The sequence below is a fragment of the Podarcis raffonei genome, chromosome 6 (genome assembly GCF_027172205.1).
Source record: "Podarcis raffonei isolate rPodRaf1 chromosome 6, rPodRaf1.pri, whole genome shotgun sequence".
Lineage (NCBI taxonomy): Eukaryota > Metazoa > Chordata > Lepidosauria > Squamata > Lacertidae > Podarcis > Podarcis raffonei.
Window position 1 is genome coordinate 84,190,398 of NC_070607.1, and position 60,363 is coordinate 84,250,760.

Here is a 60,363-nt window from a genome sequence, read left to right on the forward strand (position 1 = left end):
GGCAGCTATTTTGTGACTGGTGCCCATGGCACTTCCTTAAAATCTAAATGTGCCAACTGCCCCAGGAAAGCTGGTATCACTACTCCATAAACACACTGTTTTCAACTCCTACTTTGAGCTCCTGTCCCTAAGACGGGAGGGAATTTTGTTCTGACCTGAAGGCAGAAAGCTAAATTTCTTTCACGCACAAAAGTATATTTCTTTCGCAAACAAAACAGGCAGTTAAGCAGTGCATTTGAAACACAAGGCTGACCCACAAGAAGGATGGTTCCCTACCTTCCTGTGCAATTTTATTTTTAAACCATTATTTTACTTTACTCTGAAAATGAATACAGGAAACCTTAGCAAACAAGTCGGCTTAAGTCTATACAGAAACCCCAATGTTTTGATGGTTATAGCTGAGGTAAACTTAGAACGAGACGACAGAAGAGGATATGTTGATGTTTTTAACTCCTTACCTAGGATTCATCAGGGAATCCTTGGAAGATGAACAATCTTTTAGCCCAGGTTGATTGAAACGACATTGCAGCAACTGCTAGCATTCACAGTCAACATAAACAGCTGCCAGGAGCTGCAGCAATGGAACAGTTTGCCTAGGAACGCCTGCAGCCTTCAAGAGATGCTATACTTCCCTTCCCCTCCTATCCTGATGCCTCATTGAGTGGCACTTTCCTTCCCCCTCTTTTCTTGCTCTCTCTTTGTCTCTGTCTCTGTCTCTGTCTCTCTCTCTCTCTCTCTCTCTCTCTCTCTCTCTCTCTCTCACACACACACACACACACCCACACACCTGCACAACTGCAATGTCAGGCTACGTACAACAGAGAAGGCTCTCTGGAGATTAACAGCTGGTCCAAACCCTTTGGCTGCTTGCTTGACGGCCTCTAAAATTCTCCAGCCTGCTTACCTATTTTTCTCTATAAATTACATATGAAAGCAATTTTTTTTAAATGAAAAAAATTTAAATGGTGGAAAATATTCAGAGGAATTACTACAAAGTGACTTCCCTTGCCCCAGGAGTGCAGGGATGGGGAGGACTCAATAATATCTTCTGGGAAAATGTATTCCAATAAATTTCTGCTCACCTCTAGACAGGCCCTGCCTCACTGGAGGGGAGTTGACTCTCATCTTCTGGATTGCACCCACTGGGCTGTATTCAATTAAATTGTTGCACTAGCAGAAACTTGCGCAACTCTTCCTGTTGGTGCAACTGGCCTTCCCCACCTCTCCTCCCACAATGTGTCCCTTGCATTCTCCCCAAATCTACTCCAGAGGGTCAGGAGTACCCCCAGAACAGCACATGGGGGAGGAGGAGAAATCATTCCATCAGGCAAGCGGAAAGGTTTGCACTGACAAAACTATCTCCTTAGTGCTACATTGAATGCAACCTTATTGGCTCGATCCAACAAACTCATTGCATGAGCAGAACAACTTTCATTTGCACAGCAGAACTTTTCTTCCTTCCCCTCACCAAGCGCCCCATGCATCCCCTCAGATCTTCTATAGATGGTTGGAGGGAAACCCAGGGCAGATTGGCATGGGAGGAGGAGAGTGAGGGAACATTCCACTTGCACAATGATTTTGTTTAGGTTTGCCATACGTCTGAAAAATTCCTGACATGTCCTGGCTTTTGGATGTGAAAATGGCATCGGGGGAATTTTGCAAAATGTCAGGGAGAACTCGGGTGTATGGCAACGCGATGGAAAAAGCAGCAGAAACAGCTCCAAAAGCTTAAAATTACTATTCTGGGGGGGTATTTTCCCCCAAAAAGCTCAACAATGTGGGTTTGTTCCCAAAATAATTCAGAATATGGCAACCCTAAGTTTGTTGGATACAACCCTAGGAGCTGAAGCTGTGAAGGCCCTACCGTTCAGGTCAGATCAAAGTTCTAACTATCATAGTTAGTCCTTCTCTTTTTAAAAAATCAGCATAAATTGATTTAACGGGGCATTCCAAATGGGAAAGTTAAGATTGTGATTGCACCATAGGAGAAGGGAAAAAATAGTTTGTGATGAGTAGTTGAATCTTTGACACTGACATTCAGAGTGGTGTGGGAAGTATGCCAGGATCAATTCAACTGCTTCGTGTTTAACTCTGCAGGAAAATACAGGTGCATTTTTTCGTTCGTGCAATTCTTTTTTCTTTCTTTCTTACAGCCCACTTGCTGTTTAATTGCTCATTCCTATGATGAAAAAATTCCGCCTCGCTGTTTACAGAAAATACTGCTCTCCAAAATTTATTTTAAGAAATTGCTCATTATATATACATAATACAGATGTATAATGTATGTAGCACCTTGGCTTTAAAGTCCTATAGCTTTATTATAAATAGATGACCATTTACACACACACACGTGTCTAAAACAAAGCCATAACCATTATTTTAAGCATAATGCTAGAATATTATCATATAAATGGGTAGAATCCAAGCAATGTTTGCAGAGTCAATATTTTCAAAACCTTCAGAATTAGACCCTGAACTCTTTGTATATGTAGAATTGTAGAGCTGGAATGGGTCTTCAACCACCCTGTAGTCCAGTGCAGCAGAATAAGTAATACAGTGGTACCTCGGGTTAAGTACTTAATTCGTTCCGGAGGTCCGTACTTAACCTGAAACTGTTCTTAACCTGAAGCACCACTTTAGCTAATGGGGCCTCCTGCTGCTGCCGTGCCACCAGAGCACGATTTCTGTTTTCATCCTGAAGCAAAGTTCTTAACCTGAAGCACTATTTCTGGGTTAGCGGAGTCTGTAACCTGAAGCGTATGTAACCTGAAGTGTATGTAACCCGAGGTACCACTGTATTGGAAGCTGCCTTGTACTCAGCTATACCAAAGATCCATCAAGCTCTGTATTGTCTTCGCCGCAGCAACTCTCCAGGGTTTCATGGAAGAACCTCTCCTTGGTGATGCTTGGAATTTTACCTAGGACTTTCAGCATGCAAAATCTGCATTCTACAACTGGGCTACTGTCTTTCCCCAGGGCCATCTCCTTTTTACTGCATGCTTACAAGTAGGAACGTAAGAAACAGATTGTACCGAATCAGAACATTACTCCATCTAGTTCTCTGGGATTTAAGGTAGGGGGTCTTCTCCAGTCCTGCCTGGAGATGCCAAGCAGGACTGGATTCAACCTTGAACCTTTCTGCATATAAAGCAGATGCTCTGTCACTGAGCTATAAGTCTTCCTGATAGGTGACCATCCAGTTCTGCCTCAAATCCTCTAACAAAGTCCATCACTTTCCAAGAAAATGTGATCCCTTCATCATACAACTCAGCTTCAGCATGAATGGATTCCCTACCTCTGCAGTCACATCTTTTAGCAGGAACTATGTGGATTGGGTCACTGGCATCATTCTTTCACAGCCAGAATTCCCCCCCCCCCTTTAGTGCTAGGCCAGTACTCACCATGAAATTGTTACAGTAAGTGCCACACTTTTTAACAGCAATTAAAAAGAGGTGCCCGTACCTCCTGAAGAAGAAAAAAGCACTGGCCTACAACTGTTAAATGTTGCTGTCGTTGTCAACATCATAATTATTGCTTTTACCCAGCCAATTGTGGTTCTCCAAGTGGTCAAATGTGCTTGTTCCTATATAGATTATTATCATGCCATTTTAAAATGTAACCACTACAAATGCCCTTCAAGTACACTGGGATTCGAGTAGGGGAGGTTTGCAGCTTAATCTTGATTCTATAAACTTTAGAACTGGTTCACACTTGCTTGTCCATTGCATGCTATCTACAGCTTAAGAGTGATGTCTTGCAAATTTCAATGACCCTTCACAAGTATGAAGAAGAAGAAGAAGAGTTTGGACTTGATATCCCGCCTTTCACTCCCCTTCAGGAGTCTCAAAGCGGCTAACAATCTCCTTTCCCTTCCTCCCCCACAACAAACACTCTGTGAGGTAAGTGGGGCTGACAGACTTCAAAGAAGTGTGACTAGCCCAAGGTCACCCAGCAGCTGCACCACAGATGGAGCTTTTCTATAACCACACAACGTCACATCAAATGCAATTGAGTCCATTCAGGGCTAACCCATCACATTTCACCAACTGAGGTGAAATGGGAATGTATGGCACCCTGCCCCCCTCACTTATGCCACCACCAAAATGCCTAACTCAGCAAGAGCTGGGGTGCTCCACTAGCCATTGCTGCTCATATTCTATGTCCCAGGACAAGGAAGACGAGCAGCAACAGCGCTGGATTTAGGGAGTGGGAAGGCTTCAGCTCTCCCAATATTTTTGGGCGGGGGGCAGTGCCCCCCAAATATTGAGGGGGCTGCCACCCACCACCCACTGCCAACAGGCACCCTCCATGTGCCCCAGCCCCAGCCTCCACCCAGCAGCCCAGGAGCCAGTTGGGATAAGCATGGGCAATCTTTCCTTCACTCATCCCAGCCACAGCTCGGCAGCCAACTGGGATGAGCAAGTGTGGAGATCGCTCTCCATGCATCCTGCCCCCACATGGTTCAGGCTGACGGCATCATGTGAGGCACCCCATGACACATCACTTGACTACACCCCCTCAACGCGGAGGGCAAGTCAGAACCCCTGATGAGCAGTAACACTGCCCTCCATAATGCCTCCTTACCACCAGGGACAGGAGGTGGCATTCTGGCAGCGGTGGAGGCAGTGGGGCAGGCGGGGCACTGCCCCTTGTGCTTCTGCCACCTGAGGCAAATGCTTCATCTTGCCTTATCAGTGGGCCTGCTCTGAAACCATTTACTCATTCAGCTGCCAGCCATCAAGTAAGTGCAGAGTAACTGTGTTTCAGGAGAGCATAAGAAGAGCTTTGCTGGATCAGACCAAAGTCCCAATATTCTGTTCAGCGGCCAGCCAGATGCCTATGAGAAATATGTTCTGAATGTTGTACACCGGCCTGGGATCTTTTGATAAAGAAAAGTATATAAATTGAAATAATAACAACAACATCTATGTAGAATGCATTCCTAGATTCCCCAGCAACTGGAATTATGAGGCATATACTTCCAAGACACCCAGTGATGTACACATATGTGTGAACTAGCTGCTAAAGCAATGTGGAAGGAACTGGAGAAAGGCTTCTGATCCACACAGAGACATGCTATTTACAAATCAGTAATGTTATATATGAATGGGCCCACTATTCATACGTTTGGTGGGGCAACCAAAGCGTCCCTTCCTCCCACCCTCGCAAGAAAAGTCATTGCTCTTCTCGTCAAATAAAAAGCGCAGGCTTTTCACTTCATGCACTTTCGAAATAAAACATTTTCTGAAGACTTAGTTTGATTTATGGGCCCATATTTTTTTACAGCTCAGCGGATCCACAAGAGGGAAGAGCACGAAATCAAAAGGGAAACAATGCAGCCGGCTTTTTCCTCCCCCAAATTGCGGAGATAGAGATTGCTTTCATCAAATGCCATAGATCACAGCCTTTGTTAAACAGGCTGGTCAGGCGAGTTGCCCCTTTCTTCTCATCATCACTTATATAACAGCATCTGATTTTATCATCCAGTTTTGTATCCCTTTCCCTTAGTGCTTAAGGGATAATAGATAAATAACATCTTAGCTCACTGTCTGAGACAATATGTATCCTCAGAGGAGCTCTTTGTGCCTGGACAACATTGCAGAAATATGCTGTTGCGGCTTCAGCTGAACAACAGATTCTGTCTCATCTCTACCAGGAATCATATTTACTTAGGTTTGCAGCTTTTGTTGCAAACTTATCTTCCAAGCCAAATATTTTGAGCGTGATAAAGAGTTGTTGCTAAAAGATGGGAACTTGTGTGATCCCAGACACACAGTGTAGGGATTTTTATTTTGAGGGATATCGCAAGTCAAGCTGCATACCAGAGAAAGCTTTTATTTGTGAATCACACTGTAAGGTTTTGTCAGAAGAAATAGTCTAGAACAGCATCCCCCAACCTGGTGCCCTTCAGATGTTGATGGACTACCATCCCCATGAGCTACAGTTAAGCTACAGTTGGGATGATGGGAGTTGTAGTCCAACAACATGTGGAGAGCACCGGTTTAAAGAAAGCTTGTCTCAAAACTAGGCCATATCTAAAATTGCGTATCTTACTATAGAATATTTTGAATTATGGTGTTGGAGGAGACTCTTGAGAGTCCCATTGACTGCAAGAAGATCAAAGCTATCCATTCTTAAGGAAATCAGCCCTGAGTGCTCACTGGAAGGACAGATCGTGAAGCTGAGGCTCCAATACTTTGGCCACCTCATGAGAAGAGAAGACTCCCTGGAAAAGACCCTGATGTTGGGAAAGATTGAGGGCACAAGGAGAAGGGGACGACAGAGGATGAGATGATTGGACAGTGTTCTCGAAGCTACCAATATGAATTTGACGAAACTCTGGGAGGCAGTGGAAGACAGGAGTGCCTGGCATGCTCTGGTCCATGGGGTCACAAAGAGTCAGACACGACTAAACGACTAAACAACAACAACTATAGAATAAGAAAAAGTTAATACACCACACACAGTTTGTGTGGCCACGAGTGGTTGGCCATGTAAACAGCTGTGTGTCAACAGCGGATAGTGACTGAACAAACCAAGAAGGTCAGCGGCTCTGGAGGGTTTTCCATATTTGCCCTGAAAAGGTCGTTGCCACCCACCTGCCTGCTCACAACAGGGTACAGGAAGCCCGGCGTATGAGCAAGCGGGTGCCCCAACTGAGGGAACAAGCAAACAGGTGAGTAGTCTGGTGGAGTGAGAGAGCAGGCAGCTGGGCGGGTAGCCCAAGCAGACTTTCATACTCTCACCCATCACTGTTGCCGTGGCCACAGGTTGAAATCTTTCTCCCACACTGCCACTGTGCCACCAGAAGGAAACCTTTCAGCATTTTCAGCATTCATACTCCCTTCTGTCGGCAGCAGTGAGGGGCAAAGGGGAGAATGAATTTCTCCTTCTCCTCCGTGATTGGCAGCAGCAGGGAAATATTTGGATGGGGGTAAGCTGCTTGTGGAAAAGGGAGTTTGGGGCAAACTGTAGTGGGTGGGGATTTTCATTGGTGTGGGGAGGATGAAACATAAGCAAGGATGAGAGGTTGAAGGAGCTGTGAGTGGTTGAGGGGTAGGGGGTTGGCAAGGATGTGTGGAGTTTGGTAGAGCTGGTGAGCAATGTGAGCTGGCAGAAGAAACTGAGAGCACTGAATGAGTTGTGAGTGGATGGGGGTGTTGAAGGAGCTGTGAGGGGATAGAGCAGAGCTTTCCAAACTGTGTTATGACACATTAGAGTGTCGGCTGCAGTGTGTAGGTGTGTCACGCAAACACACCCCATGCTCCTCCTGGGGCTGGAAAGGGTTGGTTTAGCCTCTGGTTTGCTAGTAAAACTGAATTACTGTGCCGCAAAATGGTGCATGTCTAAAAAGTGTGTCACCAGCACGAAAAGTTCAGAAAGCTCTGGGATAGAGGGTTGAAGGAACCGCGAGAGAAGGGAGGATGGGCAAGGGGGTGGGGAGTTTGGTAGGGTTGACGAATAACACAAGCAGGTGTGGCAGTCCCTAGTGATATTTTAAAATCTTCTAAGTAGAATACACTATGTACAATATAAAAGCAATATCCAGTAAAACACAAAGGCAGCCTAAACCCAATCAAATAGTATAAAAAACATAAAAGCAAATAAAACAGATTCAGGGGGTTCAATCACATAAATCAGGGTCTAAAATTATGGGTAAGGGAAAGCCTGCAGTGGGGAGGCATTTACAAAACATTTCAAGCAACTGATAGTTGCTGCTTCAGGTAGAGGAAAGGGCAATCCAAAGAACAGAGGCAGCAGAATGGGACGCCATGACCAGAATTTCCCCAGGTAGTCTACATGATCTTATAGGTCTCTACACGGGGCAGATGTTCTTTCAGCTAACCTGTTCCCAAATTGTTCATGGCTTTCTATGTTAGCGATAAGGTTCTGAACACAGCCCAGTAGCTGATCAGCAGCCAATGCAGTTCCCACAGCATATGTGCAACATATGCACCTCCATGTGCCGCAATCAATATGTTTCACAGCACTGAAAAACCCTTCCCTTTTAGAACGGCTTTTTTTTTTTTTTACACTCCTTGAGAAATGTTGTCCTGTTGCAGAAGTAGCCAACATGGGTGCTCTCCAGATGGACTTCAAATCTTACCATCCCTAATCATTGGCAATGCTGGTTGGGGATGATGAGATTTGGAGTCCAATAACCTCTGGAGTCTACTGCATTGGCTACCGCTGCCCTGTTAATTTACATTGCTCTAACTTGTTCTCACTTTCAGTTAAGTTCTCTTCCTCTTCATGATGTGATCCCGTAGACAACTCTTGGTATTTTGATATCATTGTCACATCATCCCCACCATGCTGAGCTTATACTTAAAATATCTGATGTTACCATATTTGAAATTAATGTGATACCTATCATTATGCATTCCTTGAGCTTCAAAAGATATCATATGTTCAGGGGCACATGTAAATGAATGACTCAAATTAGGGGAGCATAAAATTACCTATTTTCCATAGATTTCTATTACAATTTCCATTTGTATTCTTTCTTTCTTTTTTACACGGTGTTATATAAAGCTGTTCTTCGAGAAGTCAAAAATTACCATGCCTCATACCTCATTCAATTATGTGTTGCAATCCTACTTTAATTAACATATATCCTTTTAGAACTTGGTGATGAAGTTTGATGAGATGTAATTACAAATGTGTCAGTGTTTTATTTCTTTTGCAAAATGTAAATCATTGAAAATTCAGCCAGTGTGTTACCTTTCTAGCAACAGAACTTTGCTTGAAAGTAATGGTGCACTTTTTATTTCCCCTGAACCTGTAAATACATATAAAATTGCTCCCATTCAGAGTATAACGCTTCACATTTCATATAAACTTAACTTTTCATTTTTAGACAATATTCCTCTGCTGAAATCACTGGACATATGGGCAAATCTATGAAATGGACAAGGCTTCTAGGGGGAAAAAGTATTTTGTGGGATTGTGCATCAGCTCTGCATGTCCCCAGAATAATGAGGTGAAATTGTGATGATTTGGGTCATGATCTCACATTCCAGAGTAATATTGCACCATTAACAAGGCATCTTGAGGTGGATTAGAAACTCCCAAAGATGCCAACTCACTCTGTGGCCTCATTTTTCCAAAAAGTTAAATGCACAGTGCATGTACCCTGCTCTCACAGCCCTAAATCCACCCCAGACCTTTTTCTCCATGGAGTTCCTCATTTAATCCCCAGGACAACAACCTTGTGAGGTAAGATAGGCTGAGAGTTAGTGACAGGCCCAAGGTCACCCAGTGAGCTGCATGGCCAAATGGGAATTTGAACCCAGATCTCCCAGGTCCTAGTCCAACACTCTAACCCATACACCACACTGTAGATCTATTGATAACTGTTTCTCCTTTTTTTAAAAACAGCTTTTTGTTTTGTGTATAATTCTGTTTAATACATAATTATATATTTTTAGACATGTTGCCCTAAAAGAAAGATAATTTTTACCAAAATGCTATTAACAACCTGCATAAACTTAGATGGAACCTTAGATGGAACTTTGAAAACCTTCCTTCTTTCTTTTTTCTATTATTTTAAAGGGTATCATATATATTTGTCAGCTCATCCATTTGTCTGCTAGACTTTTTTTTAAATGACACACAGTTGTTGTTGTTGTTGTTTTTTAAAAAAGCTCCAGCAAATCATTCACTGTCCATAGGCACCTCGCCCTCACTCAGATTAATCATTTGGAAAAAGTTGCCAAACAGCACAGAAAAAGGTACATTTGAATTTAATCTGGTGAGACCAAATCACCCTTAATCCACTATAAATGTTATATTTTTGTCATCACCCCAAGTCATTTCAGTTTAATCATGTGAAGACGTTACTGTCATCAAACCCCTACAGAAACACCATCTGTATAGTGCCACAGTTCCAAGCTGCAATTAAACCCTGGTGCATTTGGGTGTGCACAGAAAGAGTCAATATTTGTATAACCATCAGGTGTCTTCTTAAATTAATCTAAGCCGGTGTATGCACTGCTGCCTTCTTCCACCTGCACTAATACCAGTTCCTCCTGTGCTTCATAGCATTTGTAGAGAACTCAGGCTGCTGCAGCTCAGAGCTACAATAATGTCCAGCAGCTTATAATTAGCTAGACACAGAAAACCCAGGCTCACCATTTCTTCCTGCTATGAATGGTAACTGATTTCTCTTGTATACATTTGAACTTTGCATCTGGCTTTGAGGTGGGGGTAGCACATGTAATGAGGTGGATCCTATTCCACAAAACTATATATGTCACACATAACATGCTTTTTTTGTTTTTTACTTTAAGGTGCTACAATATTTTTTTGCTGTTGCTGTTGCAAGTCTAACTTTGCCATCCCTCTGGAGTATATTAAAGGTAAAGGGACCCCTGACCATTAGGTCCAGTCGTGACTGACTCTGGGGTTGCGTGCTCATCTCGCTCTATGGGCCAAGGGAGCCGGCGTTTGTCCACAGACAGCTTCCGGGTCATGTGGCCAGCATGACTAAGTCGCTTCTGGTGAACCAGAGCAGCGCACGGAAATGCTGTTTACCTTCCCGCCGGAGCGGTACCTGTTTATCTACTTGCACTTTGACGTGCTTTCGAACTGCTAGGTTGGCAGGAACTCTGGAGTATAGTCCCTGTCAACTCTGTGCCTATCACTCTGGTCACTACGCTTAGAAGATCTGAGCTACAGTACTACTTAAGTCCATAAGGTCAAGCTTATGCAAATGTTCTGCTGACCATAGGACATGTGAACACCACGCAACAGGGCCAGCCCAAAACATTTTGCCACCTGAGGCAAGCCACAAAATGGTGCCCGCACCCCACCCCGGCCAGGGAAGAAGAGATGAGTGAAACAAGGGAAGGAATCAAAGCAACCTTACCTGATGCTTGAAGTGGGAATCAAAGGCCATCGGGTGCAGGAAAGGGGGCCAGGCAGGTGTAGAACCCAGGAGACCCCAGAGGGTGGTCTCCACCATTTCCTCCTTAGAGGTGGGAGGAGAACAGCAGCATCTCCTATTCACCAAGGCTGCTGTAGAGGAAGCATTTGGGGGGGAGCTGCCAATGAGGCAGAAAATCCAGCCTTGCTACTCCTTTGGGTGGAAGTGTGGAATCTTAATTCAAATCCTCATTGTCCTCTTCTCAGTAGGCTAATCATAGCTGTCAACTTTTCCCTTTTCTTGCAAGGAATCCTATTCGGAATAAGGGAATTTCCCTTTAAAAAGGGAAACATTGACAGCTATGGTAGGCTTATGGGTTTATGAGTGCTTGGCCCATGCTGGGTGGAGACTTAGAGTGGCAGGAAGTATGAAAGCAAAATTTGAATGCATGGTTTCTCTTTTCCATCTATTACACGTTCACCCTTCCTCTACAGACCTTAGAGCAGTATGCATGATCCCCATCTCCGTCACAAGAATACTGTGAGGTCAGTTAAGCTAAGAGATTGTGAGGAAGTTTGAGTTCTCGCCCTTTCTCATTAACTCTGAAAGCACCTGGGGTTTTTCAAGTATATACCAGTCAGGTACATCAAAGGCTTTCTCAAGCATATTAGAAGAACATGCACCAAAGCCATGGGGCCACCACCACTGCCTCTGCCTCCACTTTCTCTACCCCAAAGCAAAAAACAACAACACTTACCTTGGGGAAGGAGAAGTGGTGGGTCATCCCATACACATATGAAGTTCTGGCTCTTCTCTCCAGGATCTCTACTTGGAACTGACCCTTGTTGTGTCATTTGTTGTCCAAGTTTTTTAAGTTATTATCCTTCTGCCTCATTTCCCTACCCCTGGTGGATTCATGGTGCTTTAATGAACAGAACTGCTGCACAGGCAAGTACAATTAGAAGACTGTCAAACAGTTCACCAGCCAGTGGGTCTTTGTGAGCTATAAAATTTTAGTTGCTTTGATTGCATGCTGATTTGCTTTCTGGAATTTGACAGAGTGGAGTGGAAAATCTCAGCTGTTTCCTAGAGTTGTTCTTTTATCTTGCACAAAATAATTCTAATTGATACCGTTTTAAAACAATATTTTTCAAGAAGCCCAAGGATTAAAAAAAAATACACTAACATATATTAACTTTTATTATGTAACAGCAACATAATAAATAAATTTATGAATTCATATGGCCTTTACAAAAAGACAGAAAAGATATTGCACCAAGTTCAGGTACCGGCTATTTGGATTGAATATTTGCTAAACAAATGAGGCTCAGTGCAGTCAAAGCTAAGCACAGTTAAGACCTATTGATGTTAGTGGAAGAATTAACTGCACACTTTAACCTCCCCCATTGAGATCAATAGGACTGCAATTCTATATACACTAACCTGGGAGTAAGTCCCATTGTACTCAGTGGGACTAACTTCCAGGTACATGTGCCTGGGACTGAGCTGTAAAAATGCTTAACTTTGCCTGGACAATGCCCACAATATCTATCATCATATATACATTTGCGGAGTTAAGGCAAAACCAGATGATACCTCAAAATACAACAGAAGGCTTGAGAAACAGACATAATTAAAAACAAGAGGGGAGCATTTCCATCTCCGACTAATGAATTAGCTGTGTCTAAGGAACAAATCCCTTCGGTTTTTTAATAAAGTGGTTATTATCAATCATGTTAATTAAAGGTGAAGAACAAGTGTAATTTTCCTATAGAGCAAGGCTGTTTTGCAGAGCTTTGCCAAAATGATCCCATTTAACCCTGGTAAGCATTTTTTTGTTAGCATGATAATCTCTTCCCGTTACTAGAAAATACTTTCTGCAGAATATAAACTCCATCCATGTGCAAATAACATCCAACTGTGACCTACAGACTTTCAGTCGGGTGGTCCTCTTTGAGATACATTATCTGAAGGAAAACATCTAAGTGAATCATCCAACACACTGTACAAAGAGGCGTAATGAAGTCAATCACTTATCAATAACCATTATCTATTCCTTCCCAACTGAACAGGATGGATTTATGTTAATTTTTAGAGCGAGGGGAACAAAGACATGATATAACTAATATATCAATGAACGGTTCTTTGGCAGCTATGTATTAATCTTGATTGAAGACTGAACTCAAAGATTCTTAAATTATAGACCTGGTTGCCAGTCTTTTAAAAATATAATTGGGGGAAGGGGGAGAGACAACAATAATGATCCACTTCTCCCACAAATCCCATATGTCCAGTAAAGGAATTCTGAATAAATCTTGCAGGCAGCTTTTTTCGGCAACATCAAGCATAGATATTTACTGTCTGCTTTAGGTCGTAATCCAAATGCACCGTATTTTAAACACACAAAATTCGGTGAAATCTCAAAGGAGTTCAGAAAGGGTCAAATGCCATAAATAGAATCCATATTCACCCATGAGAAACCAAGAAAGAAAACATCAATCCAAAGGATGAGATGATCTTCGGAGAACAGAAGCAATGACTGGTCCACACCTGGGTGAATGTCATGGAGAAATCGACCTTACAGGGGAAAAACCAGGAAGCCAGAAAATGTAGAATACTGCCATCCGCCAACCAGATTACCTTTCTCCAGTTTCAGGTAAACCTTGTCTTCCTTGTCTAGATAAAGTAGGACTCCATTTGTAGCAGCTTCACGAGTGACATCCTTGTCCCCAGCAAAAGCAGAAATGACCGGTTTTCCATTGAGCATCAGGTTAACCTACAAAAGAGAAAAATTGCTGAAAAAAAGTTCAAGGTAACAGGGAAACCCATCTATCATTAGCAAATCCTATGCAAACGATCATTAGAAGCCACAAATGCCTGGAGTCCACAGACTGTTTGCTGTTCTTGAAACATCATTTCGGGAAATAGCAGTTACAAATACTTAAGGCATTCCATATAATAATAATAATATCTTTATTGACATTGCCCCCTCTTGGGGACAACGAAATTACTTGACTGCTCCATAAAAACACTAATTAAACAATACAGTACAGTATGTGGAAGGGGAGGGACAGGGCAAAATGTGTTGGTGACTATGGGTCTATAGCAGGCTCACTGTAGGAATAAAAATGCAAGAAGAGTCCTGCCGAATTAGGTCAAAGGCCCATCTAGTCCAGCATCTTCTTCTCACACTGGCCAACCAGATGCCCATCAGAAGCCTGCAAATCAGACCACAGTATAGCACTTTCCCCACCTTTGATTTCCCTCCTGACACCAATCCCTTTGTAAACAGTTTTGCATCTTTTCAAAATGGTGTGCAAAAGCTGCTGACCAGGTAGACTCTGTATTGTGGAGGCCAAAATGTTCACCAAAGTCACCCACCTTTGTGGATTAACCAGAGAGAGAATAATGTCAGCCCACTGATGGCTCACTGTTATAAGCAGGCAATTGTGTACAGATATCTAAGCACACCCCGGAAGCACACCAAACTGACCGGGTGCCAATGAAAAAGTCCTAAGGAAAAAAATGCACACATACCCCCAAACACCCAAAATATGTTAAAAGATATAGCTGTTTATAAGCTAGTGCTAGAATCCTAAAAACCCAAATGGCAAAAGGAGAGTCTCTGATACTAAGGCCTCATCTGCACTATAAATTTAAAGTACGTATATTGTACCATTATAAACATTCATAAAGGTAAAGGTAAAGGGAACCCTGACCATTGGGTCCAGTCGTGGCCGACTGTGGGGTTGCAGCGCTCATCTCGCTTTCCTGGCCAAGGGAGCCGGCGTACAGCATGTGCCCAGCATGACTAAGCCACTTCTGGCGAACCAGAGCAGTGCACGGAAACGCCGTTTACCTTCCCTTCAGAGCAGTACCTATTTATTTACTTGCACTTTGACGTGCTTTCAAACTGCTAGGTTGGCAGGAGCAGGGACCGAGCAACGGAAGCTCACCCTGTTGCGGGGATTCGAACCGCCGACCTTCTGATTGGCAAGTCCTAGGCTCTGTGGTTTAACCCACAGCGCCACCCCCGTCCCCATAAACATTCATAGCTTTCCCCCAAAAAAACTGTAGCTGTTTGGAGACACCTGTTGCTCTCACAGAATTGCCATTCTCATAACTCCCAAGGAAGAGGGGTTGGTTATTAAACCGCTGTGCTGATTGTAGCTCTGGGAGGGGAATTGGGGTCTCCTACCAATTCTCAGCACCCTTAACAAACTACAGGTCTTTTTATTTTGGAAGGGAAGCCAAAATCGATATGAAAATGTTTTAAATGTATTGTGTAAATGGGCCCTAAAAGAGAATATAGTAAATGAGAAACCTGGTGGGTCGTTGAAATAAAGTAAGGTACATGTACACACTATGTTATTCTGGAGGTGAGAGCAAAGTGTTCAAAACATTTATAATTATGATTATGATTATAATTATTATTATTAATTTACACCCCACCCATCTGACTGGGTTGCCCCAGCCACTCTGGGCAGCTTGCAGCATAATAAAAGCACAGCAAAAATGTCAAAAATTAAAAACTTCCCAATTAGAAATCTTCAGTGAAACAAGCTTATCTACAGAATCATGAGGGTAGGAATGATCCCAGGTGCCAAGGTAAGTTTGTGCTGGAGCATGCAATCAAATCACTCTAACCAAAACTCTAATAAGGATCTTGGGATATAGAATGAAATGAAAAGCAGAAGGTTGGCACAATAGCTCAGAAGTGCATCACCTGATTTACATGAAGAAGATCTCAAGTTCGGCTCCTAGCATATCTTGTTCTTACTTAAGGACTCTTATAAATCCAGATGGTTCTAACTCTTACATAGCAAAATCAGATCTATTGGCATTGACTTGGAACTCTTGTATAATTCAAGTGAGCCATATATTTATCGCAATATTCAAACCCGATTAAGGGACATTGAAAAATGAAACACCGAGTCAGCTGTAAATAAAATGTGCTCCCCCAGGTTCTATGGTTTAAATATGACAGATAACAGGGTCACTTATATCTCAAAATTAATAATTCCAGTCCAATGACTGAACGTTTCCCCCTCAGCTTTTTTCAAGGGCAGATATTCAAACATCCCCAGAAAAGATAGACGTTGTGGGTGTTCTTTGAACATGCCGGACATTGTAGAACATATTCTTTTCTACTGTGCATTGTACAACCAGCTATGCAAACACATGCTATCCCTTTTTGGGGTAGTCTAACATCACGGCACAATGAAAATATAAGATTCTATCTGTCTGACAGTAACCTGGAAGTAACTACCAGGGTGGGTGAGTTTTTGTCAATGGTATCTTCTTAGAGTGGTGAATGGCACTATTTAGCAGGAAGAAATTCCAATGAAAATCCTCATTAGTACATATTTTACATGGCTGTTTATTTGTATATATTTTAAAATTTCATATATGGCTATTTTATGATGGCCTATTCTTGTAATGCCTAATAAAGGTTTGGCGAAGTAAGTAAGTAAGCATATCTTCTTAGCAGGATCGGGCAGTGGGAAAGACCTCTGATTGGGATTTTAGGGCAGGGATGGCCAATGTGGTGCCATTCAGATATAGTTAGACTACAACTCTCATCAAACCCAGCCAATGTGTTAGGAGTCACAGTCCATTGACCTCTGGAGCACACAGTATTGGTTAACTCTGCCTTAGAAAGCTATCCCTAGTCAATAATATTGATTTAGATCAGGGTAGCTAATATGGTGCCCTCCAGATATTGCTGGACTACAGCTCCCATCATCCTTGATCATTGGCTTTGCTGGTTGGGACTTATGGGAGCTGGAGTCCAATAACATACAGAGTTATTGGCTATCCCTTATATGAGTGGACCAATGGCTTGGCCTGATATAAGGATGCTTCCTCTGTTCTTCAACTGTGGGGAAGGGCAAAGTAGAAAATGTACTAACAAGTGATTATTTCAATTACTCTCAGATTGACTGGCTAATTGTAAATTTGTGTCACAGCAAGCTGGCAAATAAATAGGCTTAAACATGCTTAGCTCTAAATTGGACAGTGCCCAAGAGTTTTAGCTATAATGAATGAGTGTGCCTTTACCAACACTGAGTCATGGAGCCAGCGACAAAGGAAATGACACTTGATTTAATCCTAAATTATTCCCAGAGCAGTACAAGAAGCTATAAACACTGTTGAACTTCCTGGAAACAGTGAATACAGCACTACCAAGTTCACCATATTATATGACTGGAAAATTGCCCAGAAAATCCAACAGAGTCATATTTCATTCCAAAAGGGGGCTTTTGTTGTCAAAAGTGAGAAGGTTAGCTAGGAGGAAACTGAAAGGTAATGTCAGAAGGGTAAAATCTCTCAAGGGAGCATGGGTACTATTTTAATGCAGTATAACAGAAGTTCAAATAAAATGTATAGCACAGCTTCGAAAACAATCCTAAAAAGGATACTTTTGTGAATTACATTGAAAAGGTACAAAAATTAGCTGTAAGTTCTAAAAGGTGAGAAAGCTCACATTACAAAATGGAAGGCTGATGAAAATGAGAGAATTCAGGCAAATAGAATGTAAACCTACAGTAAGACAAACCCAGAAGAAAATTAGGGAGCAAATGCCAAAAATATATAGAAATGAGAAGAAGAAGATTAAAAGAATTTAAATACAACAGAAGCAGGAAACCAGCAAGATTTCCTGCAAGATAAAGTTAGCATAACTTATTAGCAGGGTAAAATTAGCAATAGTTAAAAGAAGCATTCAATTTCAGTGAAGATGCACAAATTCAACCTTCACTGCAGATGTTGGCCAGATGAACTCACCTGTAAAGGTGAAAATGTTTGTGAAAGCTTTTAGCTCAGCACTAACCTGAACTGACAGGAGCTGATAATATAAGGTGTCAAAAGAAGGTTTACAACTAATTGAATTAAAAACACACACACAAAAAAACCCCAGCCATAGGGCTAGGTGGCACTCAGCCAAGATTTCTTAAAGAACTCAGATGTAACAACATTTTCTCATAAGGCAGTTGCTACAACCCATTGATCATTTTGGTTGCCACTTTTTGAAACTTTTTCCAGCTGGAAAAGAGTCAAAGTGGTTGGAAATAAATGCAGCATATAAAAATAAATTAAAACCAGAGCAAATTTAAATCAAAATACATAAAAAGCCCAAATTAGTAAAGACCAATTCCTACCCACCACACCAAAAAATAAGCACAGTGTAGGAGACAACATTGATTAACTGGCCACCTGGGCAGACAGAAAAGTCTTAGCTGGGCATCTAAAAGTTGGCAGAGGTAGCATCTGGAAGCAATTGGCAAGTAGTATAGACTGTGTTGACCTCTAAGTAACCTAGGGTCAAAACACTGGGACAGTGAAGGAAGAGTATGCAAAGCATCATTGTCAGTGAGCACTGAGATGCATTAAGAAGGGTGTGAGGATCCTTGAAGTTTGCTAACCAGGACTGTGGTTCTTTGAGGGCAGAGAGCATGACTTTTCTGGGGCACACCTGCATCATCTACTCAGGCCTTCAGACCTGGGAGGTTATGACTCAAGCCCTCAGCACCGAAAAGGTGTGGCTGAGAGGACAGGGACAAGTAGTGCTCTGTATATGTTCCTAAAATAATAATAATTTATTATTTATACTCTGCCCATCTGGCTGAGTTTCCCCAGCCACTCTGGGTGGCTTCCAATCAAGTGTTAAAAACAATATTAAATATAATTAAATATTAAAAACTTCCCTAAACAGGGCTGCCTTCAAATGTCTCTTAAAGATAAGATAGCTGCTTATTTCCTTCACATCTGAAGGGAAGGTGTTCCACAGGGCAGGCGCCACTACCGAGAAGGCCCTCTGTCTGTTCCCTGTAACCTCACTTCTCTGTTCCCTGTAACCTCACTTCTCACAATGAGGGAACCGCCAGAAGACCCTCGGAGCTGGACCTCAGTGTCCAGGCTGAACAATGGGGGTGGAGATGCTCCTTCAGGTATACAGGACTGAGGCCGTTTAGGGCTTTAAAGGTCAGCACCAACACTTTGAATTGTGCTCGGAAACGTACTGGGAGCCAATGCAGATCTCTCAGGACCGGTGTTATGTGGTCTCGGCAGCCACTCCCAGTCACCAGTCTAGCTGCTGCATTCTGGATTAATTGCAGTTTCCGGGTCACCTTCAAAGGTAGCCCCACGTAGAGCGCATTGCAGTAGTCCAGGGTGCATGTGAGAACTGCAGGCTTGAGTGGAAACCATTGCTTAATGGCACAATGTGCTTCATGTGTGTTAGCTAGCTGAAGGTGTGGCAGGAAGGTCTGTGCTAAAGTGTTGTGATCACAGAACCTGGCGATAAACCGATGTTGTGCCCTCCAGAAGGTTGTGGCCTCCCATCATTGTAAACCATCAGCCTTCTTTCCTGGGGCTGATGGGAGTTGTAGTTCAGTGACTTCTGGAGCTCACCCTGGCCTATGTGATGTGTAGGAAAGACAAGGAATAACAAAAAAAGAAAAGAAAAGGACAGCGCCCTAGCCAATCAGGGCTGTAAACAGCAGCAAGGAGGCATTTTACTCCTGCTCCAGAGGGTAAGACCTGAAACAATAGCTTCAAGTTACAAGAAAGGAGATTCCCACAAAACACCAGGAAGAACTTTCTGATGGTGAGAGCTGTTCAACAGTGAAATGGACTCCATCAGAAGGTGGTGGGCTCTCCTTCCTTGGAGGTTTTAAAGCAGAGGTTGGAGGGCCCTCTGTCACGGATGCTTTAGCTGAGATTCCTGCATTGCAGGGGGTTGGACTAGATGACCCCCGGGATCCCTTCCAACTGTACAATTCTATGATTTCATGAGTCACTGCCATACCATTCTAGCAACTGACGTGTTCCCTCCATATTTAAACATTACTGGAGCAGCAGGAGACTAGATGACGTGGAAATAGATCACACACTGCAGTGGCAATATATTCCGCGAGCCAGAGATAGGCTTGGCAAGAGCAGAAGAAAATATGCTGCACGTGACCATTCATTTTCGCAGAGACATCTCCACATTCTTATCTTAAGCAATCTTGCTCTTTTCTCCAAATGAGGCAATTGCCTGAATATAGCAAGGGCACGAGGTCTTCCCATAGCTGGTATTTATGATGCTTTTGAGCATGATTTCAGTGTGCATATTACATAGTCTGGAAAGGCACTAAAGGAGAAGTGCAAAGGGGCTTTTAATCTTGCACCAAAGAACACAATGAAATTTCAGCAACCTGGGCAGCTGGGATTTTCTTTTAGCATATCACCCATCACTTGGAATACCAGCAAAGCTTCATAATCATCCTTGATAGCCATGGGCCAAAACAAAGCAAATGCACAAGCAGGTGCCTGGTCTCATCCTGTGCTATAAGGTATATGACACCACCCATGTTTTGAGAGGTTTGCCTATTAAATCCTATTAAAATAAAAGGACATTTTAAGAACATGGGGATGGGGCTTTCTCCACTTACAATTTACAGTGGTGTAGTTGCTGTCTGACCTGATCTTTTTAAATTTTGCAGCTGACTCATAGCACCTTTGGTCACATGTTGCTGTTGGCAGCGAGTGGGTGTGAGGTCTCCCTTTCTATTCTGCAAGCAGGTTGTATCCAAACTGAGAAAAGCTCCATGGCTGTAGCCACGCCCCTTGCATTCCTCCAACCAATCAATGTTGGCATTATGAGCATGTGCCCTTTTGCAGCATACACACACACACACACACACACACATGTTTAATGCCCAGAGTTCTGGAATTCCAATCTTGAGGGAGTATAGGAGATTCAAATGGAAACTATATAGGCGGGATCTAGACACATAGAAGAAGCATTTCAGTTTAAATTGTTGCAAATTTAAACAGGGAAAACAGGTAGCGAAAAATGGGACTCCACGTTGCCATCTGGTGGCACAATATTATATCGCACATACAATGCATGTAAATCGCTTTTTTATTTACCAGTCTAGCTGAGTCATATATGCGGCAGTTGTTGTGTTACGCCAAACCTGGTTGCCATGATGACATTTTGTTTGCAGCCAATGATGGCTGTTCATGGGCAGTGCCTTGACTCAGCAGCAGGATCTCAATCTGCTGAGATGTTTAAGGACCATCAGCTCAATCTGCAGTCTCCTCTGAACTGAGCTTGCAAATGGGAAGGCCAGAGGCTAGTGGCACAAAGCAAATGCCTCACAAGCCATGCCCATCAGCCCCAACCCCCTCCATTCAGAAAGCGGGATCCATTTTGGATTTTTATTTTTGCAGTAGAGGAAAAATCTGCTTTTTGAAAAGTAAAATGGGAGGAATTCAATGTCACACTAAGGCAATTGTTCCTTCAGGGGAAGCATTTCATCTTACTTGAGAGTAGGACCACTCTCCTCCCCCTACATGCTGTTCTGGAGGTTCTACATGGGATGAGGATAGTGGGAAAAGAGAGAGAGAGAGAGAGAGAGAGAGAGAGAGAGAGAGAGAGAGAGAGAGAGAGAGAACCAGCAGCTATACTACTATAAATGGTAAGCATGGGAAGACAATAAGTTGAACTCTGCTGGGTGAGTCCAAAGGCTCATCTAGCCTAGCATCCTCTTTTCATCAGTGTGGTCCACCAGATGTATGCAGACATTCTGTGCAAGCAGTGCCTATTTTCAGCTTCTCATATTCAGAAGTACAAGTGGCATAGGCAACAAAATGTTGCAGCATGGACTGTTGCTGATAAAGATTCCAAACGCTCCATTCCATTCCACTCCCCATATTTTCTGTCCCCTCCGCAACAAAAATCAACAACCACGAGTCAAAATTCCATGGCCACTGAGCATGCTCAGTTCTCGCTGGTCTGTTTTTTCTTTGGAAGGGTCCCCCATTTAGGTCTATTATTATTAAAGACTTGAACCTGAGCAGAGGGGGCATGTTCACCACCACTCACACTAGTCAACCTTTGGTGCTGACAATGCTCCACAACCCAAGGGTACAATGAGGTGAGAGATAAACCGGCCCCTTCACCCTCCAGGGGTCTCAGGGTGTTGCTGCCACGGCTAAAAATTGGCCGCTGTTTCTTTAATGCTAAAAGAACTAAGTCAGCATGAGTCAACGGCCTATAACGACTCATGCAACCTTTCACCAAATTGTACCTGTATATATAGAGTGGTCGGTGTTAGTGTTGAGTGTGGGTTGGTTGGATGGTAAAAAGCTGGTTGTGTGTAAAAAAAAGCTGTCGGTTGTGGCTAGAGAAGAAGACTTTTTAAGAATAAAAGTAGCAATACTCTGCAAGAACACTCTTCTCAAAGACTCTTTTGTGCCAACTAAGGTCTGAAGACTAGGTAAAGGAGTAAAAAGGAGGTCAGAACCTTTTCTTTTTCAAACACAAACAGGTTATGGGCCCAGTGTTTCTGAGCGTGTGCAGAGTGCAAAATGACTGACAGCATCTCAGCAGGGAGCTAGTGAGTCCTGGTGGTGCAGCTGACCATATCTGAATCTGTGCCTACACCCCATGCCAGCATGACCCAACAAATACTTAATTCACAAAGCCATCCCAACTGGCTCTGCAAAGCGGAAATGCCCCCAAGCCAACTGGATACAGCCCAAGCAACCGATCAGGCGCACGCATCGATCAGTCAGACTAATAATCCAGCTTCTTAATATTTGCCAGTTTGGAGTAGGTAAAAAAAAAGGTACATTCCAGGCACATTGCTGCAAACTTTATTTTATATCCTATTCAGATGTGTCATTAAGTAATCCGTGTTCATTTTAAAGGTTTAACTGATTCTTTCTGTGTTTTACTGAAAATTATCTAGCATATGCTGGGGGTTTTTAAACAGCTTTGTGGATTTTAGATGGGGGGTTTTTTAATCCATCATTGTATTATGAACATCGCTTTGAGAGTTTGGGATCAGGTGGCCTATACATCTTCCTAAATCAACAAATACAAATTAGTTAATGTGGGGGTAGCCAAAAAAAATCCTACACAGCCCCTTGGAGTGATTGATTATTCCCACATGATACTAGGCCCTAGGGGAAAGGGGTGTCCCACAGGAAAGCAAGAGAAGGTGGGACTGGTTTCTAAGGCTGGCTATGTGACTGAGGCAGCATCACCCCAACATCAGACTGCTAAAGTGAGGAGACCTTCCTTCTCCTACTTTCCTGATGTTCCACCAATCTCCTGCCATAGGCTTGCCACTAGGATTCTTCCTCTCAGGCCTTGACTTCAATATCTGTTTCTGGTTGCATTCTCACTTGCTCAAAATGTGAGGGTTCCCCATTCCAAAATGCTCTTCTCCTCTCACCTTTCTTTGGATACTGCTTTAGAAGGAACTTGTTAGGATGTTGGACTAGGACCTTGGGGGTAAAGGTAAATGACTCCTGACAGTTAAGCCCAGTCACAAACGACTCTGGGGTTGCAGCTCTCATCTTGCTTTACTGGCCGAGGGAGCCGACGTTTGTCCACAGACAGTTTTTCCAGGTCATATGGCCAGCATGACTAAGCCACTTCTGGCAAAACCAGAGCAGCACACAGAAACACCATTTACCCTCCCGTCGGAGTGGTACCTATTTATCTACTTGCACTTTGATGTGCTTTCGAACTGCTAGGTTGGCAGGAGCAGGGACCGAGCAACGGGAGCTCACCCCATTGCGGGGATTCGAACTGCCAACCTTCTGATCGGCAAGCCCTAGGCTCTGTGGTTTAGACCACAGCGCCACCTGTGTCCTGATAGGACCTCGGGGGACTAGGGTTCAAATCCCCACTTGGCCATAAATCTCAGTGGGTGACACTGGGTCAGTCACTGCCTCCTAGTCTAGCCCTACCACACAGGTTGTTGTGAGGATTAAATGAAGAGGAGGATTGCACCCTGAGCTCCTTGGAGGAAAAGGTGGGCTATAAATGGAAAATAATAATAAATTATCTCTGTTCCCCCAAACTGCTCTCTCTGCAAATGGGATGGAATGCATTTCCACAATCCATCTCTTTCTCACTCTCTTCATTCTCCCAGGTTTCCTCCTCCTAATGCCTCATCAGAGCCAGTGTGGTGTAGTGGTTAAGAGCAGTGGACTCGTAATCTGGTGAACCGGGTTCGATTCCCCACTCCTCCACATGCAGCTGCTGGGTGACCTTGGGCTAGTCACATTTCTCTGAAGTCTCTCAGCCTCACTCACCTCACAAAGTGTTTATTGTGGGGGAAGAAGGGAAAGGAGATTGTTAGCCGCTTTGAGACTCCTTAAGGTAGTGATAAAGCGGGACATCAAATCCAAACTCTTCTTCTTCATCATCATCAAGTCCATACATCCCTCTCTACATTCCTGCATCATCTCTGCACCCTGAGAGGAGAAGTATGATCGCCAGCCTGACCTGATTTACTGCTGATGAGCCCTTCTGCAAAGACGTATATAGGCGAAGCAGCACAGTTCTGCTCACAGTGGAGAGAGGGGAAAGGGAAGTGGCTTTCATGAATCCCATCCTCCCTCTGCAATATAAGATAACATGTAAATGACCCCGTGGATGGTTAAGTCCAGTCAAAGGCGACTATGGGGTTGCAGCGCACATCTCACTTTCAGGCCGAGGGAGCCGGCGTTTGTCCACAGACAGCTTTCCTGATCATGTGGCCAGCATGACTAAACTGCTTCTGGCGCAACAGAACACCATGACGGAAGCCAGAGCACACAGAAGTGCTGTTTACCTTCCTGCCGCAGCAGTACCTATTTATGTATTTGCACTGGTATGCTTTCGAACCGCTAGGTTGGCTGGAGCCCAAGAGGCTCAGTGGTTTAGACCACAGCGCCACCTGCAATACTCTGTGTCCCTCAGAAAGGAGTCCTTTGTAATAGCACTCCAAGCTTTAGGGCCAAAGGGGAATTGTTTCCCCACATCCTTCTTCCATTATGTAGACTCCACCATATTCCAGTTCCTTCTGTGAATGGAAAGAGCCCTTCTGTTCACAAAGGGGCAGGGCTGGGTAAAACCCAGTCACTTTTTAGTCCTACTGATTTCACTGTTGCACTCAGATCTTGCTCATGGGCTTCTCAGACGCATCTGAATGGCCATTGAATTGGACAAGGGACTAGATGTGTCTAGCCTGATCCAGAAAGCTGTTCTTATGCTTTTACATCAAATGCATGCTTCCTTTCATTGTGCTCATAGCATTTATTATCATGAAATTACTTCCAACAGTCCCCAATGTGAGATTCACAGAAAAGTTGTAGCACATAATTAGAATGCAAGCACTCTCTTTATTTTGAACTCTCAAGGCCGTATCTTGAACTGGTGAGCAACATTGTTATCTTAAAATGTCACTGAAATCCATTTGCTATTGGCCAAGTTGAGCTATTTGCTGTTTCCTAACTCATCAACATGGGTGCATTTAAACTATTTCTATTTACAATAGAAAATGGATTTTCGCTATTATCCATTTATCTATATATATTTTTTAGGGAAATGGGGAAGGGGAGAAGGAAGGAATGAAATGCTAACAAATGTGTTCCAACAGATTTTTTGAATCAACATACCTGGATTGTTTGGCTCTGGTAGACTTTAATTACATGAAAATTAAAACTGTAAATTCCTTTTCTTGGTGCTACAAAGACAGACTCCAGCGTAAAGAAATTCCCCACATTTACTAGGATCTACAAATTAAAGAGAGAGGAAATAAGAATTAATGGAAGCATTCTGTGTTCTTGGGTGAAAATATAATTAATTTGCAACAGACACAAGATTTCTCACCATGCCTACACATCTAAAGCCAAGGTGTTAGTTTTTAACCCCAATATTTATTTATACTAATTTATTGTACATAAAATTAAGATTTCCAGACGTAAGAAATATTTTCCCCAGCAAGATTAAACTGGCCTAGACATCCTTTCTTTAAGGTTACAATTCTGTGCATGCTTAGTTCATACCCGCCAACATTTCTCCGATGAAAATAGGGACATGCCATTCCATAATGATAATTTTAATATAGATACCCCACACATCTTACTGGGTTGCCTCTTCCAACATATATAAAAATATTAAACAGGGTTTTTTTTAAATTCCCTATACAGGATTGCCTTCAGACATCTCAGGGGTCAGATAACTCCATACCCTCCTGCATTTCTCCAATGAAAATAGGGACATCCTAAGGAAAGGTGGGACATTCTGGGATCAAATCTGAAACTGGGACGGCATCTCTAAAGCAGGGGCATCCCTGGAAAATAGGGACACTTGGAAGGCCTGTTAGGTAAAGGACCCCTGACCATTAGGTCCAGTCATGGCCGACTCTGGAGTTGCGGTGCTCATCTCACTTTATTGGCCGAGGGAGCCGGCATACAGCTTCTGGGTCATGTGGCCAGCATGACTAAGCTGCTTCTGGCGAACCAGAGCAGCGCACGGAAATGCCGTTTACCTTTCCGCCAGAGCAGTACCTATTTATCTACCTGCACTTTGACGTGCTTGCGAACTGCTAGGTTGGCAGGAGAAGGGACCGAGCAACGGCAGCTTACCCCGTCGCGAACCGCCGACCTTCTGATCGGCAAGTTTGACCCACAGTGCCACCTGCGTCCCTTGGAAGGCCTGTTAGTTCAGGTCAAATGGGCCTGCTTTTGAGTTTGCCAGGATAAGGTCCACAATGCACAGGCTGTATCCTGCAAACTGAACAGCTCCTTCGCTCCACTAAAGCTCTTGCTGAGTTTTAAGTACTGCAGAATTTTAAGCCACCTCATCATAGTGAGGGGAAGCAGCTCATGTTTTTAAAATCTGTTTTGCAGCACAATTCTGGTGATGTAAGCCCCACCACAGTAGCCAGGTAGGCAAAGCAGAGCACATGGATTGCCGACAGCTGCATCAGCAACACAAAGGCATGATGTTACACCAGCATTACAGTGATGCAGCACAATGCTTCTGACACTGCAGGACGATCTGCCCGTGCAAATATTTACAATTAGGGCATACTCCTCAAACCAATTATGTCCTGATGCTAGATGTCGATGGTCCATACCCAGAGTAAAGAAGTGAGCTCCTTGCACATCGGGTTCACTAGGGACATAACTTTAAATACAGCATGGGAGATTTTCAAAATTATGGCAAACTTGTAAAAGAATGATCTAACAAGACAATCCAAGCCCCAGCTAGTAGGCCATGGCAGGACATGGCAAAGCAGCAAAGCAACTGCTATATCCACAACTCTGGGTGTATATAGGTCAGAAAGCCCTGGGGGCACGTCAAGGAATCTCCTTTCACCATCAGGCTTTTGCTTTCTTTCTTTCTTTCTTTCTTTCTTTTATGTCTATTTATGGATATATATTTTTGAGTACAAGTCTCACAGGTAAGTAACAGTGCTGCTACAAAAAATTAGGCACATCTAATAGCCGTAATGTTATGCTCGAAAGATGCTGCCCACGTTCTCTGCTGTTGTGCCCAACCTGTTCTATTTGGTATATGTCACCACACACTAGTTGCCAGTAGCACCACCACCCAAAAAACGCAGCGCTGAATAGGTGTGGGGATAACTGTTTCCTTTATGGCAATCTCATCCATGGACTACCCTGGAGCTACCTTTGAAGGTGACCTAGAAACTACAACTAATCCAGAATGTGGCAGCTAGACTCGGCCCAGCATACCTGAAGAAGCGTCTCCACCCCCATCGTTCAGCCTGGACACTGAGATCCAGCTCCAAGGGCCTTCTGGTGGTTCCCTCCCTGCAAGGAGTGAGGTTACAGGGAACCAGGCAGAGGGCCTTCTCGGTAGTAGCGCCCGCCCTGTGGAACGTCCTCCCACCAGATGTCAAGGAAATAAACAACTGCCTGATTTTAGAAAACATCTGAAGGCAGCCCTGTTTAGGGAAACTTTTAATGTTTGATGTTTTGTCGTGTTTTTAATATTCTATTGTGAGCCGCCCAGAGTGGCTGGGAAACCCAGCCAGATGGGCAGGGTATAAATAATAAATTCTTATTATATTTTTATTATTTTATATATATGGAGACATGAGTGGAAATCAATAAGGATCCAAAGAGGTAGATGAGGTTAGGATCTGGGCTTTTATGCCCCCCTACTATCTCCATCCCACATTGGTTGGTTTGCAGGAACATCCCCACAATAGCCCTTGCATGCCCATCACCACAATACCACCCACACCTCCAACAGATTGGAAAAGCAGTGTGATTATTGGGAAGCAAGACCTTCCGATGTCCAGTGGAGTACAGAGCCAATTTGGATGATCTCCAGTGTGGTAAAAGTACTAGATGTGCAGGGGGTATCGGTGTGCATGCGTGCACACACTGCTATGTATGTGCATAATGTGCCATCCATCACATGTCTACCAGGCATTGCACACATCTGTCTTCTTCACACAGTCTTGCCATGCCCTTATTGAAATCTGCACATGCATTCCTTTCCTGTATTGCAACACAGAGTGTTCGCACATATCAAATGATGCACTTGTGACATCATATATATGCCTGGTGTGAGCTGCATGCCTAAGTCCAAGCCACACTCTGTGTAATAGTACACTTGAGCCATGGGAGCACTTATTTTCATAGAATAGCCCCAATTAGCTGGCTTCCCGTAAACAAAGGGATTCAGGGATTTATTTGAAGTGCTTTGACTTAAAAGAGCTTGAATGGAAAGGGCAGTTGTGCTTCCAAAGGGATGATGATGATAATAATAATAATAATAATAATAATAATAATAATAATAATTGCATGGAACTGAATGGGAAAGCCCATTTCTGCAGGAACTTCACAGGTATATCAGAGCAAGCAACGGGTTTTGGAGCATAGGGAACAATGATCATTAAGGAGACTGCAGGTGTAGTCAACTACAGAAAGATAAGATCCCCTTATTTCTCGTGCAGACATAAATCCTGGCCTTTCTTTGGGTAGCTTTGGGAATGGCTGGGTTGTGTTACAAATGGGTCCAATCCACAGAAAGTCAGGCATGTGTGAGCCCTATTGATTTTAATGGAATTTATTTCTCAGTCCTAAACACAGCCTTTAAAAATTAGCCTCATTGATCTCAAGGAAGTGTACTTCCCAATAAGTGGCTTTGGGCTGCAGTTTATAACTGGAAAAGCAAACCTATTGATCAAAATGGGGCATGTGTGTACATATATCGTTCAAGATTTTACCTTTATATCCTTGCATAACTTTGAGATCACTTGCTCTTGTACATATCTCCCCCTGCCCTTATATCATCAAATGAAGCCCTTGTTTTACCCAGCTTTAAACTACAAAGGAGCACAACTGGACCATTTAAGGTGTTCTTCCTATGGAGGTTAGGATGCCCCCTCCCTCTCAAAACATTTCAACCACCACTAAAGAAAACTGTTTGTTTTCTTAGGCATAAGCTGGGCTTGGAAGAGGTTGTGGGAGGTGCTTTGTTGGTTGCTTTGCAGCATTCTGTTTCATTTTAATTGTGGATTTTGTTGTGTTTTATTATTATCCACATTGGTGATGTTAGCGCTTCTTGGTTGGCAATTAAGAAAAGGGAGGGAGGGAGGGAGAAATGTTGATCTGAATTGCAGTACAAAACCTTCCCAGTGCATGGCTTCCACGGCTGACTATGGAGGTGACAGGCAAAGATCTATAAACACTCAGGGTCCTTTTCCTTTCTGTAGGCATCGATCAAAGCATCCTTCTTAGGAAAGTTACTTTGCTGAATCATGGGTCAATGTGTTCAGGATTGTGGAACTAAACTGGAGAAATCACTGACTAGCCCTAGGGTCTTCAGTCTGGCTCCAGGAAAAGGATCTGAGGGTAAATCCTTTCATAATATTAGTGCTCAAATTACGAGAGAAGAGGTGGGCATGTTAATGAAACCCACAAGCTTCACTCTTATCTTGTCTCAGTTTTAACCATATTATGGTCCCCAGACCCTGGGGGTGGCAGCTCAGATGATAAGGCCATTAAGCTCCTCTAGCCACCTATAATTCTAGCACAGCTAGCCTGTTGGACAGGGTGAAATACTCCACTGCTTCCAAAACTGATCCCTGCATTCAGATATTCTTTCAGATTTAAAAATAAAAGAAAAACTATTAATATTTGGCACTCGGCACATGATGGGGTTGTTTCCCCAAAACAACATTCCCCCCAGACAACAGTGGCCGTTCAAAAAGAAACTGTTTCATGCAGAAAAGGCACCCTGTTTTGTCATATTATTATTATTATTAATAATAATACCCCGCCTATCTGGCTGGGTTTCCCCAGGTACTCTGGGTGGCTTCCGACCAAATATTAAAAACAATACAGCATCAAATGGTTCCTTCTTGCCTTGACATCTGCTGGGAGGGCGTTCCACACGGCAGGCGCCACTACCAAGAAGGCCCTCTGCCTTGTAACCTCACTTCTCGCAGCGAGGGAACCACCAGAAGGCTCTCGGCACTGGACCTCAGTGTCCAGGCTGAACGATGGGGGTGGAGACGCTCCTTCAGGTACACAGGACCGAGGCCATTTAGGGCTTTAAAGGTCAGCACCAACACTTTGAATTGTGCTCAGAAAGGTACTGGGAGCCAATGAAGATCTTTCAGGACTGGTGTTATATGGTCTCGACAGCCACTCCCAGTCACCAGTCTAGCTGCCTCATTCTGGATTAATTGCAGTTTCTGAGTCACCTTCAAAGGTAGCCCCACATAGAGCACATTGCAGTAGCCCAAGCGGGAGATAACTAGCGCCACTCTGGTGAGACAGTCTGCGGGCAGGTAGCGTCTCAGCCTGCAAACCAGATGGAGCTGGTAAACAGCTGCCCTGGACACAGAATTGACCTGTACCTCCATGGACAGCTGTGAGTCCAAAATCTGTTAAGACTGTCTGCAGATCTGCAGTTGAGGACAACTGAGATCAAACTGGATCTAGGAGCATTATAATAAACATGTGCTGTAAAATCAACACAAGCTTATCAACCTGAGTGGTCTCAGGAGGCCTGTTTGCATCAGATCCCAAAATGTTTCAGTAATAGTTTACATAAATGCACTTGTAACAGGGGTGGGGAACATGTGGTCCTCCTGATGTTGCTAAACAGTTCTCATCAATGGCCATGCTGGCTGGAACTGAGGAGGAGCAGGCAGCCCGACCATATCTAGAGGGCCACAGGTTCCCCACTCCCTCTCCAATGAAATTATACTGACATGGCACCTGGCATGCCCACTTTGAGTACTTAATTCCTGAGCTTAGGATAGGCCTATCTCTATCTGCCTCCTTCATTGATCTCTAATAAAAGCATATTTTCTTAAAATAGCAACAACAGCAACAACAACAACCCTGGATTTTGCTCTAGGGTATCTCCCACCACATACTAGGAATCTTTCTTGATGAAATGTTCTTGTTCTTTGTTGGTCTCAATTTAAAATTAAAGAAGTGATGAAAATCGACTCAGTTGTTTTTTAATTAGATCTCACATACTTGGGAGGCAGGCTACTTATTAGCCACAGAGGAAGTGACCACGATTCAGTGGTAAAACTGCTTGGAATGATTTCATTGAATTTCAAAGTAATGTCACCTCCCCCTTTTCCTTCAAGACCCTCCTTAAAATCCACCTTCCCATGAAGTCTAGAGCTTAACTCAGGGATGGCGCTCATGAGTGCAGCTCTCCAGACTTTGAATCCCATCATTCCAAGTGAGCAGGGCTAAAGGATGTGGATGATGGGAGCTGTAGTCCATGTCTGGAGAGCCCCCAGTCCCTCAGCCCTGTCTTAACTCCTTACTGCTCGGACTCTGCTCAAACGATGGCTAGGTACATATAAGAACCTAATAAGAGCCTCCTGGATCAGGCCAAGGGCTCATCAAGTCCAGCATCCTATTCTCACAGTGGCCAACCAGCGCCACAACAACATTCTGCCCAACTGCAGTTTCTAGCCACTGGTATTCAGGAGCGTTGCTGCCTCTAAGTGTAGAGGCAGAACATGGGCATTAGGCTCAGTAGCCATTGGTGGGCTATAAGAGTCTAATCCTCTTTTAAAGCCACTCAAGTTGATGGCCACCACTGCTTCTCGTGGGAGCAAACTATGAGCTGGCTAGAGAAGTTCTTTCTTTTATCTTCCTTATTCATTTTATTGCATTTATACCCCATCTTTTTCTCCATGGAGTACAATGTAGTAGCAGCAGCAATTATTATTATTATTATTATTATTATTATTATTATTATTATTATTATTATCTTATACCCCACCCATCTGACTGGGTTGCCCCAGCCACTCTGGGTGGCTTCCAGCATAATAATGGTTTTCCCTTTCCGCATTTAATCCTCAACAACAACCCTGTGAGGTGAATAGTCTGGGAGACAGTGACTGGCCCAAAGTCTGTGTGGAGACTTGAACCCTGGTCTCACAGGCCCTAGTCTGACTCTCTAACCACTACACTATACTGGCTCTCTAGTTGTATTTGCTCACTTTCATCACTTGTTAGCCATACTTCTCTTCCCTCCCTGCTGCTCCCCCCCCCTCACCAACTGAGGCAGCAATCTTATGCCCACCTGTCTGGAAGTAAACCGCATTGAACTCAGTGTCACTACTTCTAAGTACACATGAATCGGATCACATTGTCAGTGTAATATAGCAATATAGTGAGAAGGTAAGAAACTGAGCAGTGATTCACGCATTCCTTGGTTGGAATCTCACCTCTGCCAAAAGCTCATCCAATGGCCAGGGGCACACTTTTCTACTCAGCCTCCCACCTGCAATATGGGGGTGATTGTGCTGATCTACCTACCCTACAGGGTTGTTGTACGGATTATCAGGACTGACCCAAGGCATTTTGCAGCCTGAGGCAATGAAGAAAATGGTGCCCTCCACTCCAAGTTAAGATGCATAATACCACTAACTCAAAGATAATTAGCTATAAAAGAACATGATCATTTAAATCAGTAGATGGCATAAACATAATCCACTGTATTATGCTGCCTGCCTCCTCTTTCCATAAATTTATGGATAAGATATTCCAAAACTGAAAGAACTGAGGTGGGGCCAGAGATAAAATATTTGCTATGAGGTATAGTATGTTTCTGCATCACACCCCTTTTGCTGCATGCCTAGCACATGCTCCTTGAGGTGGCCACCTCATTTTGCCTAATGGTAGGACTGGCCCTGAAGACTGCAACCAATGTGAAGTATTACAGTTATTCCTCTTCTTATATTGTAAGCTCCTTGGAGAAGTTCCAATGTGTGTATGCTACCCTGTGAAGTTCTCGTTATACACTGATGACATCATAATATATTGATAATACTCTTGAGAAGATGAAAAGGAAGAGGTAGAAGAGGAGGAGGGGGAAATGGTAGCAATATATGTTTTAAACCTAAAGTCTGAGGCCCCATCTACAGCATCTTTTGTGGACGACTGGAAGGGACATAGGAACATAGGAAGCTGACATATACAGAGTCAGACCAATGGTCCACCTCAGCACTGTCTACTCTGAACTGTCTACATGGCATATTTAGGAGGAGATGGGAAATTCATGTTACACATTTTATATACTTGTACTTTTGTAATATTTTTGGGAAATGCAAGAATTAATATTATATTTTTAAAAGTATTGTCTGATCTGACTAGCAGTGACTCTCCAGGGCTTCAGACAGGGGACACTTCCAGAGCTACCTGGAGATGGCAGAGATTGAACCCGTGACCTGCATGCAAAGAGGATGCTCTGCCACTGAGTCGTGGCCTTTGTGCCATGAGAGCTGCTGGCAGTCTGGGCAGACCATACTGAGCTAGATGGCCTGTTGCCGTGAAACAGTCAAAGGCAGCTTCATCACATTTCTGACTCTGCAGAAGTCCAGGGGAAATATTTACGGGAGTTGCACCTTGGTCATTCTTAGGAGGCAGCTCACGTACCCCTTTACGTGCATTGCTGTCAGCCACACACTATACTGGTGAAAGTGATCTGTCATTCCCTCCCACCACCCCATTACACCTCAGTCCTAAGTACATTTGCATGAGTTCAATGGAAAGTCGGTTTTAGTTAGCTTTGCCACTGCCAGCTGAAACCGGCTGGAATTTCTTCCAAACATAAATGCGCTTTCAGATCTGTTAGTGTGGGGATAGATTCCAGTTGTCGTGGCAATTGAGGAAAAACAATGTCTTCACATATATCACACAACATATGTTGGCTCCTTGCTCAGTCTTGATTGGAACGAGTGTGAAGGCATGAGAGGTGAGTGGGTAGTTTCTCACAAGAAAGCAGGAAGCAAAGAACATAGTAGGAAGAAGAGAAATTAATTGCATTGCACTTTTAGGTTCTGCACAAGTGATGGGTGGGCACGAACACTTTTAAAATTCAAGGCTCATAACCTGTACCTAAGGGGGAGAAAAGCCTTGTATCTTGCCTTGCACTCCCTTTCAAAAGATACAGGCAGCTGTCTGGTGCCCTGGCCATTTCCATGTCTCTTACATATCCACCTGTCTCCTGGCATCTTGAAAAGGTTAATGGCAGTGCGACTTGAGCAAGGTACAATATTCCCAGGACTCTTTGTAGTCATGGGAGAGAGTGAAGATCCATCATTCTCTCTGAAGAATATGCTGTGAAAGACTAAAGAGTAACTTCCTGGGGCTTAATTAACCCACTGCGCTAATATTTGCAAAGATAGGCTATTCCACCTGCTATCATACATAATCAGAAGGGGGTGATAGAGGAAATAGCTGAGGGTAGAGTATTAAACAATTCCCAAGAAGGCAGAGACATTTCAAACTGGAGCTGACACAACATAATTACAATGCCTTCCACCACCATTTCTTTCTTTCTTTTAAAAATACATATGGATCTGATCCAGCCCAAACTGCACTCTTGTATATCATATAGATTTTAATGGGAGAAACTGACACACATGTTAAACTCTTGCATTAAAACAAATGGACTTTTTTTAAAAAGGTAGTAGCATTATCTCATAGACAGCTGAAATATAAAGTGTGTTGTTGTTGTTTTAAAAAATCTTTCTTTGTTAAAGGATTCATTCTTATTTATAAATGACTTAACATTGACAATGCAAGACCTTACTTTGGAGCGGGGATGAATAACTCTTTTTGTTTTGTCTAACCATTGATCATATGCCTGGACAGAGGGTATGTTTGGTGTTTGCCTCCGAGAGGTAGGTCAGGGAAAAGTGAAACAGGGTGTCTTTCCAATATTGCAACATTCTGCAGTGATACACTAAAGGTGCAGTGGATCTTTCAAAGGACTGCCTCCATATTCCTCTGTTACCTGACCGTGTTTGATTGCTATATACATGCCAATGTGATTGCACCAGAATAGATTTTGGGTTACGAGAGGTGCCTAAATTCCACTTACGGATTTTGACACTTTATAAAGTGATAAAAGGTTTGGACTGCTGTGAAAAGGTGGCTGGAAAGCAAACAGGAATATCCCACAGAGTTAGATAGGATATTTGGACATATTCACCTCAACTGCACACAATGCCCTTCCTTAGAATCTTAAAAATCCCCACACTTTCCCTTCAGGTATCAAATCATCTGAGCTGGAAGGCTATAATCCTATGCACACTTATCATGCCCACAGCGAGGCTTACTTCTGGGTGAATATTCTCAGGACTGGGCTACAAGAGTGCAGAAACAATAAGGTCTCTGCATTGGTGACTACCATCACCAGTGACTGCAAATAATCTAAAACTGGATGCATTCCTGAGCAGTCTGGTCTTCCTTCATTAATCTCAGATACACAGACCTTGTTTAAACATCATACCTTTTTTTCATAAGGATGCAAACTTTTAGGTAGTAGGTGCCTCTCATTTCTGAATACTGAACTCTGGAAACTTATGTAACCCTGCATGAGTTATAAGAGAGTGGAATGGTAGGAATCTAAATCAATAAGTAGTAAAACAAACTGATGTATTCTCAGAGCAAAGCAGTCTGCGTCTTCCTGGTTACAGCCTTATGATTAATTCAATCCAAAGATTTACAATGTGCAAATGCATTTTTGCTTGGTAAAGTGGAATGGCCATCAAACTTCATTGGATAGGCAAGGAAGTGTCGGTTGGAAGGAGATGAGCCTATTGACCGAGAGTTTCCAATGGCACTTGTTAAGTTTCAGCCCACTGCTTGTAAAGGAGCATTAAAGAGTTCACAGATCGACTCCCACCTGTTGATCCCCACCTCCTCCCCTGAACTGATCTCGTCTCAGCTTCATGACCGGTTGCCTCGCCACTCCACTTCTAATCGAATCCCTTTCCCAAATGATAACTCTTCTCTCTATATATTTTAAAAATTGCTCCTCCCTTGATCAAAACTACTCATCCTTTGACCGATTCTTCTCTCGCTCTTTTTCTTAACCTCCTGGCAGGGGGAAATGATGAGAATGTCCTGCCTTTTAAGAAAGAATGTGCATTCATTCACTTCCTATATTACCTGATCGAAGTAGATTATCCTGGTTTTGTTGCTCATCTCGGAAGGTTCGTGGTTGGTACTCCTGACTGCCGAGAAAGCAACCTTGGAATTAGCAGCCCGTACGGAGATCCCCAGAGGAGAAGAAGACGATCCCTTAGAATCGGTAGCCGGGTTGGAATCGCACACGACCAAGCATTTCCCTTCCAGGACGATGGGCTCCGTGTCGTTTTGCGCCCAGACGGGGAAAGTGGGAAGCGCCAACGCCAGGAGGACGGTAGGCACCACGGACAGCGCCCTGCTTGAAGCGCCCATGTTCAGCACCAAGAGAGGCGGACAGCGAAGCCTTGCTCGGAGCGCCCCAGCGACGCCTCTCGTTCCTCCTCTCTCCACGCTTACACACCAAGCTAGCGGTAGCAGCCCTACCAGCAGTTGGGGGGGAAAGGGGGAGAAGAAAGCACACCCGCTACCCGGCGCACCAGCAGCGAAATCTTCCTCTTTTTCACTCTTCCAGCAATTCCAGCAAAAAAAAAGTCAGTCTTCCCTCTTCCTTTTTTTTTTTTTTTTTTGGTCCTTTAAAGAGCTCTTGGAAATAACCTCGCGGACAAAATCAGCACTCCCCAAAAACCCTGTTCTTCCCGGTCCAACCCCCCCTCCACTATCCACAAGGAGCAGAGAGGGGGGGAAGCCCTAAGGTGAATTATTGATGAAAGAGAGGAAAAGAGAAAGAGAGAGAGAGATCAGGAAGAAATAAAAACATTTGACGTAGCCATGATTCGTTGCATGGCGAGCCTGTCTCCTTTTCTTGTCCTGCAGGAATCTGAGCAGACGTGCCCAGCTCCTGACGGCAGGAGCTTGCCCTCTACGCTAGCTCAGGCACTGCTGGCTGAGCTCATTTGCCAGGATGCTTTGCAAAAAGCGGAGTTCCCTCGCTCTTCACCACAATTCCCCCCCCCCTCCAGCGTATGGCACACAGAAGCACGCCCAGCCCTCTCTCTTCCCCTCTCCCTCTCCTCCGCACACCCCGCTGCATTTTAAGCTTTGTGCGTCTAAGAGTCTTTCCCCAGGATTGCCCTCCTAGAATGTCGTCCCAGACAGAACTCCCACCCTCACCCCAAACAAAACAAATAGAATATTTTGGAGAGTGCAGAACAGGACGATTTAACCCCCAATGAAACGTTGGCTAATGCGTAAGAGAAGCACGCACACCGTCTATCTCATTTAAAAATAGATGAGGAACATTACACTTAAAAATCTTCAGCTTCTTGTTAAAACATCCCCAAAATGCCCTGTGTCATACAAAAGTAATACAGAGTTCCAGTGTTCTCCCACTTTTGGAACAGGCTTGGCGAGGTTATACTCTTAGTGCACTGCCTAGTGGCTCTTGTTTGGAAATGTTACCAGGTGATGCAGGAATTTATTTCCTTAATGTGTGCTGTGTAAGAGAACAGTAAGAGCTACTGACGAAATCTGACAATGGCAATCTTTGCGCTTACAGTTGCATTACAAGGCTGGCTCTTTTAGTTTAGCTCCCCCCCCCCCCCCATATCTGAACAATTATTCAGTCTTTCTGTATCACATCCTTCCAGCCACTGACATAAATAAGGTTAACATCTGTTTAAGTCTTTGAAAGAGGCAACAGGGAGTGTTCATTTATTATTAACATGTTTATGGCCTACCTCTCATTCAAAGATTCCCAAGGTGGTTAAATACTTATGTAAAAATAATAACACACTAAGATCCACAGCGAAATTGAAAACAGTGCAATGCAATGGTTAGAGTATTGGACTAAGGTGGCAGAGATGAAGGTAGTAGACTCCACTCAGCCATAAACTCACAGAATCATCTTGGGCTATCTCTCAGCCTCGTGGGACTGTTGTGAAGATAAAAATGGAGGTGAGAGGAGAACCTTGTACAACACTTTGAGCAACTTAGGGGAAAAGCAGGATACAAATGCAGCAGGCAGGTAGATAAAACAAACAAAACACAGAATGACAGAATTCATAGATCCAATATCGTAAGATCTTTACATGTCTGCTAAGCAACCATCAGCAAACACATTTGGTGAATGAATAAGGGAAGGAATTCCAAAGATGAGGTGCAAAATCTGAAAAGACTAACTCTTCATTGCTACCTATTGTGCCTCCGAAAATGAGGGTACTCTGAGCAAGACTTACAAAGAGGAACTTAGTAGTTAGCCCTACAAGGCAGAGGCTGTCTAGGCCTGGGTGTAAAGGACAGTTCTTTGGAATTGTGCTAGGAAACAGATGTTCAGCACTTCCCCTAAATGCTAGGGTTTCATTTCCCCTAAATGATCATGCTCACAGTCTTGAGGTGCTTATTGATCCACAACTACCATTAAAGGTTCAAGTGACCTCTGCAGGCCTGAAGCACCTTTTATCAGCTTAGGCTAATATGCTAGCTGTGACCACAATTACCCATAATTCAGTAACAACTTATTTAGACTATTATAATATAGTAAAGGTAAAGGGACCCCTGACCATTAGGTCCAGTCATGACCGACTCTGGGATTGCGGCTCTCATCTCGCTTTATTGCCCATGGGAGCCGGCGTACAGCTTCCGGGTCATGTGGCCAGCATGACTAAGTAGCTTCTGGCGAACCAGAGCAGCACACGGAAACGCCATTTACCTTCCCACAGGAGCGGTACCTACTTATCTACTTGCACTTGACATGCTTTCGAACTGCTAGGTTGGCAGGAGCAGGGACTAAGCAACGGGAGCTCACCATGTCGTGGGGATTCAAACCACTGACCTTCTGATCAGCAAGTCCTAGGCTCTGTGGTTTAACCCACAGCACCACCCGCGTCCCTTATTGTAATATACATGGCTTTTAAAAATGATTCAGAAACTGTAGCTGTGGAATAGAGTGTTTTGTCAGCTGCACTGGCCCCTAGCCTGTTTCCAGGTTTGATTTAAAGTGCTAGTTAGTTTTAACTGCTAAAGTCCCCAATGAATTGGGATTGGGCTACCTGAAAGAATGCCTTCTCCCACATTTGCTTACCTGAACCTTAACATCTTCTTTGGGCATCCTGCTCTAAGTTTTACTGCTGAATGAAGTGAGGTGGGTAACCACCGAGGAGAGGACTTTTTAATAGTGGTACTCTGGTTATGGAATAAGCTTCCCAGAGAGGTTCACCTGGTATCAGGTGAAGCCTTTTTGTTTCACAGACTACATGAAATAATTCATGTAGTCTGGTTCTATAGGTTTTCAAATCTATATTTTAACTTTTGGGTTCTTGTGGGTTTTATTTTCTTGCTGCATTTTTGGCTTAATGTTGTATTTTACATTTGAATTGTTTTCACACTCACTTATTGTATGCAGTCCAGAGAACTTTTTGTTATCATACACTATACATGTGTGTGTGTGTGTGTGTGTGTGTGTGTTTTTATAGATGATAGATAGATGATAGATGAGAGAGAGAGAGATGCAGATAAAGAAGGTTCTTTTTACCATATGTGGTGGGAATGTAAGAAAGTGAAAGACTTCTGGGAAAGGATATATAATGAACTGAATAAGATTTTAAAATATACGTTTATAAAGAAACCAGAGGTCTTTCTGTTAGGAATATTAGGAAATGAGATAAAAAGAAAGGACTGTAAATTTCTTCAATATGCAGTGACAGCGGCAAGAGTGTTACTGGCCCAAAAATGGAAACAACAGGAAATACCGATGATGGAAGAATGGAGAATAAAGCTGTTAGACTATGCGGAGTTGGACAAATTGACAGGGAAGATTAGATATTTAAGAGACCAAAAGTTCATCGAGGACTGGGGGAAATTTGTGGAATATCTGGAAAGTATAAGTGAGGGACAGATAACGCTAGAGGGATTTAAAGAAGCACTGTGAAAAATTGAGAAGTATTGTCTAAAGGGAATAGAAAAGAAAGATATAAATAATGTCAATATAAACCTAAGGAATGCGTAATTTAAATAATGACTATGGACAATTTGCGGAAAAGCTGAAGGAAGTCCAAAAAAGGAGTAATTTGTGAAAATTAGATGTGAAATTAATATGTGTTTTTGTTTTCGTTGTAAATTAATAAAAATCATTTCAGAGAGAGAGAGAGAGAGAGAGAGAGAGAGAGAGAGAGAGAGAGATGCAATGAAAGTTAAGCAGTTTATGTGCTTAACTGCTCATTATGCACATTCAACAGGCCTCTTGGATAATGTGCACATAATTCTTACATGAAGAGAGAATTATATATATTTCCTGGTCAATATACATAAGCTCCAACACACTTTGTGAAATGTGCATATCTCAGCTGAATTTTGTACATTCTCTGACCATTATGCATAATCTCCAGCAGTCCTTGAGTAATGTGCATATTCTGACAGCATTCTGTACATGCTCTGGGCAATATGCACATTCTCTAATCATAATGCATGGATTCCCAGAAACATATCTTTGTTTCTATTTCTTGTTCAGAAGCATGCAATGTACAATCTCTGGGCTGACTCTGCCCCACCGCCTAATTGGGCCAATTTGGTGGTATCCATATTGCCCTATGTTGAGTTCCTCTGCCCAGAGAGATCTGGGGAGAATTCAGTCTTGGGGAATGTAGCATGCTTCTTCACAAGTGCCTTCACTGCAGGAAATGTGCTTTCAAAGCACAGGATTGAATCTTCTTGCTCTCATTCATGGTGGGGTTGTGGTTGGGATAAGGAGTTATTTCATATCCTTCTTCCCCCGCCCGACCATATGTTTATTTAGGGTTTAAACACCTGTAATTAAATATTAACCTGATCCCACAAATAGATTCTAGACTGGATTGAAGCTGGAGCAAATGTTTCCTGGGTCAGCCTAAATCAGGGACTAGATTGAGTTGGCGTCTAGCAAAAATAATTTTGTGCCATAAATACACGATCAATGCATTCTCTGCATCAAGCAGACTGTTTCAAAACTTTCAGTATACAGCTAACAAAAGAACAAGCAAAGGGTAGAAGGACACATTTCAATTTACTATAAATTCTTTCCCAGCAACTGTTCCCTTTTACAACTTTACAATAAAATACAGCTTTGCATCAATAGTGTTCAGGGAGATTTCTAAATCACTTGGGGAAGTGCTTTGAAACATTAACCTCAAAGGTTGCAGCCCCAACACCACCTTTCCTTTAAAGTAATCCCATTGGCTTCAGAGGATGGCTCTTGAGTAAGATGCTTGAAGTTTGCTTCTTCTTTTTTTAAGAGGAATCAATCCCAAACTTACCCTCTGTGTTCTATGATCCTAATTTGTTCCTAAGGGCCTTAACAATTCTGCTTACTTTTGGGTAACACAAACCTTGGTTCCTTTCTCGTTCCCAAGCTGCCAGCTCCTTTCATCTCATCACATTTCTCTCGTCTCGAGTTGCAAGTTTCTAGCCTTGCTGAATTTTTAACTTTCTTAGCTACATGACTATTCACTATCAGTTAGATGAAATTACCTGGTTTTTCAAGAAGTTGGCTTTCCACATTGTGCATGGGAAGATGAAGGGCAAGGATGAAGAACCTGTGGCCTTCCACGTGGTTTGAACTACAGCTCCCATCATCCCTTGCCAGCATAGCCTATAGTCAGAGATGATAGGTGTTGTAGTTCATAAATTCCTCTGTGTGTTTACTTGTGACTCAACTCCACTAGACTCAGAAGGACTTATTTCCCATAAACATGCATGAGAATAGGTGGCACAAGTAGGAACTGTGTGTTCAAAAAAATGTTCTAGATACCCTTGACTAAACCTCCACTTTCTCTCTTGGAACAATGTGGATTTAGGGCGATGCAGGTGGGTGCCCCCCCCCAACCACACCAAGCCGAGGGGGTGCAAAATTGAGACAACCTATAACAGAGAAGATCCATTTGGGGTCACCAACTTTTGACCTTGCTCAGGGTGCCATATTACCAAAGATTTTCAAACTCCATCATTGCCTGGAACATAGTGATAATATTGTTGATGTATATTATTTTTGTAAGAAGCAGAAGGTTATGTAATTATTAGTAGTATTATTTATTTGTACCCCGCCCATCTGGCTGGGTTTCCCCAGCCACTCTGGGCGGCTTCCAACAAAGATTAAAAATACATTAAAATGTCACACATTAAAAACTTCCCTAAACAGGGCTGCCTTCAGATGTACTGTAATGGTGATGAAGATGATGATTTGGGCCCTAAATTGTTTTGCGGTGGGTGTTGATGTGCATATGAATCAAAGAATCCTACAGTGTGGAGCAAGTGAAAAGGGAACACCTCAAAAGCCAATCGGGTCTCTTCCCCCACCCCACCCCGCCTCCCAAAAATAATAATTCTTAGCCCCTGGAAAAGCCCACATTGTAGTGGGAGCGAGGCTGGGTGCTGCAAAAGAAGGTGGATGGGTGGAGCAGGATTCAATGACATCCAGATTGCTCCCCTCCCATTAAGCATTCCTGCCCATGTGATTCCCCAACACCCTTTCCCTATGAGAGAGAGAAGGAAGCAAATTCAACCCTGTTAAAGAGCAGGAATAGCATTACCAGGAAGAAAAAAAGCAGCACAGAATGACTCTGGTTCTTCTATGTGGCTTATAATGTCCCGCCCTGAATCTTCCCTGATTGACAATCAACTTTAGTTAAGTATATCTGCCAAAGGTGAAATTCAGCACTTTCCCCAGTTTGGCTTGCACTTCAAGGAGAATATTACTTCCCCAAGCCAAAGTGATTAGTGGCTAATATCACTGGACAGATGGTAATGTTGTCTAAGCAAATATTGCTCGTTAGATCTCCATCCTGAACACATTTATGTATGTAGTTTACTTTGTAAATATGAGCTGATAATGAGATGTGCCAAGATGCCATGTGTGTAAAGTGGGGCAAACTGGTTTCACCGGCATTCATCCCAAACAAGAGACTTCAGAAAGGGCCTCCTACCACATAAGAGTCACAACAACCCTTAGAAAACCAGCATCTCCATGGTTGATGTTGATTTAATTGGGGGGTGTGGGGACATTTTCAGGACAATCAAACTAATCTGATTTCTTGTTCCAGTTTGTAGTACAGATGAGCACTGAAGCAGCAGTCCTGATCCCACTTACACTGCTAGCATACATATATCTGTATGAACCTTCATTCCAAAGAGTTTGGGGCAGTATGTAGTAGATTTCTCCTTCCTCCTTTTATCTTCAAAGTAACACTGTAGGTTAGATGGCCCAAGGTCATGTAGGCAGGGTTTGTGTGTCTGAGCAAGAATTTGAATAGGTGTCTTTGTCCTAACTGCAATTTTCTGACCATCACATCACTTGGGTTTTAATGCTAAAAGAGATTATTGTCATTGATGATCTGAGAAGAGGCCTGTGTAGCCCGGGACCCACCAAGGCAAAAGCAATCTCCTCACTGACCATGTGTGATTGGCTGCTGGGTGCTTGCTTATTGCTTGCTAGCTAGTTTGCTCATTGGTTGATTGGGCTTAAGGGACGCGGGTGGCGCTGTGGGTAAAACCTCAGCGCCTAGGACTTGCCGATCGCATGGTCGGCGATTCGAATCCCCGCGGCGGGGTGCGCTCCCGTCGTTTGGTCCCAGCGCCTGCCAACCTAGCAGTTCGAAAGCACCCCCGGGTGCAAGTAGATAAATAGGGACTGCTTACCAGCGGGAAGGTAAACGGCGTTCCGTGTGCTGCGCTGGCTCGCCAGATGCAGCTTGTCACGCTGGCCACGTGACCCGGAAGTGTCTGCGGACAACGCTGGCTCCCGGCCTATAGAGTGAGATGAGCGCACAACCCTAGAGTCTGGCAAGACTGGCCCGAACAGGCAGGGGTACCTTTACCTTTACCTTACCTGATTGGGCTTACGTATTGCTTCTTGTCAACAAAACTCCCTCTCAAAGCAGTTTTACAATCAAATAAGCACATATCAATAAAACATCTAAAGCTAGAGTGAAAGAAAGAGGTGGGGGTTATGCATAATGACTAGGGAATGTTGAGATATGCACATTCCACTGAGGCTGGTTGGGGATTATGCATATTAGCCAGAGAATATATAAAATGTGGTCAAGCAATGCAGATTCCTTTGGAGAGTACATATAATGACCAGGAAATGTGGAAGATTCCATCTTCATCAGCAGATTTCCTATGTGAACTGATAAATGGCTGGTTGTTATGAACATTAACCGCTCAACTTACATTACCCCTAAGACAGGTAGATAAGGAGAGACAGACAGACATAATACAATGCAATACAAAGTAATTCATTTAAATCAGCAGCATAACATCCAGCATCCTAAATTAATCCCTAAAAACCAAGGTAAAGAGGTGAAATTTTAAGGCCCATTTTAAAAAGACTGAAGAGGGAGCTGGCCTGACATAATGCAGAACTGAGTTCCATAATTAGGGGAACCACTGTAGAAAAACCTTTCTTCTGTGTTCTGGAGTTTGGTGGATCAGTGGTCTGACTTGGTATACAGGTTGGCTTTCTATATCCCTGTGTTGCTAGGTATTTTTTTAAATTATAAAAACAGAATTCCATTGGGCTTCATACTTCTTCCCTTTGTAATTTGCCCTACATCTATATGTGTTTACAAATTAGTTACCTGATAAGTTTGGCACATTTTCTGTGAAATGAAATATGCTGTGCTGCTTAGTAAATTGGAAAAGATTTTATTTATAGAGATGCTTTTTTCAGGTTTTTCTGTTAGGCTGTAAAGAAACCCAAGTTACACAACCTTCTCTTAACCCTGATGCAGCCGAAGCAGTTGCCGTCACCAGTGATAATACGCAGGTACATGGCAAATGAGTAGAGAACTACAGCCATTCTGTTTTTATTTGGAAACTGGACATAGTTGCAGGCCTGCCTGAAGCATAATTTTGCCAGGAGATCATTTCTGAAACCTGGGCAGTCTTCCAGTAGGAGGGTGTCATAGCACAGTGATAGAACATCTACTTTGCATGCAGAAGGTCACAGGTCAGTCCATGGCATCTCCAGGTGGACCTGCGAAAGACTCCTTGTCTGAAATTCTGGAGAGCTTTTGCTAGTCAGTGTAGAAAGCACTGACCTAGATTGACCAATGTTTTGACTCAATATAAAGCATCTTCCCACATAGGACCCCAAAGGGTCCATTGGTGTAGTTCATGTCTACAGGCAGCCCAGGAGGACCCCCAATAGGAGGTTCTCAGACCAGTTCACTATCTGGATGTTGGACTGAGAGGCACAAACTCTGACTATGGGCATCTCTTCTGATATCTCTCTCCAGAACTTTGGGTCCAAGACAATTGGTTCCCTTTGTATCCCCGCCTCCTACAATACTTGACTCTAGGTCCTAATGTGAAGCAAAATGGCACAACCGCCTCAGCTGGGAAATTTGAAATGCTATCAATGACAGCAGAAGCTTTCAAGTGCAGGCACTCACATATATTACAGCTTGCTCCACCTTCCATGTGACAGCCCTTCAGATATTTGAAGATGGCTATCAATATCACCTCTCAGTGCTCTCTTCTGCAGGCTCAACATACCCAACTCCCTCAAGCAGTAGCAGAATTTGGGCTCTCAGATTTCAGCGGCACCCTGTGCAATGCTAAAATGTACCCCACCACCACCACCTCTGTTCTACAGCATTGTTGTGACGCTCCCTGCAGTTCAGCACCCAGTGCAAAAGCACCGGTCATGCTAGCCTAAAACTGCCTCTGCCCTCAACCATTCCACATAAAGCTTGGTTTCCAGAGTAGTTTACAACAATCAGTGCGTTTGTTTCCCTTCCCTGATCCAAAGGAGCCATACTCCTTTGGATCCACTCCATTGTGTCATAGCATTGTGTCATCCCCAATTAAGTTCTGCATGACTAGACCCATTGAAATTAATAGGCCAAATTTGTCATGACTATTAATTAAAATGGGCCTGCTCAGAGTACGACTAGCATGGGATACAACCTGCTATCAATAGTATACAGTATGTGTGCATCAGTCATTTCCCCTCAATGTACAATTATTGAGTGTTAGATCAAGAAAGTGCCTAATATTCACAAACTGTCAAATTTCCCTTTCCATCTCTTTGTCTGCAGCCAACATTTCTGCCTAATGTATTATTATTACATTTCTGCCCAATGTATTATTATTATTGCTATTATTGCTATTATTATTAGTGAAAAAGAATCGCCAACCCTTTTTAGCAAGAAGACTCATCTGTTGAAATTATTTAAAAAAGCAAAGCAAAGCAAGACTTTCCAAAGTGAACTAGCCCCTGGCAGCCCTTAAAGACTTGCAGAGCGTTGTTTAGCTCAACTGCTGAATACTAATAAAATGGCAGAACTTTTTGTAGCTGAAGCATTTAGCATCCAGGCAAATAATATGCATATTTTGAGCTTTTCATCCACGTGCAGAGACTTCCAGTAATACAAGGGCTTTAGCACTTGCAGCTCCCCTTCCTTCATTTTAATGCATGTTGCTTTTTCTCATAGGAAAACAGCAGTATGAAACAGACTAGAAGAGTGTGCTTGGAGTAGGGATGGTGGAGAAATTTGAATCAGTTCACATTCAAAGCAAGTTATCTGATTCACACAGTAGATGAATCGAAAGACAACTTATGCTTCAAAATTTGCACTTCTCCAATTTGCAGCCAAGAAATGTGTGCAAAAATATTGGGGTCAAATATACATAAAAATGAATATACGGGTGGAAATTGCACACACACACACACACACACACACACACACACACACACACACCTACACACACAATGTAGCACTGATGATTTTTTATTGGGGGAAAATTCTCAGACTGATTTAAAAATGTGAAGAATTCAGCAAATGAGAAACTGAGAGTGGGGAGCCTAACAGATCCTTAAGAATGTAAGAAGAGCCTGCTGAATCAGGCCAATGGCTCATCTAGTCCACAATTCTATTTTCACTGTGGCCACTCAGATGCAGGACCCTAGCACAAGAGGAATCTCACCTCCTGTGGTTTCCAGCAACTGGTATTCAGAAGCACTGCTGTGTGCAGTTGTAGAGGCAGTGCATAGCCATCATGGCTAGTGGAGATCCACACATCCTTAGCTGATATATTGCTGGCATCTGTCTGTCTTGGGAGACAATGGAGGAGCGTGCCTTTGAAGGTGAAGTCAAACTGCTGGAGAGTTGCAGTGCCTGCTGTAGCTGCAGAGACCAATGCGAGGAGACATGCTTTGTTGCAGTTGGGGCAGATGAAGGCGTTCAGTTGTGCTACTGCAGATGCAGCATGACATTTCTTCTCTCTGCCCTCCTCCCAGTGATCATTCCTCCTCTGGATTGTCTGTCTCCAGGCCCTGCAGTCATCTGTAAGGGATTCCCACATGGTGGAGTTGATATTGCCAGTCTTCATGTTTTGTTTGCAGACATCTTTGTAATGCAGAGTTGATAGCTACAGCATGGTTGGTAGCCCATTCAAAATATCACAAAATAATCTGCAAGCTCTGGAACACTTCATCCAGCAAGATGAGGTTGAGTGGATGGAAAATGAAACCCTTGTGTCTGCATTGGTTCACAGTCTAAAGGTGGAATGGGGGAGGCAATAGTAGACCTTCAAATGAGACTCTTTTTTTGGTTGCACCAGTTGAACCAAAACCTGATGTAAACAAGAAGCATAACAACACTGGATTCAGAATCTCTGGGAACACAAGAACTGGTAACCCAGCTCTGTCTCCATTCTTTGGTAAACACACACAAGTTCCACGGCAGGGCAGAAAATGGGGATCAAGAGAAATGAGGCAGTTTCTCTGATGTGGTCATGGATGAATGAAGGTTACACCATTGTCAGGTCTATAGTGAATATTACAAGCAGGATTTAGACAAAACTAAAACAATGCTAAGTTCCATTGATTTCACTAAGAGAGTTTAAAGCATGTGCTTAAATCAATGGGACAGAAAAGTGCCTAAGTTTGATTGTATCATGCAGATTGTAGAAAAAGTGGAGAGAAGAAATTGGGGGTTTCAAATTCAATTGGTAGAACTCAAGGTCATCCAATAGCCAGTGGGAGATTCAGAGCAGGCAAAATTAAATGCTACTTCACATCACACATAAACTATGGTTTTCACTATTGCAAGATGTAGGTAGCCATGGCTGTCAAGTTTGTTGTTGTTTAGTCATTTAGTCGTGTCCGACTCTTTGTGACCCCATGGACCAGAGCACGCCAGGCACTCCTGTCTTCCACTGCCTCCTGCAGTTTGATCAAACTCGTGCTGGTAGCTTCGAGAACACTGTCCAACCATCTCATCCTCTGTCATCCCCTTCTCCTTGTGCCCTCCATCTTTCCCAACATCAGGGTCTTTTCCAGGGAGTCTTCTCTTCTCATAAGGTGGCCAAAGTATTGGAGCCTCAGCTTCACGATCTGTCCTTCCAGTGAGCACTCAGGGCTGATTTCCTTAAGAATGGATGGGTTTGATCTTCTTGCAGTCCATGGGACTCTCAAGAGTCTCCTCCAGCACCATAATTCAAAAGCATCAATTCTTCAGCGATCAGCCTTCTTTATGGTCCAGCTCTCACTTCCTGTCAAGTTAGATGGTTTCAAAAGGGTGTTGGACAAATTGATGGAGAACGATGCTATCAGTTGCTACTTGCCATGAAAACCACCCCCTTCCCTACAGCAGAGGGGCTCATTTTGGTAGTTCCTTCACCCTCAGAGACTCAGGGGGCTGGCTGCCTTGGAGATGAAATTCTCTGTGGCAGGCCCTAAGTAATGGAGCACCCTCCCCACATCTGGTAGCTTCCTTATGTCTTCAGTATTCTTCTGAAGATGTGTATCTCTTTACCCCCTTGACACTTGAGGTGTATATTTTTAGGACCCACCTTATATTTGTGATTGTGACTTGCTTTAAATTGATTTTTAAATACTGTGTTCTAACGTTGCAACCCTCCATGGGACCTTTGGGAGAAGGGCAGGTAATGAATGGTGGTGGTGGTGGTGATGTTACCTCCAGAACACCCAGTGTGTCTCTGAATATTTCCCTGGGGAGCAACAACAGGAGAGGGCTTTCATACTCAGGTCCTGCTTGTGAGCTTCCCATAGGCATCTGGTTGGTCACTGCAGGGAACAGAATGCTAGACTCAATAGAACTTAGGTCTGAGTCGAGGGGGGCCGCTAGGGGCGCATTGGAAGATGGCCGACAATACCATCTCTCTGGCTCACACGAGGTAATTAACAGGCTGATATGGGAGTATGCAGCCTCCCTTTGTTACCCCAGGGAATGGGGAAACACTGCCTTCACCTGCGGTTGCCGATAAATCACCCCCGAGTTTGAAAGATGCAGGAGGTGAGGGCACTAGGCGCACAGCCCTTGTGTGGGTTTATGGCTCTCCCTGACGCTGTCTCTGATAGCAAGCCTGGCTGCAGCAGCTCAAAATAAACAATTAAAGAGCAGCAAATGCACATGTTTTGAGTGAAGAACGGGAGTTAAGACTGCAATGTGAAGTGACCTCTGTGAAGTTGAGCGACGGGCTGGATTTAACAGAAAAATATATCAAGAAGAAGACACATCAAAGCTGTTGGTATGTTGGAATGGGACGGAAAGGGGGGGTTCTTTTTTTTCTTATGTGATTACCTAACAATTCCCCCCCCCCAGAAGAACCATTGTAACAATTGATTGTAAGCGGGATGATTAAGAACTGTGTGGAAATGAATTACAAACCAAAGACATGGAAAGGAATGAAAGGCTTTTGGAATGACGCAGTTTATAAAAAGAGACTCGTTAGAGGCAGGCTTTGTTGCAAGATTTACGATCGAGGGGGAGGAGGCCAACGGCTTCGTTATCATATTGGACTGAGTATGACCTGGCAGAACCCCCTAAGAAGATCGAGGAAGGAGTGACAGGCCTGCGAAGATTTATGGGCAGACGTTAATATTGTTTTGTACGGAAGTGTGGAAATGGCGTCTGTCTGTTTGAATATGGCTCTTGGAGAAATGAAATAATCCACACAGGACTATAATACGTTTGTTTTCAACTCGCTTGTGGAGACTATCAGAGGTCACAAAGAAAGGAAAAATATACGATAACAACAAGAAGATAAGGAAAACAAGAAAGAGAAGAATGGATAGAAATGTGACTATTATTTGGACAGAACTGTGAACGTCAAAGCAGCAGCAATAGAGATGATTGGATTAGATCCCTTTCTGAGCTCGAAGCATGGGTACCCCCAACAAAAATTTAAAAAATTGGCTCTGTAATTTGGAATTAATGTGATTTGATTGGTTTGTTAATAAAAATTATATTTTTAAAAAAAGAACTTAGGTCTGAGTCAGCAGGACTGCTTTTATGTTCTTCTTCTTATTAATTATTGAATTTATATACTGCCCTATACCTGAAGGTCTCAGGGAGGTTTACATGTTCTTAGCTGGAGTACACAACATAAAAATTCTGCATGCAATCCCCGCCCCCATGCAATATTTTACCATGTGCAGCTCATGCAATCAAGGGGAGAGTGGCCCACCTGAGCTGAGCTTTGGTTTGCCTATAGCATTTGCATTCCAATAGAATTTTTTAAAAAATACAAAAAAAAACCCCCAATCATATTATTCTTTGCAGGTTCCGGTTTTCATATCTGATATGCACAGCCTTGACTATATGCCAATGAAATAGTTTCATTGTGTCTCCATTGCCTGGTTTCAATGCTGGAAGAAAGTGAGGCAAACATTGAACGCTGGGTTCCTTTCTTGCATCATTTTTCAGAGTGGGTCCTTCAACTCTGCAGTATGTTAGGGATATGTCCCCCCCCCCTCACCCCACCCTCTCTCTCCTGCACAATAGCAGCCGTTGGTATCCATTTTTGATTGGCTAGCAGTTCCGAGATGCTTTCTGTTGGCCCCCATTCTGCCTCCTAAGGGGAAGAAGTAGTTGTATGTCATGACACACCTTAAATTGTAAGAAAGCGGTTTATGTTCACAAGTGGCTTTCTTGGGGAATTTGAGTCAAGAGAGTGACCTGATGCTGCGTGATTTACATTGCTTTAAATATACAGAGAAGCTGTTTTAAATTCATTGGCAAATGAACTGATAGCAATTTCTATAGCCCGACTGCTCCCTGTTTCCTTGATGCCTTTTTTTGTTTGCAGGGGTCTTTCTGCCAGTGTGTGTGTGTGTGTGTGTGTGTGTGTGTAGCAAAACATGCCAACTGGTTTTCCAACTGTTAAAAATAAATAAACTCCCTCTCCTCCTTTTCTAAAGGGCCTCCTGGTGGTCCCGATAACCCAGAGGAAGGAAGAAAAAGAAAATGATCGTGACCATAGCTTATGCTGTTTGGGGATGTGGGGAATCCGGATACCATGGAAATAGCAATTGTGCTCAGTGTAGTTTTACATGATTCACATATAAATGAAGAGCATTTCAAATGGGAGGAACTTAATGAGCCACAGAAAATAGTGTGCATGCTGAAATCAGCTTAACTTTGATTAAAGGTGGCATATTGCCACAAATGATGGCGATAAAAACAGGGAGAGATATTGGGAAGTGAAAGGCATGGTCCTGGGTGAGGGGAATAACTACTCAGACCCCTGGTGCGGGGCAAAACCTTTCTATATCTGCTTGTTTTTCTGTTGGCCAAACCAACATATTGTTACATGTCACCCTAATCTCTGAGTTGGGAGAGATTCCTGGGGTTCCAGGTTTGGCTTCCTTGGAATGAAGGTCAGCAGAGACTGAGGTGTGTCTTTAAGATGTGTGGTTTTGTTTACACATGCAATCATACCCCGGAAGCCGAACGGAATCCATTCTGGAAGTCCATTCAACTTCCAAAACGTTCAGAAACCAAAGCACAGCTTCTGAATGGCTGCAGGAAGCTCCTGCGGCCAATCGGAAGCCCTGTCAGACATTCGGCTTTCAAAAATAGTTCACAAACCGGAACTCTCACTTCTAGGTTTGCTGCATTTGGGAGGCAAAAAGTTCGAGAACTAAGCTGTTCAAAAACCAAAGTACGACTGTATATACAAGCTGAGTATAAGATGGTGGGGCTCACAGCATTTAACACCCTGAAAACTTTGCTTCTCCATTAGCTGCAGCTTTGGATCTAGCACAAAACAAGCATGTCTCTAGCTTTCACACACTTCTCTGGCTATAGTTCTCCTACCTAGCAGCTAGGTGGGGTGGCGGAAAGGCCCACCCAGTTGCTCTATGGCACAGAGCAACTTCTTTGGTTATGCTAATCATGGTGCTTAACCAATTGTGGTGTTCATCCAAGCCATTTCCTAGCCAACCTTGCTCTTATGCATTCTACCCCCCACAGGTACATGATCCCAAGAACTGGAAGGGACTCAGGGGATCATCTGGAGTAACCCTCCTGCCGCAACTTGTAGCATCATGCTTTCATGGCTCCCCTCCACTTCTTTGTGTGTTAAGAAGTTCCAAGGTAATACTATCCATTGCTCTTGACCGTAGGCAGCCACCCGAAAATGGCATCTTCCTGAAAAGTTCTCTGTTCTCTTGCTCATCACATTTCCCCACCTTGATCCAAGTGCTGGAGAAGAACTGTAGCTCAATGGCAGTGCAGGACATCCCAAGTTCAATCCCCAGCAGATAGGAGGATTGTCTGAAGCCCTGGAAAGGTGCAGTCCATGCGTACACTGCTGGCTAGGGTAGATAATATTGAACCAGGCGGACTGATCGTCTGACTTTTAGAAGACAGCTTCCTAAATCTTACCTTGTCTCCCATTGCCATTCAATATAATTGCCTGGCAAAGAAACATCACATGCAATGAAGAAGGACTAAATGCTATTGGTGATGAGAGGAAAGAAGGCCTCAGCATATTGCTGTGTGATGTGTCATCCCAACCTGGTGGGGAGCTCCGTGGGAGGACAGAGTATCAGAGAACTGTTGTGCTTTGCAGTTTCTGTTTACTTTAAAATACGCAAGTGCAACATTGGGGGGAAAGTGGCTGCATAAATACCTAGACTTTTGAAATGCCTCCGTTTCTTCAAAGATAGACACTATGCCTGTATCACACACGCACCCTGCAAGCACAAAAAGTCTCTTCCAGCTGCAAAAGTCCTACCTCTTTCCCCTTCACTCATCACATTCAAATAACTCAAAGGGTGGTACTCAACTCACTGAAAGTAATTGTCTCACTGAAAGTAATTGTCCTAATTCTGTCATGTTCATCCACTTCATTGGGTCTACTCCTGAGTAAAACCTAGCTGAATAGCGCCCAAAGTTTTGTGCTTCAGCTTTCATCTTAGCATGAGGTCCAGCGTCGAGGGCCTTCTGGCGGTTCCCTCACTGCAAGAAGCAAAGCTACAGGGAACCAGGCAGAGGACCTTCTCGGTAGTGGCGCCCGCCCTGTGGAACACCCTCCCATCAGATGTCAAAGAGATAAACAACTACCTAACATTTAGAAGACATCTGAAGGCAGCCCTGTTCAGGGAAGTTTTTAATGTGTGACATTTTAATGTATTTTTAATTTTTGTTGGAAGCTGCCCAGAGTGGCTGGGGAGACCCAACCAGATGGGCGGGGTACAAATAATAAATTATTATTATATTATTATTATTATCTAATTAGCTGTTAGCCACCAGCCATCAACGTTCATGTAAGCAAGCACCTTCTAGCCATCAGTGGCTACGCAGGGTACATATTTGGAGGAAAAGGTCACTTGCTATCTTTGCATGATGTAAGCATATGAAGATTTCAAACTTTTAACGTGTTCAGGTTGTAGTCCTAGCGCCACTTTACCTGGGTGTAAGTCCCACTGAATTCAATAGGGTTTAGTTCTGAGTAGGATTGCATAAAGATGTCTAATTCCACTCCCCCACCCGACGGCATAGTATTCCTCATCCATTCGATGAGGAATATGACCCACAGTGAAAGGAAAGCCTAGAAAATCCTGGTAGATTATTCAATATCTGTATTTATGCCAAACATATTTCAAAATGTATGCTAAAAAGCAAAACATTGCATTGCTTCAGATAACTATGTGCATTAAGGCTGAATGCTAATTTTAGGTCTTCAGAACTCTGCTGCGCTTGAAGATTTGAATCTAGTCATCTTAGTAATGCTGCGCCAAAAAAAACCACCCCACATTTTTCTTCTTCTATCAAACCATTATCTATCAATGAATGAAAAAAGAAAGAAATTAAATTCTAAAATTTGCAAAGGGAAACAAAAAATTTGGATGATTTCTCTTGGGTGGTGTGCCAGGTTTTTTGTTGCACTGGCCTTACTCCTGTGGTGGCAGAGGGGTGTTTCTGAGTGCCCTCATTTTCATTCTACAAATCATCTATCTACATCCTTGATGGTCCCACTTAATGAAAAGTCCTGTCACCTCCTCAGCTAAGGTTGCCTGTAGAGGTTGCTTGCCATGTACCCAACAGCTGTCGATTAGTAAAGTCTTCTTTGCTTTTAAAGAAATCACAGTGGTAACCTTTTTGTTTTTAAAACAAAGGACTTCACTTTAAAAAAAAGAAGTTTCCCTGGCTTCCCATCCCTCAGTTAAAGCTTAGAGAATGATATCATGAGACATAACCTACTGGATAGCTCCGCTGGTAAGAGCATGGTGTTGATAATGCCAAGGTTGCAGGTTCAATCCCCATTATATATGCAGTGGTACCACAGGTTACAAACGCTTTGGGCTACAAAGTCCGCTAACCCGGAAGTAATTGCTCTGGGTTGCGAACTTTGCCCCAGGATGAGAATGGAAATTGTGCACTGGCAGCAGCAGGAGGCCCCATTAGCAAAAGCGTGCCTCAGGTTAAGAACGGACCTCTGGAACGAATTAAGTTTGTAACCTTAGGTACCACTATATATATATATATCTTGCCATATATTTTTTTCTCACCACGGAGACTGACTTCCAGGTCGGAAGAGTGACAGAAATAGCATGTGTGCACTGAGAGGTCTGCCGGGGAGTGGACCGGACCGGCCTCAGAAAACGCTGCTGACCCCTGGATTAGATTATCCTCAGGGTCCTTTCCAATTCTATGATTCTAACTCCTCCAGGGGTTTGTTTTATTTTATTTTAATTTATTTTCTTCCATTTATGGTCAACCTTTTTTCCCATCATGGGATCCAATGTGGTGTAGTGGTTAGAGCGCTGGACCTGGGAGACCAACGTTCAGATCCCCATTCCTCCCTGAAGCTCACTGGGTGATTTTGGACCAGTCACTGTCTTTTAGCTGAACCTACCTCACAGGGTAGGGACGCGGGTGGCGCTGTGGTCTAAACCACAGAGCCTAGGGCTTGCCGATCAGAAGGTCGGCGGTTCGAACCCCCACGACGGGGTGAGCTCCTGTTGCTCGGTCCCTGCTCCTGCCAACCTAGCAGTTCGAAAGCGCGTCAAAGTGCAAGTAGATAAATAGGTACCGCTCCGGTGGGAAGGTAAACGGCGTTTCCATGCGCTGCTCTGGTTCGCCAGAAGCAGCTTAGTCATGCTGGCCACACGATCCAGAAGCTGTACGCCGGCTCCCTCGGCCAATAAAGCGAGATGAGCACCGCAACCCCAGAGTCGGTCACGACTGGACCTAATGGTCAGGGGTCCCTTTACCTTTACCTTACCTCACAGGGTTGCTGCAGGGATCAAATGGAGAGGCAGGGAAACCACCTTGAGCTCCTTGGAGGAAATCTGATAAATAAAGACCTGCAGTTCCCATCTGAGCACTGATCGGTTCCCATCCCAAGCAGTTTCCCATCTGAGCACTGATGAGACCCAGGGCTGATTATATTCCTACATCTTCAAACCATACCTCCAACCAGCTGTGGAGGCTGCAGAGAGCTGGCGAAAATAATGGAAAATAACACACACACAAAACCCTTGGCCATCTCATACCGCTAATGAAAGCTGAACCCTGCACCCATCCTTTTAAAAAAAAATAAAAATAAAATCTAAATCACCGTGCAAATGAGGCAGAAAAACAAAGGCCACTTTCTCAGGGGAAGAAAGCTTCTAAAAAATTGAAGGGCAAAGCACAGAGTAGTGCAACTTCTTGATGCGTGGGTAGATGAACTAAGGTCTTCCGAAATCTGTCTACCGGATATAGAGCCAACCTATCCAGCTATCTTCTTAAGTTTAGCGAAGTTTAATTAACACTCCGCTGAGAGTTGAACTTTGATATGATTTAGCAATTGAGGCTCATTTTAGGCTCATTTTAATTAGCTGGCAAGAAGCGGCTTGTTCCACAAAGTGCATAGGTTCGCAGCCAATGATAGTTTTAGTTAGTTAAGATTTACTTGCTACTCTATCCTGAGGGCTCAGGCTGGATTACAGCTAAGTGAAAATTAGCGCTGAGCTAAAACTACTCACTGCGTCATATTCATGATCGCAAGCTGGAAGGATCGTTCACTTCTCAGCAGTTTAGCACGTTCATTTTTAAAATGTTAGCATTGCTTTGGCGCTGCTCAGCACCCTTTTATTACTCTGCCTGCTGCCGCTTCTCGATGCTCTTTTCTATGCCCTCACTGCCCCTGGGCCTTGCTTGCCTTCACTGCCAATAATGTCACGATTCTATGCAGTGACATCATGGGTAGCCATAAGTAGAATATCATGGGTTGTTATAACCTATGAAACAGCAATGAAGGGAAAGAAGAAAGTGACGAGAAAAGGTGGTTAGAATGTGTTGGACCGCAACAACAATGTTAATGTTTGGCAAAGTGATTTTTAATAATAATAATAATAATAATAATAATAATAATAATAATAATAATCCATCTGCATCAAATAAACTAATTTTGAAGCAACACTGGAATTTGGAAAATGATTTGATCCCGGAATGTCCCTAGTTTCCCCGCCAGTGCCGCCAGTGCCAAGCTTGGGGAAGAGGATGAGCCAGCGCTTTTCCCAAGCGATGACGATGGCAGCTGCAGAGGCTGTGAGGGAGCCTCCTCCCTTGGGGGGGGCTGGGGAGGAGAAGAGGCTGCCGCTGCCAAGGCCCAGCCCCACATGATGCACTGGCTCTAAGGGGCAGGCAAGGCCAGGGCCGTCTTAAGCATATCCGGCGCAGTGGTGCAAAGATCCCTCCGGCGCCTCCCCCCCTTCCCAGTGTTGTTGACCTTTTCCTAAGCCTCTGCGAGGATCGCTTTCCTCCTACTAAGGCTTGGGAGGCAAGCTTCACACCTGCCAGCCATATAGTTTGTGAGGCACAGCTTCCATCCTAAGCCTCTGCAGGGATCGCTTTCCTCCCACGGAGGCTTAGGAGGCAAGCTGCACACCTGCCAGCCATATAGTTTGTGAGGCACAGCTTCCATCCTAAGCCTCTGCAGGGATCGCTTTCCTCCCACTAAGGCTTGGGAGACAAGCTTCACACCTGCCAGCCATATAGTTTGTGAGGCACAGCTTCCATCCTAAGCCTCTGCAGGGATCGCTCTCCTCCCACGGAGGCTTAGGAGGCAAGCTGCACACCTGCCAGCCATATGGTTGATGGGGCACAGCTGGCAGGCATGCAGGGAAAGGGGAGGCCGCTGGCAAAGCTGTGCAGCTCCCCCACTCGCTGGGGCGCCCCTGAGGGGCCAGCACCCTGGCGCAACACGCCAGTGAGCCCAATAGGAAAGACGGCTCTGGGCAAGGCCACCCTGGGTGGGAAGAAAGGGGGAGCAGGGCACAAGGAGTCTTTTTTATTTAAAAAAATACTTTGTGGATCCACATATAATTTTGCCCCTTTCTAAAATTTATTTATTGGTGTGTGCTTTTCTTTTTGTAAATCTACCAAAGAAGAAAATTGGGATTAAGGAATTTTCTCAGGGCAGTGGAGGGTATGTGTGCTGGGTCCCATGGGTGTAGCAGCGGTGACACTCAACTTTCTTCTGACAGGAAATTCTCTGTGGGGAGGGGCATGGGGACACACAAAAATGGGGGGTTGAGGAGGACCAGTTGTGGGGCAGAGTGAGAAATACTCCTATTTTCATCTGAGGAGTGTTGAAGGCTATGGCAATGCTGCTTAATAATCCATGTATGTACTCTCACCAACCCTTGCTAGTAGGGGAAAAAACACCTGTTTCAAGTAAATCTTGTATTCTAATGCAAAAGAATGAAAAGTTGAGAATACATGGTAGGTGATTGGCTAGACAGAATAGTATCATTGGATTCCATCAAACTATAAACCTACCACTTTCTCAATACCTTTTATATATTTCTTTTTTTAAAAAAAATTAAACCTCTCCCCAGCTTGCCTCATACTATCTTGGAAATGTTCTGTGGACTTCTCCAAAGCATAGGACTCAGTCAGTCCATTGGTCCATCTACCACAGTGTGTATCAAAGAGGTTCATGACAGCTACACATAAAACCTCACAATAAAAACCATGTAAGAAAGTCATAATTGGAAATCAGATATTATGAAATGATGCATTCTTAATTACCTGACTGAATAGACAATTTTTCAGAAGGGGTTTATAAGTTGAAACAGAAGGCACCTGCCGAATTTCTATGTTTTGGGGGTTTTGCATGGTAATATGAAGATTGCAGTCTCCATTTCCAACCATCCCAATAGGCACCAAATCAATGTTCTTGCATGAACATCTAAGGGTTAGCAGCTGCCGCATTGTTCGGCTGAGGTTCATTCTTCCTATTTCAGGAGCAGAGTAGAAAGACAAGGCAGAACAACATTTCTCAGTTATCCTATTAAGTCTCTATAAATAGCACATGTAACACCCTTTTCCACTCACACGATAAAAATAATTTTCTCTTTTCATTTGCAAGTCCTATGCCCCCTCCCCCTTATCTCACAGGCAATTTGCCGACCTTCCATTTATTGTGTGATTATTAAAACCAACACTCAAACTGGCGAATATTTGGGGGAAGTGCAAATTTCTTTAGAGAGGCAAGTTAGTTAGCTGTAAAATGCATTGTGACGATGCTTTTGTAACTTTTGCCTCTATTCCTAACATTTTGCCCCTTCCATCAACACAATACTAGTATATTGAATCACTCCGACAGTGAACTACGCTAAAACTGGTATTAGCCTCTCTTTCTTTTTAATTTAAAAAGGTAGGGCAATATCATGCAATTGGAACCGACAATGAGACATTGCAATGTATCTTTAGTTTCAAGGTGCTCCTCTTCAAGGTTTCTTCCTTCCAACCAGCCATGCCATCATCCAGATACTTACTCTTAAATGGAAGCCCAGGATGGGCATTCCACTCCAAGCTTTTTTTCTGTTCCACCCTGGATCCATAGCATGTGACACTGTGACTGTTCCACTGCAATTCGCCTTCCACCCAAAACTATGCTATTCATCTCACTGCCTACTGGTTTGAATTTATGTAACCTACATGATTAAGTGCATAAGTGACCTTGTTGTGTTTTTCCACTCCATTCATTTCAGTGCAAAGGAAACACAATGTCAATGGACAAAGAAAGGTCATCAGTTACATACTGTTTGCAGACAGAAAGCAACAGCAACCAATCACATTCACTGGATTGATTTCCATTCCAGGCATGGGACGACTAAGCAAACAACAAACCTGAAATCCAATGCCATACAGTGGTACCTCAGGTTACATAGGCTTCAGGTTACAGACTCCGCTAACCCAGAAATAGTGCTTCAGATTAAGAACTTTGTTTCAGGATGAGCACAGAAATCGTGCTCCAGCGGTGCGGTGGCAGCAGCAGGCCCCATTAGCTAAAGTGGTGCTTCAGGTTAAGAACAGTTTCAGGTTAAGAACGGACCTCCGGAACGAATTAAGTACTTAACCCGAGGTACCACTGTAGTTTGGAATTCACTGTTATGTATTTGTGAATTTTAAGTTGACCTGATATGAGAAATGTATTGCACATCTATCACACATTGACTGCTGCTGTATGTTGGCAGTCAAATGCTGATGGCTGCAAGTGAGATTTGAGGAAGTCTTGAGCCCTAGACCTGGACATGAGTGTTAATAATGCCTGTATTCAGCAAAACAGGAGCAAGGATCCTGGTTATGCTGTAAAGACCCACCTTAATATCAAGGCGGGAGCCAGGAGCTGGTCAGCAATAACTCACATGTCAGTGAAGTGAACTCTTTATTCCAATGAACAAAAGAGCTCAGGCTTAGTGAGCACAACAACTCTTCCCAGTAGGCTTTGCCACAAAATCTTCCTGCTCCCCAGGACTATGTTTCTCCACCCCTGACCTAGGATGCTAGGCTTGGGGGTGGAACTCAACAGCTAAAACAACAGTAATTCAACCAATTTTTCTTCATTTGAAGATGGACTTACTTACTTTCGTGATCAGCATTGCAGCATTGTTTATTTTTATTATGAGCACATTTTAAAACAACAGTTGCCCATTCAGTGGAATCAGCTTGCATTGAAGTGATCTGTGTGATCAGGGATAGGATGACAGTGACAAGCCATGCATCCAATCTATGCATTAACCAACTGTGCTATGAATGCAG

General features: G+C 43.6%; 1 protein-coding gene across 1 annotated transcript; it reads right to left on the reverse strand.

The window, feature by feature from the left end:
- Positions 1 to 12,044: 12,044 nt before the first annotated feature.
- CBLN4 (cerebellin 4 precursor) lies at positions 12,045 to 37,076 on the reverse strand. The gene is made up of 3 exons (XM_053394297.1): positions 36,125 to 37,076; positions 25,316 to 25,432; positions 12,045 to 13,643 (listed from the first exon to the last, which is right to left on the reverse strand). Exons 1-3 carry the CDS (start codon positions 36,413 to 36,415, stop codon positions 13,446 to 13,448), a joined length of 606 nt encoding a protein of 201 aa, XP_053250272.1. The 5' UTR covers positions 36,416 to 37,076; the 3' UTR covers positions 12,045 to 13,445.
- Between the last annotated feature and the right edge of the window lie 23,287 nt (positions 37,077 to 60,363).

Coding starts and splice junctions, on each gene's coding strand:
- CBLN4 (XM_053394297.1), bottom strand. CDS start 36,415: ATGGGCGCTTCAAGCAGGGCGCTGTCCGTGGTGCCTACCGTCCTCCTG. Junction 25,433..36,124: donor GGATAATCTACTTCGATCAG/GTAATATAGGAA, acceptor TTTAATTTGTAG/ATCCTAGTAAATGTGGGGAA. Junction 13,644..25,315: donor ACCAGAGCCAAACAATCCAG/GTATGTTGATTC, acceptor TCTCTTTTGTAG/GTTAACCTGATGCTCAATGG.